At 36.3% G+C, this 62,074-nt stretch overlaps 8 protein-coding genes and 1 long non-coding RNA gene across 14 annotated transcripts; 5 read left to right on the top strand and 4 right to left on the bottom strand.

The window, feature by feature from the left end:
* The first annotated feature begins 982 nt into the window (after window positions 1–982).
* Window positions 983–5,097, top strand: LOC145239729 (glutamine--tRNA ligase-like). Its single transcript, XM_080103123.1, has 14 exons — window positions 983–1,185; window positions 1,258–1,509; window positions 1,578–1,778; window positions 1,881–2,087; window positions 2,214–2,400; window positions 2,469–2,656; window positions 2,826–3,049; window positions 3,166–3,247; window positions 3,313–3,456; window positions 3,516–3,601; window positions 3,666–3,831; window positions 3,893–4,116; window positions 4,426–4,618; window positions 4,765–5,097. Exons 1-14 carry the CDS (start codon window positions 1,075–1,077, stop codon window positions 4,813–4,815), a joined length of 2,316 nt encoding a protein of 771 aa, XP_079959249.1. The 5' UTR covers window positions 983–1,074; the 3' UTR covers window positions 4,816–5,097.
* Window positions 5,098–7,731: 2,634 nt separating this feature from the next.
* On the top strand, window positions 7,732–9,319 carry LOC145239684 (uncharacterized). Its single transcript, XM_080103066.1, has 4 exons — window positions 7,732–7,973; window positions 8,083–8,336; window positions 8,671–8,837; window positions 8,927–9,319. The coding sequence occupies exons 1-4, from the start codon at window positions 7,786–7,788 to the stop codon at window positions 9,248–9,250; spliced, it is 933 nt and encodes a 310-aa protein (XP_079959192.1). The 5' UTR covers window positions 7,732–7,785; the 3' UTR covers window positions 9,251–9,319.
* Window positions 9,320–12,979: 3,660 nt separating this feature from the next.
* On the top strand, window positions 12,980–15,250 carry LOC145239368 (uncharacterized). The gene is made up of 4 exons (XM_080102679.1): window positions 12,980–13,345; window positions 13,420–13,517; window positions 13,585–13,912; window positions 14,909–15,250. Exons 1-4 carry the CDS (start codon window positions 13,094–13,096, stop codon window positions 15,170–15,172), a joined length of 942 nt encoding a protein of 313 aa, XP_079958805.1. The 5' UTR covers window positions 12,980–13,093; the 3' UTR covers window positions 15,173–15,250.
* A 1,948-nt stretch (window positions 15,251–17,198) lies between these two features.
* On the bottom strand, window positions 17,199–21,035 carry LOC145239128 (RNA-binding protein spenito-like). The gene is made up of 2 exons (XM_080102412.1): window positions 20,824–21,035; window positions 17,199–19,849 (listed from the first exon to the last, which is right to left on the bottom strand). The coding sequence occupies exons 1-2, from the start codon at window positions 20,910–20,912 to the stop codon at window positions 17,521–17,523; spliced, it is 2,418 nt and encodes an 805-aa protein (XP_079958538.1). The 5' UTR covers window positions 20,913–21,035; the 3' UTR covers window positions 17,199–17,520.
* A 3,890-nt stretch (window positions 21,036–24,925) lies between these two features.
* On the top strand, window positions 24,926–37,481 carry LOC145237014 (2-hydroxyacyl-CoA lyase 1-like). The gene is made up of 12 exons (XM_080099707.1): window positions 24,926–25,258; window positions 25,326–25,476; window positions 26,036–26,184; window positions 26,347–26,516; window positions 26,790–27,038; window positions 33,271–33,339; window positions 33,408–33,528; window positions 33,588–33,701; window positions 34,343–34,497; window positions 34,720–34,831; window positions 36,725–36,894; window positions 37,077–37,481. The coding sequence occupies exons 1-12, from the start codon at window positions 25,196–25,198 to the stop codon at window positions 37,297–37,299; spliced, it is 1,746 nt and encodes a 581-aa protein (XP_079955833.1). The 5' UTR covers window positions 24,926–25,195; the 3' UTR covers window positions 37,300–37,481.
* LOC145239619 (uncharacterized) lies at window positions 27,911–29,908 on the bottom strand. 2 transcript variants are annotated; one of them, XR_013862350.1, is made up of 3 exons: window positions 29,136–29,866; window positions 28,915–29,062; window positions 27,911–28,705 (listed from the first exon to the last, which is right to left on the bottom strand). It is a non-coding gene; the product is annotated as an uncharacterized LOC145239619 (long non-coding RNA). The 2 variants fall into 2 exon arrangements; XR_013862349.1 differs by having other exon boundaries at window positions 28,915–29,908.
* A 68-nt stretch (window positions 37,482–37,549) lies between the features above and the next one.
* On the top strand, window positions 37,550–40,880 carry LOC145237013 (uncharacterized). The gene is made up of 7 exons (XM_080099706.1): window positions 37,550–38,703; window positions 38,863–39,018; window positions 39,088–39,284; window positions 39,350–39,526; window positions 39,743–39,910; window positions 39,986–40,276; window positions 40,429–40,880. The coding sequence occupies exons 1-7, from the start codon at window positions 38,003–38,005 to the stop codon at window positions 40,686–40,688; spliced, it is 1,950 nt and encodes a 649-aa protein (XP_079955832.1). The 5' UTR covers window positions 37,550–38,002; the 3' UTR covers window positions 40,689–40,880.
* A 632-nt stretch (window positions 40,881–41,512) lies between these two features.
* On the bottom strand, window positions 41,513–45,360 carry LOC145237015 (ELMO domain-containing protein 3-like). Its single transcript, XM_080099708.1, has 8 exons — window positions 45,280–45,360; window positions 45,113–45,177; window positions 44,753–44,897; window positions 44,484–44,687; window positions 44,306–44,428; window positions 43,679–43,880; window positions 43,328–43,455; window positions 41,513–43,213 (listed from the first exon to the last, which is right to left on the bottom strand). Exons 2-8 carry the CDS (start codon window positions 45,131–45,133, stop codon window positions 42,894–42,896), a joined length of 1,143 nt encoding a protein of 380 aa, XP_079955834.1. The 5' UTR covers window positions 45,134–45,177; window positions 45,280–45,360; the 3' UTR covers window positions 41,513–42,893.
* A 685-nt stretch (window positions 45,361–46,045) lies between these two features.
* Window positions 46,046–55,945, bottom strand: LOC145237012 (SRSF protein kinase 3-like). 5 transcript variants are annotated; one of them, XM_080099700.1, is made up of 20 exons: window positions 55,816–55,945; window positions 54,986–55,084; window positions 54,820–54,913; window positions 54,305–54,432; window positions 51,768–51,876; window positions 51,318–51,405; window positions 51,161–51,248; window positions 50,996–51,102; window positions 50,744–50,909; window positions 50,481–50,512; window positions 50,294–50,419; window positions 49,663–50,014; window positions 49,553–49,592; window positions 49,046–49,132; window positions 48,872–48,982; window positions 48,648–48,786; window positions 47,398–47,505; window positions 47,263–47,332; window positions 46,966–47,058; window positions 46,046–46,807 (listed from the first exon to the last, which is right to left on the bottom strand). In XM_080099700.1, exons 2-20 carry the CDS (start codon window positions 54,999–55,001, stop codon window positions 46,623–46,625), a joined length of 2,139 nt encoding a protein of 712 aa, XP_079955826.1. In that variant the 5' UTR covers window positions 55,002–55,084; window positions 55,816–55,945; the 3' UTR covers window positions 46,046–46,622. The 5 variants fall into 5 exon arrangements, with proteins under 5 accessions (XP_079955826.1, XP_079955829.1, XP_079955831.1 ...); XM_080099703.1 differs by lacking the exon at window positions 55,816–55,945 and having other exon boundaries at window positions 54,305–54,429; XM_080099705.1 differs by lacking the exon at window positions 55,816–55,945 and having other exon boundaries at window positions 48,872–48,970.
* Between the last annotated feature and the right edge of the window lie 6,129 nt (window positions 55,946–62,074).

Raw genomic sequence — 62,074 nt, forward strand, 5'->3', positions numbered from 1 at the left:
CCAAATCTATCAAGATCAAGATCTAGCTATAAAATATCTAGAGTGGTAGTGGTAGCCCTGGTACACTCCGCCGCACATAAAAAAATCTAGCAGCTGGGAACATTAGTTTGCTTACGGGTCAATGTGGGCAAATGGTTATACTTTGTAACAACTGAAAGATGTATTATGAAACAATCGTATCTAAAATTCCAGCCTGCGGCTTACATTATTTTTTATAACACCTAAACATGCGGCTTACAATCGAGGGCGGCTTACAGTCGAGTAAATACGGTAGTTTGATTTTCGACTTTTTTTTGTTGGTAACTTCAGTTTACGTCAATCCATCACGTTGCACTTGGTTGGAGCAATGCCGCTAAAGCTTCTTGCTCAGGTAAACACTATTGAACACAACCTTACGAACGCATGTGGGCAAAACTTGGGAATTATTTGCACTCTGTCAGGTTTTACTAGCCACGTTTGCCGGGGGTCACACGTTGCAATTAGGTCCCATTTGAATCGAAACATTGTTGTATGTTTTGAAGAATCAAAGTCACCAACATCACAAACTTTGTTTGCTCTCAGGAAATAAAATAAAAATATGTAGATCGTGGTTTAAAATTGTTTGTTGTTGCGTATTTACGGTATTGGCTTGTTTTCGCTCATCATGTTGCAAGTAATTAGTGTGTAGAGATCATTGGATTTACAGATGACGACATGTTGCAGCAGCTAAGCAAACAATATTTTAAACATTAGTAACAGACATGTAATATGTTGTGATAGAAAGGAATGTTTGCGAGTCAAAACACTTTTTGGAAGTAAAATTTTGACTCAAGTGTGTGAGAGAGTTAAGGCAGTTTTGTTTTGTTGTACTGGTGTTCGTATCTGGGAGCCGACATTTGTCATGAAGACTTGTAAAATAAATATCATCCACATAATGAACATACATATACGTGTAAATATTGTTTTATTATGTCACAAAACCAAAGTGGTTAAAGACAATGAAGATGTTGGTATTTTGTTGTAGGAGTTTGATTAAAAGTTTAATTTAAAAAGCTTAGTGTATTATACATATTAAGCCAAAAAGAAACAAATAATATGGAAAACCTAGTTGATCTGTTTAGCAAAGCAGGTCTGTCTGAACAAAAAGCAAAAGAGACTGTGAAAAACAAAGTGGTGTCATCTACATTTCATGAAGCTATTTTGTTGGTATGGTAATTTACAATAAATATAAAAGACACCATGCTTATTTTATTTATATGATTATACTTCCTATTACAGTCTCAAAAAATTACGGACCTAGACTCATCAATTGGGAGTTTACTTTACCAAGTTTCCACTCGGATAAAAGATAAGGCTCATTTGCCATTTTTGGTGGAGTCCATTACCAAACGCAAACTTACTACTGAAATTCAGCTTAGTTGTGCCTTTGATTTTTTGAAAAACAATCCTTCAATGCCAGTGAATGAAAAACAATTTTCTGATTTTTGTGGGGTCGGTGTTGTGATATCACCAGAAGAAGTCGAAGAAGTTGTAAGTTATTTTTGTACTTGCTTTCCTTCTGATGCACATTTTAATGATACTTGTACTTGGTTTGACAGGTAGAAAATATGATTGATCAACACAAAGCTGAAATTGTAAAGCAGCGATACCGTTACAACACTGGGAAACTACTTGGACTTATTAGAAAACAACTTAAGTTTGCTGATGGAAAGATTTTGAAAAATGAACTGGACATGCAGATTTTAGACCTCCTGGGTCCTAAAACTGAGTCTGATCTAGCTCCTGTGACAAAAACAAAGGTTTGTTGTGATTTAAACTTTTTTTTTTCAAAAAAAAAACATGTTTCTAGTTAAACGTATTGTATGGTATAAACTTAACCTCACAAAATAATCGGGATTTAGAAAGAGAAATCTAAGGGAGATGGTAACAACAAGCAAAAAACAGACACTAATGGAATGATTTTGGAAGAACAAAGTTTAATGGAACAGCTTCGCGGAGCAGCTTTAAAATTTCATAAACCTGGTGAAAATTATAAAACTGAAGGTTATGTTATCAACGAAAACACAATGAGGTTGCTAAAGGAACATCTTCAATTAACTGGAGGACAAGTTAGTTTCATAAACTCATAAAAGTTTGGTTTTGTGACTTGTATGTGTTTACATAGGTGACCAAAACATTAGTCAGTTTTAAACCATTATTTTTTTCCAAACTTATGTAAATTTGCCATCAAACAGGTGAGGACAAGATTTCCACCTGAACCAAATGGAATTCTACACATTGGCCATGCCAAGGCTATTAACTTTAACTTTGGGTACGCCAAAGCCAATGATGGAATATGCTTCTTACGGTATGATGATACTAATCCTGAAAAGGAAGAAGAAAAGTTTTTCACTGGAATATTGGCAATGGTTAAGTGGCTTGGTAGGTAACCTTGTTTGTTGACATGTATGCCAGTTTGATTTCTTTTCAGCAATGTCAATGATGTTTAGGTTACACTCCTTACAAAGTGACTCATGCATCAGATTACTTTCAAGAGCTCTATGACCTAGCAATAGTGCTCATTAAGAAGGATCTGGCATATATTTGTCACCAGAAATATGAAGAAATCAAAGGCAAAAATCCTCCTCCCTCACCTTGGAGAAACAGACCAATATCAGAGTCCTTAAAATTGTTTGAGGTTGCATAAACTTAATTAAAGTTTAATAATATTTTTTTTATATCATAGCAGAAAACCTTTAAAACAAAAATTTTAGACGGACCTAAAGGGTGCAACTGTTGTGTACTTAAGTTTGCTCATGTTGTTTAAGTACCAAGAGTATGTTTCCTAATTAACAAGTGTGTTTTAGGACATGAAAGCAGGAAAAATTGATGAAGGAGATGCCACATTAAGAATGAAAATGGTAATGGAAGATGGAAAACAGGATCCAGTTGCCTACAGAATAAAATTTACTCCTCATCATCGAACTGGTGATAAGTGGTGCATCTACCCAACATATGACTTCACCCATTGCCTTTGTGATAGCCTGGAACACATTTCTCATTCACTGTGTACAAAGGAATTTCAAGCAAGGTATACACAAAAATATAGATATGATTTTTTAATAAATTCTAATTGTACCAACTTTAAAGAGGCCTTTTTTACATCTCTTTGTACAAGTTCTAATTGTACATCTGATATTTTTGTAGGCGATCAAGTTATTATTGGTTGTGCAATAATGTTGACATATATTGCCCGGTTCAGTGGGAATATGGAAGACTTAATTTGCAGGTGTGTTTCGTCTACCATGGAACTGATGCCCTTAATATGTAATTGTCCACTTTTCTTGTTTATAGTACACAGTTGTATCAAAGCGAAAAATAACAAAGCTGATTGATGCCGGAATTGTCCGCGATTGGGATGACCCAAGGTTATTTACCTTAACTGCTCTACGTAGAAGGGGATTTCCGGCTGAGGCAATAAATGACTTCTGTGCAAAGGTAAAAAAAATGTTTGCAATTTGAAAATGATTTTTTCAAACTTTTCACTATCATTCTAGGTAGGAGTGACAGGCAGCCTTTGTGTACTTGAGCCACCCTTGCTTGAATCTTGTGTTCGATCCACTTTAAATAACATTGCCCCAAGGTAAGTTGCCTATTTACTTGATCATGGCCTTTACATTGAGTTTGTGTTTTGGAATTTTTAATAGGGTGATGGCGGTGTTAAAACCTCTGAAGGTAAATATCACAAATTTTCCTGCCAAGTCGGGAGAACTGGAGCTGCGCGTTCCTAATTTTCCAGCTGATGAGAGTAAGGGTCATCATACGGTGAAAATGTCACCTACCATATACATTGAACGCACCGATTTCGTCAAGGTGATTAACTGCATAGGTAGTACCCTGTCGCATGGATTTTATCATGAATTTATTTTCACAGACGGCCGACAAAAGTTACAAAAGATTTGCGACGAACCAGTCGGTTGGTTTAAGACACGCCGGTTTAGTTTTGACGTTTGATCGCGCGAATGAGGTTAATGGTGAAGTCACTGAAATATTCGCAACGTGTTCGTCCGTTGAATCTTCGGCCAAACCTAAAGCATTTATCCACTGGGTATCGGGCAAACACAGCGACCCATGCGAAGTCCGTATTTACAGCCGATTGTGAGTTAAACGCAGTTGCCATTTTGTTGTTTTATTGTTTATTAAGGTATAGTAAAGTCTCACAGAAGGGCTTTTTGCCATATTATCCATCATTTAACATTCCTTTTAATTAAGACAGTAAAAAACCACAAGCTTATTGGAAACAAAGTTTTGAATAGGTTAAACAAAAACGCTGGTGTTCGCAAAGCAATAGTAATATTGATAGCAATTGGTCGCGATAGGCGTTTATTTTACTATTATTTTTAAGACAAAAAAGACTCCTAGCATTTCGGTAATCAATGTCTTAAGTTTGTTGCTGTATTTTTTTAGATTTAAACATAAAAATCCGGAGGATCCGGCGGAAGTTCCAGGTGGTTTTGTTACTGATTGCAATCGGGATTCTCTAGAAGTGGTGTCTGGTGCAATCGTTGAATCATCCGTCCGTGGTGCCCAAACATTTGATAAATACCAGTTTGAACGTGTTGGCTACTTTTGCGTGGACGCTGACACAACAAGCAAAAAGGTAAAGGGTGAAAAATGTAAAAATAATTGTACAATATATTACATACAACGAATAATAAATGCGCGTTTGTTTATTAAACTGACAGAAAAACTGGGAGCTTTTAATTTTTTTTAACCCATTTTAAAGTGTGTTTGTTTTCTTTGCAGATGGTTTTTAACCTCACTATTCCTTTGAAAGAAGATCCAGGCAAAAATTAACCTTCATTGGAGCTTGTTGTTTTTCATTTATGTGACCTCTAACACAATGTTGTCATTTTGGTTTTGGATGCAATTTTGCTGCTATTCATGTTTCGTGGTGTATAAATTATTTTGTTTTGTTATGAAACTGGTTAAAATACATGTAATAATTTGTAGACTAATGGTGAGAGCGTAAATTTAATTGTAGTTGTGTAATAGTGCAAAAGTTTAATTCGTTAACTGTTCGAAGCAATTTATGAATCGTATTATCATATGGGAGAAATAAAGTAGAAAGTCGTGTTAGCAGTGGTGATTGGAAGTTATGTGTTAAATTTGATCCTGTTTGCATTGATTGTTTAGTTGGCAAATGCACACAACAATGTGCTTAACTTGTTTTCATTTCTAGACTAGAGTGCGATGAAAACCAATACATGTTTGTAGACATTTTAATTGTAACAAACCTAAATAAAAAATATCACACTGTGATAAGTGTTTTCTGGACCATATTTCTGTAGCTGCCAACATGTTTACGGTGCTCTGCTAACGTGCTGTGATTGTTTATGGCGCTTAATTGTGTGAAGAAAATACTAGTGTCCATAAAATACAAAACAACTACCCAATCACTTTTAAGGCAATATAATTTTCGCATGTGCGTTTGATCAGCTCGTTAATTTCAAATCGCGGCGTCGACAAGAACATAAAACTCGTCTGCTCGACGTCTGACGCGTGTCTGGCACCACCCTGCTTACAGAAGTCTACGTCTTGTTTTCTTTATTCCATAAATACCTGGCCCCCAAAAAATGTTGAAACAACTTTTTTGTGAATATAAAATAGAAATAACCAAACGTCAAAACTTAAATGACGCCATACAATCTGTTTGTGTTTATTTTTTAATAGTTAATTTTTTTAAATCTGATATCATCATAAATCAGAACTTCACCCAAATGAAAATTTACCTTGATCTAATAAATCTAAATGAGATTTTAAATCAACGAAGTTTGATTGTGAAGTGCCTACAAGAAATAATACGCTATTTTCGTTTTGATTGGCTTGAATGTGATGCTGACTTTTAGCATCCCAACATACACCTATTACATCACAATTAATTTCCTATGTAGCCTGAAAACTTTTTCTTCATCCATTTTACATAGCATGTGGTATTTTTTATTAAATGTTTGTAATGACATAAATGTGATTTGTAAATTGGTTCTAAACGCAGCACGGTAAATAAATTTGAATTTGCGTGATAAACTTTTGCTGGAAGTAACGTCAATGTTGAACTTGCAATGGTGGTCGGACTACTCTGAAATGCGCTGTCTATATTAACTAAGTTAAAATTTGCTATTTAAATTTAAACCACACCCAATGCAATGACAAGACTTCGTGTAAGCGCAATATGTTTTAGTCACTGAACATGATATCTAAAATACGAAATCCACCTAGCCTATATAACAGTAAAGTAAAGTTTGTGTATTTTGTAGTAGCCTAGATTGCATAATCTAAGGTAGTTCGTTATAATAGATTGTATTTACGTGAAGCCTGGCTGTTACTTGATAAATCTTTAGCTGTATAATTTGCATAGATTGCGCATTTTTTTGAGTCCGTGGTTAGCCTTCATTGCACTTTTTGTTAGCTCATATGCAACACATAGGGCAGGGCAACTCAGCCACGCTGAGGTGTCAGATTTATACCTTAGTATTTCTTTTCGTACCAACGTTCGGAAAAAACGTATAATTTTGTTTTTTCTAAAAAAAAAAGTTTTTTACCAAAAGCTGCTGAATATAGCAAGTGAACATTATGGGCGTTGGCATGCTTGTGCATGTTCAGGTTATTCAAATAAAAAATAAAACGTAAGTATTTATGTCGCAACTATTAATCTACAAATCTTAATTTTTGGCACATGAATATTTGAAAAAAATCGGAATGTTCTAGGTGTCATGTTCTGGGCACTGCTGATATAGAATGGGCCAAATTACAAACATTTTTTTCAACTTTGTTTCTAAAACTACGTTCTTATCTTGCGTTCACCCAGGTTATACGAAACAAAAACTGCAGCAAAATAAACCATGGCTTTAAAAAATGAATATTTGAATGCTCTTGTTGAAATAGTTTGAAATCTTCCTGATAATAGTGCGAATTAAATGACCATTTTAAGCGTTGTTTTCTATTTGTACAATATAATCGAACAACTACAAACGTTTTATTAATACTAACGTAAGTTACATATTGATTTTGCGTAGTTGTTTTATTATTCTTAACGCTTGCTCTGATTCTTGACACGAGACATTTTGCAGTCATTCATTGGCTCATTATCTGAAGATAATGACTGTTTGGGTTCATTAATCCAGTTTTCCCTCTAGACTGAGAACCGAATTATAAGTCGATTGCGCTAGCCGAACGTGCTTAACGAAACAAAATGGCCGTAAGCCCCATCCCGAATTGACATCCAACCAGGGTGCCAGTGCTCGTGGGTTGATTTTAATTGACAGCGTTAATCCCCATCATTGTGGCAGCTCCGGCAATCCGGACGTCTTGATGAAAAGCGGTACCGCGCAGCGAGTGACCGTCTTTAAGTGTTGCAAACAAGACTTAAACAAACAAGAGAAAGACTCGTGGGGACAAACCCAGCAGACGAGAGAAAACGACGCGCGCATGGCGACGCACAATGAACGGCGGAGAGTGTGACGAAATTGCGGCATTGTTATAATCGAAAATCGTTTTATTACAATTTAATGAAGACTGTCAGCGGCTGAAGGAAGCGCGGATAATTGAAGATAGTGAGAGAAGAACGCCAAGAAAAAGGGCTTTCTGTAGGCGGAATTTTTTTGTACAAAAGCGCGATGATCTTGATACTCCAGTCACATTACGGGTTTGGCGTTTTGCCTAAAATATTTTTTGCCTAAAATAAAAAATATACCTACGTAGATTACATTAGAATATACGTTTTATAACCCGATAACGTTTTATTTCAGACCAACTAATTTGTTTAAAATGACACTACTTTGCGAAAATTCTGCTTCGGAAAATTCCGCAACGGGACTTATACCGTTGCCAACAGCAGCATCAGAAAGTTCTTTAAACGAAAACGTATCGTCCAATGATGATTGCAGTTCCGAAGAAGAACCTTCGCCGACGAAAACGTCCATCTCTAAAAAAAATCGTGACAAAAGCAATTTCAGGTTTGCATTTTATTTATTTTCAAATATGTCATAAATATAGTTGGACACAATTAATGCAGTCAAACATGTTGCAACAACACCTAAAAGTGTGTTTTTTTGCGTTTTTTAGCATTGAATTTCTTTTGTCAAAACCCACGCGATCAAGCGCTGTCGAAACAAGGAATCATATCCCATTTAAAACAAGAGTGCCATTGATTGATTCCTACACACAATATTATCCGTGGATGATGACAAGCGACTTGAGTGGTCGAGTAATCACTCAGAATAATTGCAATGAAATTCAACCCGACAGGCGAAGCCATGAAGTTTCAAACGAAAGCAAAAATTGCAGCCAACAAATGACGCCATCAAGCCCGGAATACTGTGAGTACTTTATTTAATTTTAATAACAATACAAACAAATTTTCGTCAGGTCGCATATTCAGTAAAGTTTTTCGTCCAACTGGTGTAAAGTCATACACATTATTCGTTTTTGTTTAACAAATGCAAGCTATTTGTAAGGAATGAGTTATCACCATTTGGACAAAAAAAAACTTTTCTAAATACTTTACTTAAGTTCATTAAAATTGTAATATAAATTGTGGAAATCGTTTTTAAATTTGTTACAACACTCCTTAACTTGCAAAAAAATAGATTGTAATATACAGTTGTTATAATTTCTACGTAGCTCAAAGTTATCATTTTAACTTATTTGCAGCTATATCGAAATGTATGTTACGTAAGCACAAGCCAAACCGCAAACCTCGAACGCCTTTTCGCACTGAGCAACTTATGGCCCTCGAGAACAAGTTTCAGGAAAAGCAATACTTGTCGATCGCAGAACGAGCCGAGTTTTCAGCGTCACTTTCACTTTCAGAAACTCAGGTAAAAATGTTTGTCGGTTTTTAACTTTTACGTCTGTAAAAGATTTGTATTCAAGGCGATTTTAAAAACTATTTAAACATATGTTTTAGGTCAAAATTTGGTTTCAAAATCGTCGAGCGAAAGCAAAAAGATTACACGAGGCGGAATTCGAAAAAGTGAAGCTTGCCGCCGCTGCAGCTGCATATTCAAACCTGTTGCATGGATCAACAAGCAAGACTCATCCAATTTATCCCCCTAACATTCTTCACCGGGACTACCCAGCTGTCTCTCCTGGAATCCAAAACAACGTTGGATTAAACCTGTCGGGTGAAATGACACCGACACAAAGGCCAAACGTGGGTGCCTTTGGCTCGTACGCATTTGTGCAATCTTCAAAACCTTCCACAATTTCCTATTTTCCTTCTGAAACGTAGTTTTGATGCAGTACTAATATTTTTCGATATTTGTGATCGCCAAATAAACTTTTTGTTTTAAAACTTAAATTAATGCGGTGTGGACGAGTGGGCATCATGCTATGTAAAAAAAGATTAGTTTAATTGCATCACAATATATGTTGTAAATAAATAAAACACTGATAAAAAGGCCAGGCATAACCAAACACACACACACACACACACACACACACACACACACACACACACACACACACACACACACACACACACACACACACACACACACACACACACACACACACACTGGGAGATATTTTTGTTGACTTTCCGTGTAATTGCAAAACGTTACGCTACGGGAGACTTATTAAATATCTATTGTTAAACATTTCCGCGTCATGCACGACTCTGGCACTGTGAAACAGCCATTCGTCGTCCAAATTTGGAGCATTTAAGTGACTTTAAAGCAGTTGCACATCGCATAAATAAAGATAATACTTCGGAATTAATCATTTTCTCTTACTCACCGCGACGAACAAACAATCCAAGATAGGCGTTCTTTGAAGTGTCACAAAAACCTCTGGTTTTCGTTAACTGTTTATCGAAAGCAGCACATTGCGATATAAGTGGCAAACCAAAGGCGAACACATCAAACGGTTTCTATAGACCAAGCGCTTGTCTGCGTTTTGATCCACCGGGAACAAATTGTGCGCAGATGTTGGGAAATTTGGCCTCCACAATTTAGTTGCCAGCACATTAAACACGGTAATGATTTTTTAAGCTCCGTTTCGATTTGCCTCTTTTTGATAGTGCACATTTATGAATGATTAAAAGCTTCCGCTACTGATGAATTTCGGATATACGGTTAATGAACAAGGTTGTGTGCTTATTATCTACCATATGGATGTCTGTTAACATACAAAGATCGCATTTCAGCGCGTAAAAGCGTAGTTATGTATCAGACCTGTATTTATTTTGACACACTTGGACAAAACGGGTTAATGCTAATCAATACACATGTTATTACCATCCTAATTCATTTGCTAAAAAAATGATAAATCGTGCATCATATTCTGTCAAATACTGTTTAAACAGGTTTTGACTAATATTATGGATGACAGAATACGTACTCACGCGTAAAAAAAATTCTTTTTGTACTCCATAATTTTCACACAAAAAAGTAACCGGCGCTTAAGCTAGGGTAATATCATAAATATTTTATCACTAAGCACATTTCATGTGTTGTAACGTTCGCTTTCATCAGGTTTTGGCGTAAAACTGACAGAATTTTGAAATGAATAGACCATGCGGCGTATCATTTAATCCTTTGGGCGTAAAATGACACTGTGCATCCCAATTTTTCACAACAAAGCAAAAATGCCGCTGACAAATTGTTTGAGATGAGATAATAAGGTGAAACGAGCGAAAAATTAGGCAACTTGATACAAAATTGTCGTCAAATTATGAATTTAACCACATGTCTTGATCCCCTTATTTGTGTTGGGCGTTGTCGACCTTTTAGTACATTAAGAGAAAAGTTCGTTGACAAATATAGAATCCAACTTTGCTATCCACCTATACCTCATTAAAAACTTTGTATATGTCCTTTGATTTAAAAACTATAGTTGTGGACAACTAGTACTATAAAGGGATTAAGCATTATTTGTCAATGGTATAAGTGGAATCCCTATCGATCCAAATAATGGTGTTTTTGGGACAAGTTCCTTAAAAACGTTCTTTGTTTCGATAACAGGATTAAACTTCTAAAAAACAGGACTTCAATTGCAGTTAATCAAATACACTTTAAAAAAGTGCAGGCCATGTTTTCAGGATGTGAAGCAACAATACACATAGTTGCGGTATTTGACTTACGAAATGTAAGCGCTTCAGTTTAAAACTGTTTTCAAATGCAAGTGTTAAAGGTGATGAAGGCACCAGGGTCAGTAAACCCTGTGCAGATTTGTTTTGAGATTGTAGTGCGTCGACGTTCGTAAGTTCGATTCTTACCACATATGATGCTGATACCACATAAAAATGTATCACGGGAATTTGATTTGATACGTAATTGTTGTTAATAACGCTCGAAAAAATTCGAGGTTGGCGTTCGGGTTCGGATTGTTATTTTGCTTGGTGAAAAAAACTAGCGACACAGTTGGCGTTGTTGTGGCAAAGTCAAGAGGCGCCGTAAAATCCTTAATTGTTAGAAAAAGAAGATGGTTTAAAAGCAAACCACTAAACTTACAAAACGTCAACCATTAATATTACACAGAAATTTTAGAATAAGCCCTGGTTTAGCGTTTGTGGGACAATTGTACAAAACAAGAAAATGTAGACAGGTTTATTCACTTCAGCACTACGGAAAGCGGTGTAGGCTTTGTCACGTATGGCATAGGTTTTATTTTTATTGTCAAACTGAGTTTTTGACAAATTATTGACTCTGTTGCTTTTAGGCTATTGTTGTCTTTTAAATTTCTAATAAACAAATATCGGTTTAAATATCGGATGAAGGAACGTCAGTATTACCTGTTACATTTGTTTATTTAACAATTCAAATTCAGGAGCCTATTTAAACGTTTTCCACGCAGACGTTTGAATTTTTAGGTTTGGACTGAAATAAAACAACTCATTATTTAGATACAAAATGGCTCTATGGCGCCCTATCGCACAACAATTTGTTGGACAACTTGTGTTTAAAAAAAACTGTGCCTCTGCCAACATAAGAATAAGAACTCACGGTAGAGCTACTAACACCGTAACGAGAATCACAACTTCGCTTTCACAAGGGGGCGTTAAGAGCTGAACTCACATCAGGCAAAGTAACCAGTAGGTGACGCAAAGAGCACCGGGAATTATTTAAAAAGTAAAATTGCTGATGGTTATGGCTATTGGGTATAGTGAGATTTTATAATAAAACAAACATTAAAACTAACCAAAAAATTTCATTTCCAGTCTTAAGTTTGGTTTGAATCCCTACCCGCGCCTGCTAATTAAATAAACTGTGCTCGTTACACCACCTATCGGCATTTATCAAACTTGTCAGATTTTAAGTTCTTGTTTTGGTTCGTCAAAAGTTATAATACAGTTACTAACTTCAAAAGTTTAAATGAACAGTCAGACAAATAGGTTAGGAACTAAGTTCAAGTTAGTTTTAATGTTACTTACTTTCAAACCACACCCCAACTTTAACAGCCCTATAATAACCGTAGGGCTAGCTGACCTACCATACCTCTTAAAATAATTTCCTACATTTGCTAACTAAATATATAAATAACAATTTGGCCTTTGAAAACAGCCAAAACTACATTCCCGGCAATCAGCATAACTTCCAGATTTCAATGTCAGTTCAGTTGTGATCATTGTTGATCAAACTTATCAATTTATAAGTTAAACTTTATCCAAACAGGACTATATAAATTAACTGAATAGAATTTGTCAAATATATTTGGGGGCACAAAGGTAGCTGTTGATATTCTTTGTCCAGAATGTGTCCTCTTTCTGGTGATGAAAATATAATAGTTCTGCCCAACTTAAACTGTAGTAGAATTTTGACACACTCATTGAGAGTGCAAGTAGAAACGGCGTAATAAGCACAACAAAACTAAAATCAATTTGATAGTGTAAGAACTAAGAAGCCACCACATGACAGCAAATTAAACTTACAACCAAAAATGATCTGTGCTGTTGTGCATCCCAAAAAGCTCACATTTGCAACTTGCAAGTCGCCTATATAGCATGGCAACCTTAATAAATCTGCCACCTTAATGTTGACATTGATTTGTTTTCATAGAAAATTGTTCTGCAACTGAAATGTTGTTTAAAAAACAACCTAATTAAATTAATCAATGTTTAAGTTAAAATTTAAATATGTCCTCAAACAATGATTCTGAGGAGAGAAATCCCCAACCATTGGGTTTGGTGCCTTTATATCCATTACCTCAGTTGCAATTGAATACAGACAAAAAATCTCATAAACCTCCGCATGTCCCCAACTTTGGATTTTCGTTTTTGCCTCCAATTTATCAACAAGCCCAGCACTATGGGACAAAGACATACTTCAGTGATGAACAATTGAAGTTTGAAGCCCAACACATGTTAGGAGAAGTTATAACTGAAGAAGTATGTTTTTAAGATGTTTTTATGCCCAAATGTTGTTGTTTGCTTTAGCTTTGAGACATTTTTGTTTGGTGCAGGCTCTTAACCTTTTGGAGGAAATAATATTAGATGGGGTTAATCCATCTCCAAGAGCAGTAAAGGAACATGTAAAACATGAAAAAGATGTTTTTGAAAGGTAAAAACGATTTTGTACCTGGTTTGTATTTGACTTGTCAAAGTTGATAATATTTTCATTTTTTTAGATTTTGCAAAGAAATTTCTTCCAATTTAGTTAATGATGTGCTTGAGGAAGAATGCTATAAAAGTGTCATTGACTTCTATGATGATCTGATTTTTAACCACCAAAAGGAAACAAAGGAAAAAAATCATTCTGAGGAAATCTTTACTGATTTGGAGTCTGAAATATTGGAAGAAGTTGCAAATGATGTCATTGAAAGTTGTATCTGTGGTGAAGTCTGCATGTCAATCATCCATGAGGTGGTATGTGAGGAAGCATCATTGGTGGCAAAGGATGTTCTGATGCATTATGGTGCTCGCATAGCCTTTTCTCAGTACAAACATATTACTAAGGTAAATGTTTTTTAAGTATTTAAGTTGTTAAAATGCTTTTTTTTTTCAATGGTGTTAAATTAACCAAGAAAGCTGGTCATATTTTCCGAAGGGTGGATTGAATGGGTGTTGGTGTTACCAGCATGACCATTGTAAAATCATATGCTGCGACCCTAGGTATTTTGTGAAACCTTAAGTGTTTATAAATACTTCGTCTGAAACATGTATCAGTATTGTCAAAAGCTCGCCCTTCTTAAAGCTTGTTTTAAATTATACATGTTTGAAATTTACATTGCTCCATGAGCGCATGACTTCTGAATACAAAATATAAAAAAGGATTTGGGGTCATCATCATTGATACCCAACTGCTGCAATAAGGTATTGGCATTGTGTGTTACCAAAAGTAAGTAAGACACTACTTAATGTGACCAGACACCACATTGTAAAAGACCTTTATAAACACCATAGCAGCAAGTTTATCATCAAATGTAGTTTTGTTGGATAAGTCGTGCCAGATCTTATGAAACAAAGTTTATGACGAAGTCCGAGTTGCAACAAAAAACAACTAACCATGCCTTTTTGCTTTGAGACATGTCCATACTCGTGTCCGCAAAATCAATTGCAAAATGCAAAAAAATCTGAACACCGAATTGTAGTTCATTGCTGTCGAAAAATTCAGCAAACAGAACACCACTTTACTTATCGCATAACAATCGCTGTCACATTCAGGTCGTTTAATTACAACATTAACTTTTTGACTGGGGATATTTGATCATACAGTACTTAGATTTCACGTGGCAGAAACGACGAAATCGTCTTTCTGTGGTAACTCTTTTCCATTTTTTTATCGAAATTGTGCATGAAACATTGAAGTAAACCACGTTGGTGACCGAACCACGTTCAACTACCCATGTTTGCTGCACCATTTAGAGAAGAGTGTATTGTAGCCATCACGTTTGAAGAAATGTAGTGTATCACAATAACACTCATTAAGAATGGAATGTGATTGTGTAACAGTGTGCAGCTGATCTTGTACTGGACAGCATGTTTGTCCAATCACTTCTTCCAAAACCACCACCACCGACAGCAACCACTCTCACGGTAATTGACCATATGATGTTAGAGATTCTACTGATTAGATCGATTCAGTTGCACAACAACAATGAAGAAAATTGCTATCCGCTGAAGTGGTACAAAAAGAAAGCAGTGTTAAATGTAGCAATGAACATCGCACTGGATGACTTGGAAAACAAACTTTCTTCTAAGCCATCATCACTGTGACGCACTGGGCACGTTTTTCTACGCATGCACGCAACTATTTTATTTATTATTTTGTGAATAAAGGATTATTTTTATTTATCTGCTGGTAATTGTAAACTAGTTCCACTGCTAGACATGGTTTTAGGCTTTATAAAGTTTAGATATCATACATCCACAAATTTAGTTTAACCTGATGAAACATAAGTTATCACGAGTAAGAGAACACATTATTTTTGGGTAAAGATGTTTTTGAAAATCGCACTAGAAACAAACACCAAGTCCCAGCTGTGTAAATGACCATAAGCCAGTATTTCATGGGCGCCGGCACGTATAGGGTCAAGAGGGGACACTTGACGCACCCCCACTGGAATTTACCGCAAAATTACAACATTTTTTCAAAAAACGTGATGATTGAAACAAGAAAACGAGAAAGGGAAGTTAAGATAGTCAAAGCAAATGTGTAAACAAGCGATGAACATAAATTCATAACTGTGATCAGCCCTGAAGCGTCGATGCAGACCAGCGATCACGGCACCTGGCGTACTCTGATTTTTCTAAACAAGCGACTTTTACAATCTCTGCATTGTTTACGTATCTGGTGCTGTTTTTATAGCCTCTGCCGTTTTTATGTTTTTTGAACGGACAAAATGGTTCATGGTTGCGTGACTGTACGGGGATCTTTCATTGTTGACGCAAATCTACTGCATATATTTTATGCCATGTGTACATAATTACTTTATATAGTAATCTACCCCTGCAAGTGGTTTTTGTCAAAATTTGACCCGCCTGGAACAATTTCTGCCGGCGCCCATGCAGTGATTGCGGACTTCTCAGACTTCAAATTGGCACTGAACATGCGATGTTGCAACATTGTATGTTTTGGTTAAACTCATGTAGGCTACTGTTATACTTTTTGATTAAAACCAGTTTTAATACTTTTTGTCCGTGCTTTTTTAAATCATTTTCTTTATTGTCACTACCATGAGAAAAAATCTACCCAAAGCCTTGTGATTTTGAATCGAAGTTTACCGCTCCTATTGCAACAGTGAGATTTTCCGAGCCGGACTGTGGTCAAAAAATTGCTTGCAATGTTTACCTAATACACATCAATGGGTAAAGGGCCCTTAAAGTACCAAAATCGAAAAGTAATAATCCAATTCCAAAGAACAAGGATATTGCCCGGTGACATGCGCGATTAATATTTCTTTCCGCTGCGCGACAGTCTTGTGGTTGAGCTTTATTCGTTTACTTACCCAATGGGAGGAAAAGGTGAGCGCTTAATTGGTGCTGTACGGATAACCACTAGTGATGTACTGAATTTTGGTTCGGCCGAAACCGAATATTTTTCATCGTGTTATTGTTTGTGTTAGGCTATATATCCTACACGACTTCTGGTGCCTATATCTGATGTGTGAACCTGTCAAAAAGTTTAAAACAGCCTTTTTTACTCCAATATAATTTGGCGCTGGCAGAAAATTTTGCAAGGGGGCAAGTTTTGACACATACACGCTTATTACTTACATACATATATTACGATTTTAAGTAATTATGTTCACATAGAAATTATATACATTTAGTGCAAATGCGCTGGCTAAAACCTGAAACACTATGCCAGTGTTTCTTAACCTTTCTAACGCTCGTACCCTTTGAGCTTTCATAAAATTTTCTCGTAGCCCCTGTCTAAAATAGCCGACGAAAGTTAATAAAATCGTAATAATAGGAATTAACATAATTTCAATAATAGCTATTTATAACTTGCGTGTTGATTAAAACAGTATTGTAAGTAGTACAAAACCAACCCGTTTTAGACATATAACAAAGTAACTTGTTACGCATTCTTTATAAATATGCCTAAATACGGTATGATTTCACCCTGCATGTCGTACCCCCTGCTTTAGTGCTTCTTACCCCCAAGGGTTACACGTACCCCTGGTTAAGAACCCCTGCACTATACGATATGTAAAAAACCACGGTATCACGCGTCTCAAGACCAGATACGTAAATAAGGCAGACGTCTTTTGAACTCTCTTGCGAGTAGAGATTTGAACATATCTGACAAACATTTATTTGCATTGACTTTTGCAACATGGTTTGTATTAACGTTTGTAATTACACATGTATACAACAGGACATAAAACTGTCATCTGGTCACATGTAAATCACAATCACCTTTTTGTGAGACTAACAAAACTTTGTACAGAAATTATCAGGCAATGTTAGTTTAATCCATAAAATCCATACCGAACTATTAGGTATCACATTAAAAAAATTCGAAGGGAACAAATTTACTTTTCAAATATTTAATTTTCTCACTTTTTAGCCACTGTGTATTTTTATAATTTGGGATGAGCGATTATGTTCATTTCCACCTAAACCAGTTGAGATCGAGAACCCTTAATTAGGACAATGACCATGTAGTCATCAGCAAAAAACTGTGGCTGTAGTGAAGGTCCTATTTTAAGCAGTTGGGCTGTAGAGAAGGCACCTGGTGGAAATGCATGCAGCATGCCAGAAACCTCCTTGTCTTTTGATTGCAGTTTTTCTGAATCTTTGGGAGTTTCCAGTGTTATAAGTGGCACTGAAATAATTCCAGCAGCTTCTTTTTCTTTGAAATACTTCACCAGACCCCTTAGTGGCTTATGTTGAGTTGGAGTAGGTCCACTCAAGGTACCACTAACATTGAGGTTTTCAGGAACACCGGGAACAGCAACAATTATGCAAGTTTGACTTGCATCAACTGATTTCATTCTTCGACTAACTTCTGCCACTCGTTCTTCATTCAGTTTTAGTCGTTGGGTTAAGTAAAACATGGTCTGTCTTCCAGTGGGACTGTTAGGGTCTGCCGTGGTCCGATTAAAAACTCCCATATCACCATCTAACAGAAAAAACAACACTGGAAATGCAACCTTTTTCAGCACAAACCCTCCTTGCCAACAAGGAGGGTCAAAGCACTGGCAAAGGTCATGTAAAGTGTAGCAGGATTTTGCATGAAAATGCTTGAATTGCATCTCTGTCATTGCTGTATCTGGTAATGCAGCTGTTTTGCTTTTATCATCTCTGCTTTTGCTTGTGGAATTGTATTTATTGTCACGAGATCTTGGCGAACGGTAATCACGTGGTGATGGACTTCTCTTGTCACTGCGGCGATCAGATTTATACTTTCTATCACCTTCAAAAACATTTCTTCCACGATACCGGCTTTTGTTTTGATAGTCACTACCCTTATGTCTGTCTCTTGTATCATTTAAATCATGTCCCTTCACATCATGTCTACCCCACTCCAAGTAAGAATCATACCCAGGCATACCAGGCTCAGGATCCAGAAAGTCCATTCTTAGTCTAGTTTCTGCTCCAGGCATCAAAAATCCACGCATCTGGGTGCAAGCTGCCTGTGCTGCATCAATGGATTCAAACAATATTGCTGCATTTGTATCACCTCGGTGATAATCAATTCGCCGAATGGAACCAAACCTGTCAAATTCTCTCTCTAGGTCTTTCAGACTTGTCCACTTTCCAAGCCCTCCAACCCAGATTTTTGATGACAACATCACTTTGCCATAACCAATTCGTACAACATTTTTCAAAACAGGTTTTCCATTAAATGATATTTTGGCCTTGTATGCTTGATCCAAGTTTTCAAATCTAACAAAACAGTAAGAACCAAGACCCCTTGCAGCACGCTTTACATCAACATCATCAATCTTTCCATATATCTCAAAAGTCCTTCTAATATCACTGGCAGTAACATCTGGTTCAAGGTTACCTATGAACAAGGTTCTTGTGGCAAATGGATCATCTTCAGGTGGGATTGGTTTGTCCATAAATGTAGATCCAGAAAAGAAACTAGGGTCTTGTATACCACCTCCATGGGACATATCTGGATCATCTTCCCCGTTTGCCGAATCTTTTCTGTTTGGTGAAACTGAGGGTGAATGTTTGCTGGAGGTAGATGGTTGTTCAAAATTAACCCTATCAGGACTCCTGTATGGCGATCTTGAGAAACTTCTGTTTCTAGCATATCTTGGTGAATCCCGCTGTTTGTAATACCTATCTCTTCGCTCTATAGATGAACTGCGGTCTCTTGATGGTGGATATCTATCAGTTGGTGAATATTTGTCTTTTGAAATAACTTTTTCTCTGTTGGGTACCCGGTCTCTATTACTGACCCTGGACCTATAGTTAGATTTTGGTGACCTTCTTCTTGGTGATCTTCCACCAAATGGTGATATTCCTCTGGGAGAATGAACAAGTGTTTCTCTTGCTGGTGGTGATCGATAGTTAGGTGATATATGCTCCCGCCTACCTTCATTTTCCAGTACTGTCTCAATAGTAAGTCTGCGATCATGCATCACCAAATGTCCTTTAGCATTTTTGCACTCCCTTGCATCATCTGGATTACGGAATGTAGCATATGCCACTCGATCACCATTGTAGTCCCGTTCAACCTTCACCGAGACTTCACCAAATTTCCGAAACTCATCAAATAAACTGTACTCTATGTCATCTCTAGCCAGCTGTGAACTGAAGTTCCGAACAAGTAATGTTGTATAATATTCATCTTGATCTCGTATGGCACGTCGTGATCTTGCAGACTCAACAGGTGGTGAATATCGAGGTGAAACAACAGGGGATCGATGGCGGTTTTGAATGATATTTCTGCGAGCGTCTCTTGAATATCTTGTGTCACGAAAATCTGGGCTAAACCAAAAATAAGACAAACACATTTAAATATCAACCAAAACAAACACTAATATTTTTTCTAGTAAATAAATAATCACTACAATCCAATATTGTATAATAATTCAAATTTATGATGTGACAGATCTAACATAAACGTAACCCGATGGTTTGAAAGATTTTTATTTTATTGTTGTTATTATCAACTTCTTTGCTGATGTATATAGGTCTAGAAACTTCCATGGATTCATTTCAGACACTTTTTACAAACAGAAGTTTCTTGTCGGCACTTATTCCCAGATGTACTTACCTTTATAACAAGTTACATACACAATAAACATTTAAAAAACAACACATAACTGTTCCCTAAGCAACTAAGACATTTTCTCCTAAATTATTTAAACTGTCAGTCAGATGACAGTGAAAGTACTGACAACAAAGGCAATCCCTATAATAGCAGTGAAGCAGTAATTTGTTCAGTGGGTAGAATTGCAGTTCAATGAGTTCAGCATATGCAGATCAAGTTGCAGATTTGAATTACCATTCTTCAAGAAAGCAAAAAATGCATTCAGCTGCATTTGTTTCAGTCAAGTTTTCAATACTGCACATGTCCGACAGATATATTTTCAAATGTCGTGTCTTATGACTTGGAGAGTCCAAAATACAAAAAAAGGAATGCAGGCTCCTTCTTTCAGTGCACAGAATTACGCCTATTTTATTCAGTGAAAACCACAACAAACAAAACTATGGTGGATGTAACTGCATTATAATAATCATTAACATAATTATTCATGTAAAAATTAATAGTAATGTAGTATTTATAGTAATAAATTAATAGTATTTATAGTAATGAAACTACACTTGTACTTATAAATATGTATGTCTCATTGTCTCTCATGGATAAGTTAAAAACCAATACGAGGTGTTTGTAAAAACAGTATCAATCTATTTCAGCTATCAAAAAAACATAAAAGGGTGTGGTTTTCCTTTCCAACCTGTTATCTCGATAGGACCGACGGTTGGGGCTGCGACCTCGTGGTCGTTTCATTCGAGAAGGACTGTCCCTATCTCCTTGACGTTTCATTTCAGCTTTGGAGAAATATACCTGCAGTTGTCCACAAAAACCTGTTATAGATAAACCAAAGTACCTATTTTTGTGAAATGCAATTAGCAAACCACTTGGAAAATTACACTACTTTACATTCACAATGATTCATACTGACACATTTTATCACGTGTTCACTTGAAGTCTCACATAGATAACTTAGCTATCTATGGTTTCCTGTAAAAATAGTTTTGTCCTATCGATTACATAAAAATTAAGGGGAGATTCAGTAGACTAAACAATCGGTAGTTAAACAAAACATTCATAGATCCTGATGGTGATGGTAAAACTATTAACAACAGGAACTCATAAGACGCCCGGTTTGGCAATTTCCGGTAGGTGGCGCAACGGAGGAAAGGCGTTCATGGCAATAATTGCATGTTGCAAATTGCTGTATTACTCACCATAAACGCCTATTTTCCGTTGCTCCACCTACTCAAAATTCCCAAACCGGGCGTCTTGTAAGTTCCTGTGTTAGTAGCTCTACCGATTGTGATGTGCTCTTCGCGTCACATTACAGGTATCATGAAGACCATCGGTGTCTATGCAACAATGTTGAATTTTGGCTTACAATCTATGTACAAAAAAACTTTTCGAACCACAATTGTCCGAAATTTTAGCATTTATACTTAAAAGAATCTAGTAAGGTCAGTGGCGGAGCCAGGAGAGATGGGGCGAAGAGGTCATTTGTAGCAGACCAAGTAGATAAAAATGCTATATTTCACACCAATTGCACGTTACACTTTAGAACGCTGCATCAAAGCAGCGTTTACAGCTATAATATAACGAATAAACGCAAATAGTCATAAGCGAACATTTCACACGAATCGCACCCGGTATTTTTGCACGCTGCATTAAAGCAGCGTTTGCAGCCAAATAAAAAACAAACGTAAAATTTATAAAACGGATATTTCACACGGTTTTCAGGTACATGTTTTGCTTGTATGGGTAAAGTCATATTCTATTTTGCCTTGTATTTCGCAGTTATACATGTCCGGTCCCACTGACGCTTATGTTCCTGTTTTCGAGTATATTCTTAACAAATAAAAAAGGCAAATGTGGACTTTGCCCAGTTAAAAGTAACATTAACAAACGTAATTATGTGCAAGAGAAGAAGTTCACTGTTGCATTGTGGGGAGTATAAAAAGCGCTGTTTTCCGCCTTGAAATCAGAGAGGTTTTGGAATTGTGAAACGATAAACGTTTAGTAAATACTCAGAATATATTTGTGAAGGGATAACCTTGCATTATGTTTCAGCTGATTTAAACATAGGATGTCTCAAATTAATGTTGCTGCAGTTCGAGTCAAGAAGATGGCATTCAACAAATTAAAGCAGACAGAACGAGGATCCATCAATAACCGAGGCAATAACATTATTATTTCTTGTAGCGTTTGGAGTAAATAGAGACGTCATCGAGGTAAACGCTACACATTTATTTATTATTTTATTTTTACGATAACAACTAAAATAAGGAGCAATACACAAACAATCAAAGGCCGGACCACTTACGTAGAAAATCAGGACGTTTGTTCGTTTTAACTGTAGTTAGAAATTCGGAATGTTTTGAAAATTTAAGCGAATGAATAGCCTAAATCTTTGCGTAGTTCGTTCAGATTGTGCGTATTTACGCTGAAAAATATCGCGCGCACAAAAGAATACAATTAAGTCTTAGTCATCGGTTCCAAATAAACATAATAGCACAAGATCTAACAATAATTAACAATTTTATGGTAACTCAGGAGTTCACATTTTCCCAATAGCGTGCGTAGTGGGATCGATTTCTTGTAAAGTTTTGAGATAGGCGATACGTTACTACTTAGCCATGAATTAAATTCCCGTGCATTTGCAAGTGAAGTTTCGATGGTTTTCCAAGGAGACGTGTACGATTCACCAAACAGCGGATTGATCCATTTAACAAGGAGCGACACCAAATACGCGTTGTGGTTCAGCATCAATGCCCCAGCCTCGATTTTTCCAGACATTTTAGTCCGCTTAACTTTTTTCCGCGTTGAGTGCCAAACAAACTTAAACATTGTCCTTCTGAGGTCTTTCAGAAAAGCGTCTGGTGTTACAATAGGAACCACATTAACTTTGTAGGTCAGGGTAAGAATAACTAGTTGTAAGAATAACAGTTTTTAATAAATTAAACTTTTCAGTATACAGACCAGTATACAGGCATGTTTAAATTATAAAGGTCTTTTTGAGACCCGTTGATGGGAAATTCGATGCCGAGACAACGAAAGGATGTCTTCGTGCTTTTCGGGTTCGGGCCGCCTCGTACTAATTAGCCGGCCTGTCACGGTTGTAAGAGTTTAAAGTCGTTTCTATACATCGCAAAATGTTTACGTGAATAGCAGCGCTGACTATATCCAGGGTTACCATCGACATGGACCCCCCAAATAAATTCCTACTCCACAATTTATTTAAATAGCCGCATGTTCGAGATACTGCGCACTTTGTGACTGGTTTTTTTTATACCCGCCTATTTTTTATGTACACTTCACATTCATTTTGATTTTTTACGCTAAAATGTTAGAACCCAAATGTTGCATTTAAATTGGGTAGTCAAATTCACGGTAGAGTACTCCAGTTGGTAAAAATCAGCTAATTTATGTGTTTTTGCTTATATCCGCTGTGTTATTTTGGACACAAGATGGCGTCCTTGAGGCTCTATCCCAGTGGTCCCCAACCTTCATCGACGAGTTCCTCACTTAACATGTCAAAACATTTTCATCCATCCCCAATACACTACATAGTAGAAGCTCATAAACCATACAAAGATCATTTAAAATTTGGTGTTTTGTAAACTTCACAGATCATATTCTCAAAGCTAAGTGTCAATTTACAAACCACAAATACACATTAAGGATACTCCTTCCCTCAAAGTTTAAAATTCCCCTCTTGCAAGGAATTCCTTCCCAGTTGAGAACGACTGCATGCTCTCTCCGATCGTGTAACAATCGGTCAGACAACTTGTGTTTTATTACCACCGTCATTTCGCCGAAATGAGAATCGAACTTTTTTTGTGGGAAATTTTGCAATAGAACTGATTACCACATACCAGTTTCAAATTTTATTTTTATCTTATTACATAAATTATTTTTTTTTTCTTTACGTCATAACTCGGATACGTCACACACATATTGACGTCACTATGGCGTCATCATAGAATTCTGCAGGCCTTCAAATAAACGTCATTTTGCGAAACATTCATCGCAGAGCCCAAACTTTATACATGACGTCATCATGCTTTCTCATGACGTCACAAAAAATGACGACAATCGCTTTTCAATATCAAACCATTTTTAACTCTCACACAACGTTAACCCTGTGACGCGACCAACCAGAACACAATCGTTGCGTCCCTGCCAGTGGCGTATCTAGGATCGTTTTTTTTTTACGGGGTTCGAACTCAGGACACTCCCGGGGATGAATCCCGATCAAGGTTTTTTAAGTCTGTATATGGTTCAGGCGCGCTGGGTCATTCGGCCAAGTTCCTGCCCTAGGATCGTTTTGCCGGAACATAATTTCGTTGTTCGTCAAACTTTCGAAAAATGTCTACTGAGCTGGGCCCCTTTGAACAAATGAACCACTTTTAACCACTGGGGGTAGTATTTTATAAAGTCGTTCGTCCGCTTTTTATTGCAGAAATGGATAGTACTCGGGTATATGTTTTTCAAACACTTGTCAAACTTTTTCCTTCATTGCCGGAACATAATTTCGTTGTTCGTCAAACTTGTAACTTACGTTAACTTTTGACCTTCCTTTTAATTCACCACTGACTTGTAAAAGGATTTAGAGCTTTCCGTTTGGCTTTGTTTAAAAACGTGTTTGTTTTTGATAATGAACAATGCTTGCAATGTAATTTTGCATAATGGTTTATATTTTTGGCTATTTTTATGATTGGGTCATCTATTCCTTAATGTGGTAAACTGCGAAATCAAAAAAAAATCCTCTAAATATTTTTTGACTTCCATTTCGGCGAAATGACATTTGTGTTTTATTGCAGACTTTGCATGGGACGAGCCCAGTGGACGAGCCACGAAGACTTTCGAAATTGGGGTCTTTCCCTAAGTCGATTGCTCTGCATTTTTGCTGGCGGGTGGATCATGAACATTGTTTGCTCATTATTAAGGTTTAATCATTTATTTTTCTGCACCCTTCATAGCGGATTCCGCAGCAGTTTTCTTCGGATGTAATTTATCACACAGTTGCAGTGGTAAACGAAAAAACATATCCGCGTGTTTTAAATATTTTAACCATGGAAGAAGAAAATGCCAATTTAACTGGGGCAGAAATTGTTGCACATTCACTGAAAAAGCAGGTTTGAGAATTGTTTTTTTATGTTGCCAACTTATTTTGTACTTTAACAACTTCTTTGTATTTGATAGGGTGTGGAATATGTTTTTGGTGTTGTTGGTGTTCCAATAGTAGAAGTAGCCCAGGCATTGCAGCAGGTTGGCATTAAATACATTGGAATGCGCAATGAACAATCTGCCTCATATGCTGCTGGTGCCATTGGTTTCTTGACAGGCTTTCCAGGTAAAATAAAACAAAACAGTGTCACTTAAATACCCTAGGGCAGTACTCTTCAACCGGTGTCCAAAATTTGCATGGGGTGCACCAGTACGAAAAGGTATACAAGGGTGCATCACAAACTTTTAATAAACCATTAATATTTGACTTATTAGAAAAAAGATGTAAGTTTCAACTGATGTATAAATGAACCTCTGTATTTTTTAAACATGTTAATGTCTAACACTTTCAGTGCGGTTGACGTGTATTTATGTCAAAATACGTTTTGCGCAGTGTGCAGATTGACGTTAATTTATGTCAAAAGTATTTTTTTCATATCGCTTTTTACCTCAGTTTACCTTTTTAGGTAAACAGGGTGCATGAGTTCGTCACAACAACTTTAAGGGTTCACCAAACCAAAAAAGGTTGAAGAGCACTGCCCTAGGGTACTGTCATAAATGTGTGGGTGTATGTAATGTTTAACAAAAAATAGCATTTAGTGTTTCTATTAATGTGTACATATTTGCCATACTTTTAAGTAGAAGCTGAATTGGTTTCTTGGTATATTCTTTTAATTTTTGTTCAGGCGTTTGCCTTGTGGTATCAGGACCAGGTCTTATTCATGCATTAGGAGGAATGGCCAATGCTAACGAAAATTGTTGGCCAATGATTGTTGTTGGAGGTTCGTCTGATGAGGATCAACAATGCATGGGTGCATTTCAGGAGTTTCCTCAGGTTACTGGTTTAAAATAAATTTTGTAGGTTATAAATTGTAAAAATGAATATTATACATTTTAAAACATTGCATGAATAACAGCTAAAATGAATTTTCTGATCAATGGCTGAAAATAACTTTTAATGGGTTTATTTTTTGAATTTTTATTATATTCAATGCAGGTAGAAGCTTGCAGGCAATATAGTAAGTTCTCTGCACGCCCAACCAGTCTGGGTGCAATCCCTTTGGTTGTGGAAAAAGCTGTTCGAATGGCTACATATGGCAGACCTGGAGCTTGCTACATTGATATACCAGGAAACTTTGTCAATGAAGTTGAGAAATGCAATATTAGGTCCAGCTTTTTGTAATACAATACATTCAGATTAGAGTACTGTTTTTTAATATACTTGCCTTAATAAAAGTGGTTATAAAATGCTAATGATTGAAATGTTTATTAAAAGTTGAGTATCAGGGGATTTATCATGGCAATTTACCAGACCTCAACATGTGTTGTGACTGTGGTCATAACACATAAAAAGCACTGCTTGTTATTGTTTTACTTTCAATACTATCAATAGAATAGATGTGATTTTTATAAAAATAATCAAACACGCCCTATGTTTAGATTTCCATCAAAATGTGAACGACCACCAAAAATTTTAGCTGAGGTCATGCTGGTCACAAAGGCTTCAACTCTGTTGCATGAAGCCAAGAAACCATTGGTTATTGTTGGTAAAGGTGCTGCCTATGATAATGCAGGAAAAGAAATTAAAAACTTCATTGAAGCACATTGCTTACCATTTCTGCCAACTCCAATGGGAAAGGGTGTGTTGTCTGATGACCATGAACTGTGTGTTGCTGCTGCTAGATCCAGGTAAATATTGTGGTTTCATGAATATTCTTTTTCTTGTTATTCTTTTTTCCGTTTTTGAATCACTCCTGCAAAATGATCTGTTCACGTTTGGCCCAAAGTCATTTAGCCACATGAAAATAGATAATTAAAAAAATTCAACTAAACCATAGGCCAGGGGTGCTCAACCCGTCGATCTAGGACTCATATCAAGTTGATTGCGAGAGATGCCAAAAATAATTTAAGTAGTTTATTTGTAACACGTTTTTTAGAAATGTTGCCGTACATGGATGAATTTATTAAAATAATTTATGAGGACATTTTGATATTCACACCATAAATACTCAGCAGGCGCTTTATTGTTACAACACAAAAAATTTGAGTTGCAGTTGCAGTAGTAAAGTGGGAGGTAGTTGCCCTGCATTTTTTGAAATACATCTCTATTTTGACTTGAGAAGAAATAATAGCCAAATTATGATACAAATGTACTGCCGTCGTTTGGTAAAACCTAGTAACTGCAATTTTCAAGTTTTCGAGAAAAAGCACAAAACGCGTTTGATGTTGGTTAGCATCCAAAAATATTTTTTTGGTCTACCTGTTTGGTGTTTTTCACAAACATGTTACAGTAAAAAATTTTTGGCATACCTACGGTTCACGACATATTGTTAGTTTGTTTATTATCCATGAAAAAACGATATACTAGGTTTTACCGGATAAGAAATGCAAAACTAACTGAAATAAAATTTGGAAAAGTCTAGGCTCAGAACAATAGATGGATTTTTTTGCTTTATCACCCTCACAAATCAAACAGAAGCTTTTTATTTTTTTCATAAACTTTGTTATTACATTTAAGTCACCATTTTTCAAGCTGTTTGAAGAATACTGGAGTACAAATGTTCAGTCAAAAACCTTTTATTAGCAATAGCAACATGCTAGTGCTGAGGACCAATAAAAAGTATAATTGTTCAACAACATCACAAGTACATGGCAAAGATACTTTTACAAAACATGTCATAAACTTTTGTGAGTTCTTGATGTGGTTAACTTACCATGCTACAAAAGTCTAACATGAAAACATCAAGCAGTTTAACCATCAATTGAATGACACCCAAAAAAATGTTTTTACATAACAAATAAAAACATATAACATCTAGAAAGGTAGCTTTTTTATGTACATTTTATTTATAGATTTACTATACATTTGTCATTTTTTCTTATAACAGCATGTTGTCACAAAACTGGTAAATATAGTTTGTTAAACTACAAAATCTAGTTTCATTGTTTGTTTAGTATGGCTACCACACAAGGAAAGCTAATCTTGGACCTTTCAAAGAAAGAAAAAAAAGAATAAAGCTCCATGCAGCTTTCAGTAATTTTGGAAAAAAGGCTTGTTTGCCTTAAAAAGGTTTTGTCAATATTCTTTTTTCATTATTAAATTGTCATGTATTTACAAAACTAGTCAAAAAGAAAGGTAAAAAACACTATCAATCCAGATTTGCACCATTTAGTATATTCAGGAATAAACAATCAGTTTTTATTCCCAAATTTGTTTATATAAAACACTTTGCAAACTGTGAGCATGGCACCACAGCAACCAGGCAGTTCATACAGCAAATAGCAGGATATCTTTGCTCCAACATTGCAGTTTTATGAATAGTGCCCTTCATGAATTTCCTTCTTCCAGCAAAGTCCTGCGACCAACAGTTTTTATAATATTTTTAGACATGAAAACTTATCAATATTAATAAAACATTGGAATGGTTAACTTTGAGATGAGCAAACTTAAATGATTATGTTTATCTGTTTGTGAACATTTATATTTTATAAGCTAAAAATCATCATTAACTTTTAACAACATAAATTAACATCATGCAAGGTTTCAAGCGTGAAAGAAAAATACCTGTAATAGGCTCAGCATGTAAACTTTCAAGCTTAGATGAAATTGTAAAATATGGATTTTCTTTGGTTAAACTATCTGAATCTTGGTCCAGTGGCACAATTCTTCCTAACCAAGAAGTGTCATTTTTGAGCTGAAATAGTTTTGAATCCTGATCATTTGATGAGTTAAATGATGTTCAGTAGCCATGTCAGATAAGACTACAAATGACAACAACTACTCACGTTATGATTAATATCATCCACACTTGCGGTTTTAATTTCAGCACAATAACCTGTTTCTTAATCTGATTCTGAGCCAAATCTATGTGTTATTTTTTGCTTATGGCTATAGTGCTGAAAGTGTACTTACATGAACTATAATATTTCAAACTTTTATTCTCTTGGACATTAACAATGTGTTTCTAATCTCAACTTAAATTTCTACCTTAATGCCTTCAGAAGTGTAACCTGGCAAGCAAGTTTCTTAATCCAAACTTCCTGGAAACTGGAGCTTCATTCTTTGTTTTATTTAAGGGCCAAGATTAGTTTCCTCTTGTGGTAGCCATATTAAACAAACACTGAAACTGGATGGTATAGTTACAGCTAAACAAACTTAAAATACCGGTATTTACTTAATAGCAAACAAAACTAAATCACAATGCCAATAGATAAGTAAACAAGGCGACAACAAGCAGCTGTCAGAAAAAAGTTGTCACGTGATGAACTGGACCGTCATGATTGGTCAAACAGCAATACTAGGTTTTGCCAAATACTTTTAGCGTTGTGTTTCACTTACTAGGTTTTTTTAACCGTAAATATATCGATAACTAGATATCTTTCAAATTCCAAATTTTAACACAGAAAACTAGCCAACATTAAGTAACCATTCCACTAAAAAAACGCATTTTGAAAAATATGTCGCTTACTAGGTTTTTCCAAAAGACGGCAGTGTATTACAGACGAATCCGGTTAATCGCATCATCGATTTGCCACGGGTATTTGATGCGATTAACCGGATTATGCGATAATATGGCAAACGGAGGCAACGGAGCAGTAGTTTCTCTCTTTTGTTGCCGAGAATTGAAAAAAGTACTCTGAAGTCAAAACTAGATTTATTACTCTCAGCGCAATGCATGACGTCATGCTTCCTAACTGTCGTGGCTATGGTGCAATCGCCCAAGTGTGTTAAAGAAACAGTAGAAACGCACACACACACTCTTAGTTGGCGCGCACGCCACAGTTCGCTTGATTTGTGCTTTCTCTTGCAGTAAGGTTTATTTGAAAAGATATGTTACATCGCATCGTAGCCAAGGGGCCCAACATTCAAATTTGGGAACTTCCCTATGAAGACGGTTTATGACGTTTTAGTCTTGTTTTGGGTAGTTTCCCTTATAAATGTGCCAGGCGTCTCGCTTCATGTACACGTAAAATAACCTGTTGTTTCTAAACTATTTGTTTCTAACCTAAGCGGCAAAGTGCTAGGTGCATATTTGTAAGCAGGCCCAAACCCGAAAGTACTCGACCGAAACCGGGTCAAACTTACAACTTTGGTACATTCTACAGCGCAAAGGCGCTAAGGCGAGCTGCAGCAGTTTCTATTACAACCCGTTATGCAATTGACAAAAAGAATAATTGATTTTAGCAAAACTTTAAAGACTTAGATTGTGGCGCTACTTTCTAGCTTACACAGCAAAACTGCAGCTGCAGGACTAGCGTGACTGTCACGTGATCAACGTGTGATCGTTGTTTCAAAAATTTAAAGCAGCAACAAGTACTAGACTAGAGGAATAAATGCCTTTTTTAATCGGTGTTCTTCCTGATAAGTTGCGCAAGGTCACGAATAGAAGACATAAAATATGTCGGTCGTTGGCACGTTACCAATTACGTGAATCTAAACAACATCGTGTGATTACTTGCGATCTAACATTTTTTACAACCATTGCGTGTTTGGCGGGTCATGAACAATATAACAGAAAACATTTTAAAACATTTGTTTTACATTTAACATTGTTTAAATTTCAATACAGTTTAACACTTCGAATTTGGTGCAGTTTGCACTTAGTAAGAAATTACAATCAGCGTCCTTGCCGGAACAGCAGTTTCGTAATTTTGACACGTTGAACTCTTCATTTCAATTTTAAACGCCTGTTATATCATTATTGGCGATTAGATAAGCCAATAAAAAAGGATCAATGTGCACTGCTTTGAAATAACGACTCCTTGTTATCGCACAGCGGTAGACTGAACGCCGTTTTAATCTCCTAAGGACTTTTCCAAAATATTTTATAGTCGAGACGAGACGTGTCATTTTCAACGTTGAAATTAGATGCGTTATTTGGTGTAGAATGCAAACATGCATCCACGTCTTTTCGTGTACATTACCTCCGGAGGATTTTGTTATCATATCGTCGTTTTTTATTCGAAAAACTCGGTCTGTTCGACTTTCACATAGAGATCATCAATCCGGTTAATCGCATATTTCGTTGAAAATCGATGCGAATATCCGGTTTATGCGATAAACCGGTATGCGATTAACCGGACGATTTTCTTAACAAACGATGGGCGACGGTTTGGGATTTTTGATTGTGATGCAATTAAACGGATTATGCGATTAACCGGTATGCGATTAACCGGATTCGTCTGTACTAGGTTCGAAAAATTCATGTTATCCTTTGGTAATAAAAACAGTCATGCATTATATTGCTAATTATGGGTCCCCTTCCCTGAAGGGGACACATATTGATTTTACTCAAAATGTTTTTTCTTTTTTTTTCTTTTTTCTTCTTTTTTTTCTTTTTTTTTCTACCCAAAGTTTGTCTGACTCATTTTTCATACAAATCCGTGATGGATTTGGATGAAATTTACACAGATGGTAGATGTAGTTATGTAGATGTGCATCCCACTTTGTTTTTGTTGATAACCCCAGTATTTACCCCGCTAGCCCCCTAAAATGGGTATTTTTTCCCTGAAGTTTGTCCGACTCGTTTTTCCATCAAATGTTGGATGAATTTGGCTGAAATTTACACAGATGGTAGATGTAGTTATGTAGATGTGCATCCCACTTTGTTTTTGTTGATAACCCTAGTATTTACCCCGCTAGCCCCCTAAAATAGGTATTTTCCCCCGAAGTTTGTCCGACTTGTTTTTCTATCAAATGTTTGATGGATTTGGCTGAAATTTACACAGATGGTAGATATATTCATGTAGATGTGCATCCCACTTTGTTTTTGTTGATAACCCCAGTATTTACCCCGCTAGCCCCCTAAAATGGGTATTTTTCCCCGAAGTTTGTCCGACTCGTTTTTCCATCAAATGTTTGATGAATTTGGCTGAAATTTACACAGATGGTAGATGTAGTTATGTAGATGTGCATTCCACTTTGTTTTTGTTGATAACCCCAGTATTTACCCCGTTAGCCCCCTAAAATGTTTTTTTTTCCCCGAAGTTTGTCTGACTCGTTTTTCTATCAAATGCTTGATGGATGTGGCTGAAACTTATACAGATGGTAGATATAGTTATGTAGATGTGCATCCCACTTTGTTTGTCCGATAACCCTAGTATTTACCCCGCTAGCCCCCTAAAAGGGGTGAGTTTGTAAACAATGTAAGAATTGGCTAAAATTTGGACAGCTTGTAAAGTATGCCAATTATCATTATTGCGCCATTGCAGTTCGGGGGTTGTTAACAGCCCTTTGACGTCAGAAACATTAACGGTTGTTGCTCAAAACACCTCTAGTGGTTGAAATTGTAAACGTTGACAGATTGGACTGAAATTTTGCAGTACTATTGATTGAGTCATTATGGTTTACTACTTTTAAGTTTGTGTGTGTTGAACCTCAATTAGTTATCCTACTATCCCCCTAAAATGAGTTTTTTAATTTAAATAGTTTTTACTCCATATAGCATATTTAGATATGCACAGTACCAATCACTGTGTTTGTCTTCACAATACCAAACTTACTCATTGTTATCTATTGAATTGCATTATTTTCAACTTTGCATGTGTGGGGACCCATGAGTTTTTGCCTGCAGAAACAACCAAGGTGATAAAAGACGATGGCTAATATGGGACCCAATACAAAATAAGCATAGGAAATATATTTATGTTTTAAAATAGATCATAGTGTATGTGCAAGGGCAATATGTGCACCCTTCTAGTTTGTATCGGAATAGTAGAACCCAAGATTTGGACTACCTCACAAGTCGATCTTGAGTAAAAAAAGGTTGGGTACTCCTGCCCTAGACCCTTTTATGTTCACAATTTACATTTTGCATGTGTGACTAGGCTATTGCTAACAAAAGCACTCATGCACCAAAAATGTGCACAAGAAGGAATTTATATGGGCGCATAACCAAGTGATTTTTTGTATTTGTTTTAGGGCATTGTTGAATGCTGATGTTGTAGTGTTACTTGGTGCACGTTTAAACTGGCAACTTCATTTTGGAAAGTAAGCAAAACATGATGTTATGATTTCAACAAAGTTTGAATTTAGGTTCCAACAGCTTTGTTTTGTAGACAACCTCGGTTCAGAAGTGATGTGAAGGTCATACAAATCGATATTTGTCCGGAGGAGCTGAACAACAATGTGAAGTCTGCCGTTGCCCTGCAGGGAAATATTTCTCAAGTGTTAACTCAAGTAAACAATCTCTGTTAAACTAAAATGTTTTTATTCGGTTTAACTTTCTGTATTTTTAGTTGAATCAGCAATACAAACGTGTAGATCGTGGTGTCCCTTGGAAATTAAGAAAAGATGGAGAATGGTGGATGTTGTTACAGGACAAAATCAGGTCCAATGCCCAACAAACACAAGTATGAGTAACCATTATTTTATTCCTAGACTGTTTTACTCATCTTAACACTCAACTAAAGCATTTTGTTAAAACTCATGGATATTATAGTCATGGATATATTTTTACCAGCCTAAAATACTTAACAATTCTCATCAAAGCAGAAAATATCCGTACTTTTGTAGCACATATTTTGTCACTTAATATTATTGGGCAGTGATGTGCAGCATTGATTACTGAAGGGCCAAAAAAGTTACCATGATTGGACCTCGAACACAAGTTGACTTTTCCTTGTTGTGTACCTTGCTTTTCATAAATTAACAGCTACATGTAAAACTGATGCTTCTAGCATTGTTAGGGCACAGAAAAATATCACTGAAAGATATCATCCGCTCAGAAACAAACATAAATTGGAATCATTTGCTAATATTGCACTGACATTAGCTGGTCACTCTTCATTTCAAATCATCTGTGGGCTGTACAATGTTTATGTAATGGGGCACAGGTTGCACACACACTACTGATGTAGAGAACTGAATAATACTACAATATTATTTCTGCAAGATCTTCAAACCCACTTTAAAGCATACAAAGACTTTGTTATAAACAGATGTATGGGTGGTATAGTACTAGTTTTTCTATCAGTGAACTATTGTTTTGTAGGCACTAGCAGAAGACAAATCTGTGCCAATGAATTACTATGCAATGTTTGATGTTTTAAAATCTCATTTGCCAAAAAACTGCATTGTTGTGAGTGAAGGAGCAAACACAATGGACATTAGTCGTTCCATGATTGCTAACCATCTACCAAAGCATAGGTAATCCAACACATTTACAATTTTCAGTATGAAAGCAAACCAACACACTGTACTTTATTATAGACATTGTACTGTAACAGAAGCAGCAGAACTATTGAAATTCTTTTTTTTTTCTTTAAACAGTAATTTGGCTGTCTTGCTCATCCAACATTTTTATCATAAATAGCATTTGTCTGAGTAAATTATTTTGTGCAGTGTTTGTAAATTGACTTTTGTTCTCAGATTGGATGCAGGTACATTTGGCACAATGGGTGTTGGTGTTGGATTTGCCATAGCAGCAAGCTTGTATGCTGCTGATCAGGCAAAAAAGACAGGAAATCCTCAAGAACAAGTGGTAAGGTTTTTCAGATCACAACCACTAAGTGACAAAAACTTATAGCTAATCCATCGTTTTTTATAACACCTACCATTTGAGCAATGGATCTTTTAAACATCACTTTTTCACGAGTTTTTTTCTTAAAGTTTTTTGCACCCCAGGTGAGGGCATGTTCGTGCGAATGTACAGTTAAGTTTAACGCATTATTTCAGAAAAGTTGCTCACCGAAAGATCAAACATTGCTCACCGAAAGATTGAAAAATATTAGGAACCACTGGTGTACCCGTACATACCTTTAGCTTGAGTAAGGTTAATTATGGGTCCACTTCCCTGAAGGGGACACATATTGATTTTACTCAAATTGTTTTTTGTTTTTTTCTTTTTTCTTTCTTTTTTTTTCTTCCCACTCGTTTTCCATCAAATATTTGATGGATTTGGGTGAAATTTACACAGATGGTAGATATAGTTATGTAGATGTGCACCCCACTTTGTTTTTGTTGATAACCCCAGTATTTACCCCGCTAGCCCCCTAAAATGGGTATTTTTTCCCCGAAGTTTGTCCGACTCGTTTTTCCATCAAATGTTTGATGGATTTGGCTGAAATTTACACAGATGGTAGATATAATTATGTAGATGTGCTTCCCACTTTGTTTTTGTTGATAACCCCAGTATTTACCCCGCTACCTAAAATGGGTGTTTTTACCCAAAGTTTGTCCAACTCGTTTTTCCATCAAATGTTTGATGGATTTGGCTGAAATTTACACAGATGGTAGATATATTCATGTAGATGTGCATCCCATATTGTTTTTGTTGATAACCCCAGTAATTACCCCGCTAGCCCCCTAAAATGGGTGAGTTTTTAAACAGTGTTTGGGCTGAAATTTTGCAGTACTATTGATTGAGTCATTGTGATTTTTATATATTTTTTAGTTTGTGTGTCGAACCCCATTAGTTACCCTACTAGCCCCCTAAAATGGGTCAGTTTTTTAAAACGTTAAATAGGACATACTTCAAACAATATCTGAGGTGAATCTAATTTTATAGTTTGTATTCTACATAGTATTATTATTTAAGCCCAGTGCTGATCACTGTGTTTTACCTTACAACACCTGACTTTCTCATGGTTATCTCTTGAATTGCATTATTTTCAACTTTGCATGTGTGGGGACCCATGAGTTTTTGCCTGCAGAAATGACTAAGGTTATAAAAGACGATGGCTAATATGGGACCCAATACAAAATAAGCATAGGAAATATATTAATGTTTTAAAATAGGTTATAGTGTAAATGCAGCAACAAAATGTGCTAAGCCACCCTTCTAGTTTAATTTTGTTATTGTCTGTTGTCACCTAGCTTCATTTGGGGATACCGTAATGTAATCCTGCATACATAAATATAGGTCGCTCGACTACGCTAAGGGAAATTAAATTTCTTGAAAATCGTATTTGAATTGAACCAGGGTGGATATCTTTTAAAACAGGGGTTCTTAACCAGGGGTACGTGTACGAAGCATCAAAGCAGGGGGTACGGCATGCAGGGTGAAATTATATGCTATTTAGGTATATTTGTGAAAAATGCGTAACAAGTTACTTTGTTATATGTGTAAAACGGGTTAGTTTTGTACTACTTACAATACTTTTTTAATGCATGCATTCAACACTCAAGTTATAAATACACTGAGTGTAATTCCTATTATTACAATTTTATTTATTCCGTCGGCCATTGTAGACAGGGGGTACGAGAAAATTTTATGAAAGCTCAAAGGGTACGAGCGCAAAAAAGGTTAGGAAACACTGTTTCAAAATCAGGCATATCGCTTTTTTTATATAGTTAACAACAAATAAATACTTCACATCACATAAATGTGCACCCTCTTGGATTATTATGGGAAACCCTTATTTATACCTTTTAGGTTTGCATTCAAGGCGATAGCGCCTTCGGTTTTTCGGGAATGGAATTGGAAACGGTGTGTCGCTACAAGTTACCCATAGTGTTCGTGATTGTTAATAACAATGGAATTGGATTTGGTGCCGGTGAAGATTTCTGGAATACTCTGCAAACCACCGACGATGTAGCTTTGGGGTAATATATATGGTTTACACCAAATACGCAGATTTTTCACTTAATTTGTTGCCATCCGAATCTGCATAAAAATCGCTTATTCGTCCGAATAATTTTGGCAAACCCAGCTTCGGTGCTTCACTAATTTTACCCAGTGTTGCACAAAAGCAAAGTTTTAACGCCTTTTTTGCCTTTGTGTGCAGTTCGATTCCAACCTTTCTTTCCCCCAATGCACATTATGAGATGATCATGAAAGCATTTGGTGGCGACGGTTATTTTTGTACAACTCCAAATGGGTTGGACGAGGCGTTTGCGCGAAGCCTGTCACGCGCTCAGGACCACCCAAGTCTCATCAACGTCATGATTGATACTTCGTCCAGCAGAAAGCAACAGGAATTCACGTGGCTAACTCGCAGCAAAATGTAGATGATTGCGCTCCGTTGGAGCAGGAAAGTGGGAAATTTTCTTCTGACTTAATATTGATGTACAACTGTATTGTTCCCCTTTACATATTGTCCGTATCTTGTAATTTAATTCTCCTGTGTTAGTGGCGACCATAATCGTACTCCTATGCAATTTTGTGCTATTAATAGAGCTATCATAACATATCTGTGACTCGTAACGGGTCGTATAATTTGTCAGCGATGGCGCGCGCTTTACGCTCAGGCATGTGGATGGCTGTTATGAAGTAGTGCAGCAGCTGCTAAATAAAGAGCTTGCATGCAAAAGCCCGCGACAGCTGTCTGTTCCTACAGATAAGCGAGGACCGCAATCGTGACAGGGAGGCTGACTACCTTTTAAGAGAAAGAAATAAAACATATACAGCTCTTTTTGTACGCTGGAAAGACGCGGAACTTCAATCGATTATTTGTGACAGACCTAGGGGAAATCGAGTAAAAACAATTACGCAAGTGTCTAAGCTAATCTGCTGTATGAACGTGTGAGACGGTCGGACTTGTTAAACTGTCGTACTTCAATGTTGTGTCGACAAGTACGGAGTTACCTGGGTTCACATCTTATTTAGATCGTGTCAAGGGCACTTGCAGTTGGTAGATAAAGGCCGGATCTGGTTTTACCGCTACCAGAAAAGTTTCACCAAGCTGCTGCATATTGACAGTATCGCCAGAAAATGGATGCTACTTCAAATCAAGGCCCGCCATGTGTAATAGTTATATCACAAGAAAGTGTTGTCACCACACAAGTTGACTCTCAACGTGAAGGTGGTCGGTCGGAAGAAGCAGCTGCTGACTATGATGCGAATGTGATTGTACACAGAGAAGGTGTTGTTCGTAACGATAATGACGAAGCGATAACGTTGTTGCAAACACAAGAACAAGAACATACGTACCGACGGTTAATGGTTGTTCCGGACGATGTGGCATCTGGGCGGCAATCTGCGATGTCTGAGGTCAGAACAGCGTCGCCAAATTCAATGGATGCTATGTCATTTACCTTACCCAACTGTGACAATACGACGGAATACAAGGAATTTAGTCAAAATACCCTGCACCGCTACTACGGAGATGTAACGCCATACGGCACTGTAGCACGAGGAGCCACACCTATACAACGTGAAACAGTTGACGGGAATTTTGACGAGGGTACAATCCAAAGTAACACAAGCGCGAAGGCGAGAACGAACAGCAGAGTTGAGTCACCTGATCCAACATCCAGGTCGAGTGCAAGCACCTCAGTGTATTCTACATTACTTCGTACCTCGAGGAAAGGAACGCAACAGGTTTTGCTTGGTTCCAGGAATATATCATACGTCGATTTCATACCATCTAAGATTAAGAGGTCATGTGGAAGAAGGGAATATAAAAACTTTAGGTTTGTCTAGTTAAACGTTTTTCGTGTAGGTTGAAGTTCGGCTACGTGTGATAGCCTACTTAAGAGGATATTTAAGAATTATTTAATTTGTGGTGATAACATAGCATCCACTTTGCATTTTTGCCAAGTAGCCTAACTCTCGCGTTGTTGGATATGCAGCGACTGCATGGATCAAGCCAACGATTGGTTAAACGAAAGTAATCAACAAGTAAAGTTGCTTCGTTGTGAGTCGTTGCGTCATCGACTGGATCACTCACACCGAGTCAATCCTGAATCGACGTCATCTCATGATCGATCATATGTCATAGGCTTACGGTAATTTGCTAAAAAACTAAAAATTAACAAGTTCCACAAAATTACTTCTAAAGTTGTTTATCATCATAGGCTTTGGTTCTATCAAACCGAGGCTCCAATTGACTGCAACAACGCTGCACAGAAGCTCGTCTACCAAAACTTTATTCCAGGCTATAAGCAGAACGACCGAACAACAGCCTGGAAGTCAACTGACAGTCCATTTTTCGAAAACTTGCAGCAAACAACAAAACGCTTAAACGAGCACTTACTGCACTGTCCTTTATCAGGTTAGTAAATGCGTTAGAACGCAAGAAAAATAAAATCTTAAACAAACGTAATTTGTTGCGTACAGGAGATCTTTTATCGATCGAAAGTGTTCCGGTCAACTATAAGACAGTATTTCGCCAGAAAGGACACCTTGACGTTGATGCAAGCTATTGTTGTATCGAATTCCAAGGGCAATGGGATTTTTTCTTCATTCGAATGTTTTATCTCGAGAATCCAACGCAGCCACGTCACAGTGCATTGGGTGAGTCAACTTTGAATATGTAACGAAGCTCTGACACAGAATTATCAAATTCGGTTTCGTTCAGATTACACTTTCCTAAAAATGCAGTAGGTGGCGAAGTTTTGGTAATAGGCTGTTTAATAATCAAACATATGTCGATATTTAACACAATGAGGCATGATAACTGGTTTGATTAATTATATTGCAAACCACCAGCCAGGTTTATACTACATGCAGATGTAAAAGACTTCGTTCCGTATCCAGTGACGTTTCCTCCCTCTGTGATCGAGTTTCAAAGTTTTAGTTCGCTCATTGCAAAAGCGAACCGATGGTTAGAAAGCAGTCAATCCGTTGATATTGCCACCATTCAAACTGTCGAAATACCTTTCAAAACCAAGCTTCTAGGTGCGTGTGACCAGAGTGTATAAGACGCAACATTTTCTGTTATAATATCGCCTAATTAATGTTTTTTATTGTCAGAACTTCAAAAAGGTCACGTCAAGTCAAACAGTATGTCGTACGAATGCCCTAGATACAGCGTCCACTGGGACACAATTCGAGTTCTTCGCATTTGGTTCAAGGAAGATCCTTCTCGTCAACAACTTCAAATCCCACTGCAACAACTGAACTATGACGTAAAAGCCAAGATGGAAGTTCGCACCTTCTTTCCTGAACAATTGACAATGCCAGGCTGTTGTGGCACGCAGAAGCCTATCTTTGCAACCACTCACGATACTGTCAAAAGGATTGACCAATGGATTGCTACAACAGGTAGTGTACAAAATGTCTATAACTTTTGACAACACGATCAACTTGAACTGACTTAATCTCACATGTTCTGGTTCATCTTAAAATGAATCAACACGAATCTTAATTTCTTTTGTTTTCATTTATTTCAATCCAAAATGATGTGTTGTTTTTAGGTGCGGAAATCATTGACATTGAAACAGAGAGTTTCGAGAAATGGTCGGGAAGGCCGAAACGGGTTCAAAACGACCTTACCGAAAAATGCTACAACAAGGAGGATTTTGCCTCAACCTTCACCAGAAGTGCCCTGGATTATAGACTCACCGCATTTCGGGTGTATTACAAACCGAACGCACTAACTTCGATTGAGGACCCCATCTCACCTTCCCAACCCGTCAAGCCATGTTGTTGTTTCGTAGGTTGTACGATACAGTAAATTGTAATATGTACATTTTATCTCGCACTTCTGATGTTAACTGAGATCCGTTCAGTGCAAAATTGCTTCATTGTTGACTGAAAAGTTGTTGCATCATTGTAAATTACAGTGTACTGGTCTTGGTGCGGTATTGCACGAAACCAGAAAGTTTACTCTGATTTTCACGTATTTGAAATTTACTCTTACTGTGTACTATGTTTGATTTACCGCTGCAATTTAGGACAGACAGGTTTGGGCCCAGCAAATGAAGGCTGGCCAGACTTGGACAACTAAGGGACGTTTTTTTGTATTTAAAAATTAAACTAAAAATATCACTTTATCAAAAACTAGAAATTAAACTGAACTTCGAACTAGAATTAGATTTAAACGAACCAACTTTGGATTTACAAGATTTACACGTTTAACACTGTATAATTTGCCGGTTTTGCTGAAACGCGTTCAAATGGAGGTAATGTGGCTGTCAAGTAGTTCAGTAGCATTTCGAAAAAGGTTTATTATTTTACCCGTTTTGCGTGAGGCATGATTTTTTGACATCGGCGTTAAGTTGCAATCGTGCCGGTCCCCAATAACTGAAGGTACAAACACAAAATACTGGTTTTCATAATCTGATGGTGCTAAGTTAGTAAACGTTTTGTTTACAGACTGTGTTTCTTCTACTACCAGACTGTGTTATGCCTGGTAGCCCACGAGATAGTGATTACGATAATAATATCACTTGCCTACAAATGCGGTTGGATGAACTGGCGGTTTTGGGAAAACGGTAAATTAGATTAGAATTACTCAAGTCTGGCCTGGACAAACTATAAAAGCAACATAAACAGAAATTGAAAACGCAGCAGAATTTTTATGATGAAAAAACAGTGCTCGTCACAACATCACTAATTGTTTGCATCAACAACGCTCTCTGGAATGTTGTATGCCCAGTTAGCGGTAAAATTACAAATTGCTGAAAGGGAAAGGACATTTCAACAAAGTTGTTTACTTTCAAAAGCACTGTTAGGTGTTTCAAAATAGAATTTGGTAAATAAACACAATTTCATTATCACAGTGTAATACCATGTCCACATACAAACAAATGGTCACGGAAACATTTCAAAGCCAGTGAACAAATCCTCAGCACCAATTAGTGTACAACAATATTAACACAACACAATCTTTGATAACAAGCAAAAAACTTAACCATTCTACTCACTACAAGTTATGTTTGACAAAAGGTAAAACAAAAAATAAAAAACAAAATGCTGTAAAATTTGGAGAACAGTTAAAATTCACAGTCAAACATATCACTGCAAAATACAAAATTGAGGAAGTTTTAATTGATAAATATTTCACCATGTTGAATGTAACACCTATTTTGAAGCCCCAGTAACACACATAAAAAGTAAAATGGAACATTAATTCCCTATTTGCCTCTACAAAAGTGGTCAGATGTGTTAAACGATACAACACAGTAAACCTTGGTTAATCTGAGTTAAAATGAGCCAAAAAAATAATCAAAAAATAATAATAATCTGGTGAACTCAGATAGTTGTTTCAAACCTGATGTTATTTAGATCAGTACAAATCACCTTAATTGAATCATCAAGTGCTCAATAGTGACAAAATAAAAAAATGAATTTTTGATTTATTACAACAGTATGTAGGCACTGACCGCCTCAAAAGCAAAAGGCGACAATTGACTGGTAGGAATAATAGCAACCAGTCATTGTGTGGGAATAATAGCACCCTCATGTCTACACTACAATGTTGTAAACAATGGAGCACTATGCAATGTAACAAGTAACATAAACAGGTGGTACTAAATACTGCATGTTACCGTATAGTATGTGGAATGTGAGATGCCCAACAAGTATAATTAGGACCAGATTGTAGCAGAATTTTTTAGTGTTAATTGCAAACCCTCACCCCAACTCAAATAGCCCAAACAGTCAGTGCTTCAAAAAGGATGTAAAGTTGTAATTTTGCATAAATAATACTTTTGTCCATTAAAACTGCTTATCATATGATAATATGCAGTCACATGTGGTATTTAGTCCCACCACATATCAGCAATGTGGTTTGATCTAGTAAATTGCCATTCAAAAGTAAATGGGTTGGGCCAAAAATTGGGTTAACCGAATAAGGTTTAAGGTTTATTGTACGAAAGTTCATGCTTAGAATATGTTTATGATACTGTCATTCAACAGGCTCTGTAAAAATGAAACATCACAGATGACTGGTCATCTCATCATTTTTCTTGTCAAACTCTTGTACATTGTCTTCAGTAAGTTCGTAAACACCAGCAAACCTTGGGTCACTTGACTCAGATTGACCTCTTACTCTTGAAACTGGCTGCAACACCACTTCCAATGAATGTGAGGTTAGAGCTGGGGATTGTAGGGATAGATCAGAAGCTGAAGATGCAGTAGAAAGTCGAGACAAATCAATTGTTGGTGGAGCAGCACGACTGTAAGTTTGTTTGGTTAAAAATGAATGCAAGTTTTTAAGCATCGCATTTGGATCTTTTAATGCAGATCTTTCAACATCTGAAAAAAATGACCGATAAATATAAAACACATTTCCTTCCAACAGCTATCATAACACTACACATCAACTTGTTAATAAGATTAGGTACAAAACAGCGGATGACCTATTCTCACCTTTCATGACATGCCCTGAATCCTTCATTGTTTTGTGTTGTGTCTTCCAGATGTAAAAAAAGTGACGAAATACAGCAAGATGAAATTCATTCATAACAGCTACCACTTGTTTTCGTTTGTTGCAAATACTTAAAAAAACACAACACACGTTTTTGAGGCTGGCATATCTAAATTATTAATACCTTGATCCAGTACACAAAATATAATGAATTAGTTAAGGAAGGTAAAACATGACCACTCTAGATTGTAAGCTACAAACAAAAAAATCAAAATTTCTTTTTCTTAAATGTTTTTAAACTAAATAACCAATAGACCAAACAACTATTGCACTGCTTTAGACCAAAAACTAACCTTGACAATTTTTCTTCTCTGAGTGCTTGCAATGCTATTCTAGTAACATTAATTGAAACTAGAGCAAATGGAAAATTTTGTTCATAATGTGTGGATAGCTTGTATATTTCTCCACATAGTGCCCTGTGTTCCATAACAAGATAAAGCAAATGAAGCAGTGCTAAAAAACCAGCTCCTCTAAGATCTGTCGCAGGATCATTTCCTGAAATAAATTCTTTTGTAAACTTTGAGTCTAAGGTTCCTCAATCTCTCGACTTTTTTGTATGCCAAAAAACAAAAAAATTAAAATTTTTTTGTCGTGAACCTGAGCGTTTTGACCAAGCATGATTACTGACTGGCAAGATGAGAAAGTTTAACCGTAACTCACAATAAAAATTGCTGTTTTGGGAGCATAAAAGAAAGTAATCTGGCAAGTGTGCCCCAGGGGTGAGTTGAAACAGAAATTAAATGTAGTAAGTAGTGTCACATTTACTTTTTATTTATCTCTCAAGAATCAAGACCAGATATTTTGAGAATTTCTTGAAAAGGAACTCTATTTTGCACTGATGTAAGCTGTTGTTCATATAAAACCCCATAAACAAAAAGCTAATCACAATTTTCAAAAGCAACTAGAACTCATTTAAAAACCCTGAAATCCAATGATTTCCCAATGTTGCCCAAATCTTGGACAGCTGTGTTTCAGTCCTGTCAAATGTTTGTAGATTGTTTGTAGAACTCGGCAGTGTACTGGTTCATTATTGTTCATTGCAACTAAACAGAAAAGTATTTGTAAGAAACTGAAATTAACTACAAAACAAATCATTACCTTGAGCTATATGAAATATCATGTCCCTCTCTTCTTGAAGAGATTTTACCAAGGGACGAGGGCCGAACAAGAACCGAATAAAAAGGCTTAACTTTGACCGTTTTGATTTTCTTGTCGCATTTAAACAATGCCAATCGCATGTTTGAAAATGTTGAAGGGCTTCGTTAAAGGTGATGTCTTCAACTGCTTTTACTACTCCACTGACTGAAAAAAAATCAACAAATTAAAAACACAGTTTTACACAAACAAACAAAATCCAAAAATCTTACTTGGATGTTTTAAGATTTCAAGTGAGCTCCATTCAGCTTCTTCTGCAGCTACATTATTTTCCCATCTTTCTTTTTCCGACTGCTCTTTTACATTAATCTCAACATCCGTCGCATTGAGCAATCCTTGCTCATGTAAAATTTCACACTAAAATTTAAAAAATATTTGTGTGGGTATATAGTCTACACATATACGTTGTGCATTTGGAAGATTCAGTTGGCAGACAGGATCGTGAAGATACAGCCTTTAATAAACAAATGCCAGTTTTTGAGAACTGAACCACTAATTTTATCTGATGTAAAACTCACAAAGTGTACTTAAAACAACAATGAGCACATTTACTCCAAAATAGTTAAACTTACTGCATTTTTTGTTGTCAACATAGCAATTTTCCCTGTTTACAAAAAAGCAATGCCCTTTCCAGTTTCTGTTTTAAATAGCAACATGCAAAAAATCAGGCATTAATAAACTTTACATGTTGGACATACTTTTGTATTAGATATGTATACTTGTTATTGTACAAACACACCTAATTCAAACGTTTTTACAATTCTTCCTACTCGGTTAAAAGTCTGTAGAAACTGGAAAACACTAATCTAATATTTCTTTTCTACATTCTTCTTGTTCTTATCAACCACAGTCCACAACCAAGGGGGGAATTTTTGTGACGTAATGTCATCACATAGAAATTATTTTCAAAATCTGTCTTAATTTAACATACATACCGGTATGCGGGTATGATATATATATATATATATATATACATATATATATATAGAAATAAATTTAGTCAAGTTAGGATTCTTTTTAAAACTGTTTTCAATTAATGCAATAAGCACTAAACTGGCAACTATTGGTCTAACGATAAAAGTACAAATTTCCGACACAAACAACATGCTGCTCTGCTGTTTTCCTGGAGCACCACGGCTTATTCGATCGCCCTAGTCTTGTGGCTGCTGTTCGGAAAAAAGACAAGCGTTTTCAAGGAATACTGAAGTTTCTTTGCATACTGAGTTACACAGATAAGAGTTTTAGCCTGCTGTGGATTACCATACATATTATACACTGGTAGGTCAACTTGTTGTCCAAGCATTACATTGTTCAGTAAAAGTTTGTTCGATAGAAACGATATGCCATTTGAACATAAGTGGTCATCCAAATCCAAATCATATTTGTTGCACGTTAAAGAATGTTTTTTGAACAATAAGTTCAAAGGGCCTACACCAACAACATTACTGTTTTCCATGAATCTTCCTTTTTATGCCCTCAAACTATCTACATTGAACAAAAGTTACTACCAAGATTGAAACTTGTTTCAGTCATGCAAACCAATAAACACGAACACAGCAGCTTATTATCTAGAACAGCAAACGCGTATACAAGCAATATCGCAAAAGCGACCGCGTTGTATCGAAGAGAAAAATAGATGTCAGTGACACAAAAGCAATTTACTGGCTTAATGCAATGTACTATGTTTTTGCTTATAGCACCAAAATTGTTTTCACACAATATGCACATTTTCAAAATAAGATAATAAATTTATGCGGTGCAAACTACAACACTCAAAATTGGTAGCAGAACTACAAATCGACGAAGGCCTTCAACGGTTTTAAGACAGGTAATGCAAGATAAAGAAATGTTACAGAATATAAACAATTTAATCGCATAATGGTTTGCATTTAGCTTCGTCGATGCTGTTTAAAATCCCACTTTTATTGTTTACCCTCAAGATTGTGGAACCAGGACAGTCGTGCCGTTGCAAACAAATGTATACCGGACAGAATTCATCCATTTTTGCATCAACACAGTTCGAAATATCAAACCAACTATACGTGGGAATATTGTACACGTGTAACAAATTAATCTTGGTGGTCACGTGTTTAACCACGGGTGCTGCAGGCAAGCTGAGGCTTGTGCTCTCTTTTCAGGAATAACTTCAAGCATGGGTAAGAGAAAGGATGCAAATTGTTCGGCTTCGTCGACTGACCACTCGTACTTTTCAATGAGGACGTCCCGCAGAGGCCACATTTTCAGTTTGTGAATGTGCCGAAGCTCACCTGTTTAGGTCGTACACATAAGTTTAACATTTCCAAATTTACATTTAATGAGTCAATATATGCGTCCTAACTTTTCAGCATGCCACTCAAACCAAGTCTGCCACAATCAAAAATGCTTCAACAGCAAAAAACTTTGCAATTGTTTACAAAAACGTTACCTCGTTTGTTAAAAAACTCTTTTGAATATTGTCCACTCGATGCAAACTTACGGGGGACTTGACCAAGCAGTTCAATAATCAATGCAATGTGATCTAAAACATGCAAAAAGCATCACATAAGCAAGCTAGAAAAAAGTGTACCTTGTTGTGTAAAATAGAGATGTGAATATTTTCCACCGAGTATCACATAGCGGGGAATATTTGTCATAAGCTCCATGATAAGAGCTAAGTGGTCTAACAAACATAGCCTTAGAAGCAAGGACAAAGCATAACAGCTGAATAGTTTGTCAAATTTACCTTCATCACGTGAATAATCCTCTCCAGAATGTGGTTCAAACAAATAGTCACCAGTTGCAAGTTCAAATGCCTGGAATATATTGTGTTGTCATTGAACGACATTAACATTTTATTGCACCTACTAATACTATGTACCATGCATGCAGTGCTCCATATATCAGCAGGCGTTCCATACCCAGCACCTAGCAGGACTTCAATACTTCTGTACTGTCGGGTTTGAATGTCCTCAGTGAAATGTTTGTTCTGTAATATTAAACAAAGCTTATACATTTGTTTAATTTCATTTGTGTTGGGGACAGGGAGTCCACAACCTACAGTTATGGATACAAATTTATGCGACATGCACCTATATATATATATATAAATATATATACATATATATATATATTTAGAATACATGTAACGGCAGATGATTGTTTTTTTGTAGACTTTCTTTGCTAGATATTTGGATGGCAACAATATAGTGATACAACAGTTTTAATACATGATATCATCTATCCAAATGGTTGCTTTCAAAATTTATTATTAGTTTATTCATAACGGTCTCTTTGCAAATTTTTGAAGAAAAAGCTGAATATATGTCAAATCAAAACAAGCTCAAGTAAACTGATTGTTAACAGTTGATTTACTTGTGGCAAATGTTTTTGCACAACAACAAACCCCATAAATTCATCTCAAATTTTCCAGGATTACATCCTATTGCAATAATTCACATGCAGCTTTGTACAGCAATTCTACAAACTGTCATGAAACATGCAGTGTATACTGTTTAAGTTAATAAGCTCTAAACCATTTAAGTTAATAAGCTCTAAACCAGGGGCGGGCAACTTCTCCAGTCGGCGTGCCTGATATGGGAAAATGAAGTACTTGGCGGGCCGGATTCCTGAATCGATACATTAATCGCATATTTATCCAGTGATTTAAAACGGATTTTTGACCACCTAAACCAAATACAATCAAGAACATCACAAATACAATACAGTCCAAACAATCTAACTGATATAACATAAAATTATTCACCACAGCAAATTTAATGCATGCACCACAAACTTAGATACTGCTATAACACTAACTGGGCTACACATGTGGAAACAAAGGAAACCGTGAAAGCAGGCCACACACAAGGTTGGCAGTTATGCCGTAACAATGGACATATGGTGCAATGGTAACAACGGCGGGAAAGTTTTTTGCTATTGGGGAGCGTTACTGTCCGTTACTATAATTTGATGTAGTAAGCAAGTAGTGGGGGATTGCGGCAGACTGTGGCCGCGGGCCACATTATCATGTAAGACCCAGATCTGGCCCGCAGGCCGTATGTTGCCCGCCCCTGCTCTAAACTATACCAAGTAGTAACTGTACTAAAAAAGTCACAAAAAGATACAGACCACCCAACAGGCATTTCCAAGATCAGCTATTTTCACTTTAATCTTGTCACAGTTTGTGGAATCGAGTAAGTTAACGAGCAGGTCATTCGCTGATCCAGATGTTTTCCAGTCGCTTCCTTTGCTTGTTGAGGTTTGACTGCTGTAATTAAGGAACCAAATAATTACCATGCTAGGTTTCTAAAATTTCTACATATTTTTTGTAATGTACTGTTACTAGTTTTTACCTGTCAGATGATACAGCACGCTTGTATCGGTCACAGTCTTCTGCCACTTCCTCTTTTCTGCCAGGACGTAGGGCATTGTTTGCTTCTGCATTTATCTTTCTACAAAACAAACTATTAATGCTCAAAAGGAAGTGAGAGATGGCAAGTAGATTACAAATATGTCCTTGTACATACTCATTATCAGCAGGCGGTTTGTCAATCCCATTACATTTTGGCATGTCACCAGAATCATCCACAATTCTGTCCGGATTAAGTGTAATTCTAAAAGAAAACAATCTTGGGGTTATTTCTATGCCATAAAACTATGCAAAAATTTGTTTTCAACCAAAACACCTACATACACAGCTTACTCTACTTGTCATGACAATAATGTTGTATCAATTCTTTTTACATTGGTTCATATCAAAAATAAGTCGATATTCATTGTATTATTTTACAAAGGGTCAATATTTGAACCAGTTTGAAGAGCTAAAGCAAGCATTATCACAACGCCATATATCACACAGTATTGTAAACAGTTATTATATTCATTATTTACCACCTTTTAGGCGGACCCATTCCACAACAAAATTCCAGTTTGGAAAAATTGCAAAGATAATAAACCTAATAGGCAACTGGGAAGTTGGTCAGATGCTTAACATACAAATATGCTCATCGTATCGAAAAGCAAACACCACATACCTGTCAAGCTTTTCTGACAATTCAGATTCATTTGTTAAGTCTGGTAAAAAATATAAAATAGAACATGGGGTAAACAGACATACCGACAACATCTCACTGTACCAACTTACCAGGGACATGTATTTCTTTCATCTCACCAGTTTCAGTACCATTTTCATGTTGAACAGCTTTTGTAGAAGTAATTGTTATTTCAACATTTTCACTGTTATTCATTTCTGTAGCAACAGGTTCAGAGTTTGCCTCAGAGATTCTTGGCACATCTATGTTGCTGATGGCATCCCCCTGACCTGATTTTGGAGAGCTAGCATCACTCTCTCCGTTTAAAAGTTGTTCGCTTTCAACACAAGTGGTTGCCACTACTTGTTCACTGTCAAGTTCACTGTTTTCAGTTGTTTGTTCAACACAAACACTATTTGAAGTGGTTTGATCTGCTTCATCACCTTCCACTGTCTGTTCAGCAATCTTAAAGCAGAAATGGGTCACCAATGTTTAATCAATACATTAGTAAAAAATATTTATTAGAAAACTAACAGACCATAACCTATATTTCATTTATGTGCAACATTACAAAAAACAATCTGATAATGGCTTGCATATAAAGGAAGTTTTTGTAAAGTTTCAGTCTGTTTCTGGCATATAACCCTACATGTTTTCAATATTGTTTCATGCATTGAAACATTTGATTTGTTATTTGATTTGTCCTTACATATGTGGGTTTCAAAAGTTTACAATTTTACATACATCCATTAGCGGTTTTCCTTCTCTTTCAGTCTCCTCAATCTGATTGATTTGCATTTGCAAAAGTTGTTGTTGTTTCTTTGCTTTCTTTTTTAATTTCTTCTTTTTGTTCTTTGACATTTTCTGCCCCTGTTGTTTTGGAAAGTGTTAATAACAAAGGAACAAAGGTGAAAAAATACATGTCTATTACCTGAGCTTGTTTGACTTGGGGGGCAGTGCTTACTGTAAAGGAAAATGAATAAAAATGTCAAAGCAGTTAACCTGTCATGCTTGAACACACTATCCATCAACAAATTAACTATTTATATATATATTTAACCAACATGTACATTGTATTGTTTATTAACTTGAATATATAATGAATCGAACTAGTTATAACTTAACCAAATGATTAACTATTTCATGATTCACAAGTGTGTTACCAGGTAAGGTCAAAACAAACAAAGGTTTTACCCAAGGAGCCTGAAGGTGGTTTCCCACCATGCTGTTGCCATTGTTGGGCATCAGCAGCAATTCTCCTCACATAAGGTTCTTCCACACAAAGCAAAATGTTTTCCGGCTTAATATCAGTGTGAATTATCTTGCACTTTGCATGCAGGTAGTCAAGGCCTTGTAAGACCTGGAGTAAATAGAGTTTTATGATTCATTGGTGTGTGTGTAGGAGTAATCTGTATGTTTGTTGTAACATCATCAGACCATATTTACCTGTCTGGTAATACTTTTTACACAGGGTATGGGCATTCCTTGGTAATTAGATTTAATTATCCACTTGAGAAGATGGTGGCCCAATACTTCAAACACCATGCATACATCTAAAATTTACACATTTTGTTACATTCTTGTATAATATTAGCCATAAGACTAACATACGTGTTCCATTCATTCCATGTATTTTAAAATCATCCAACAATTGAACGCATTTGTCACGACTACTATCTCCAGGATCAGATTCCCGAACCTTAAAGTAGATACAATTAATCTAATTGTAAAACAAATCAATACAATCTAAAACAAGGAAGCTACTCACAGCTTTCAACAGCTTAATTTCATCAAGAGCAGTTTCTGTGTAGTGAGGGGCACTCTTCACAACTTTCATGGCAACAAACCTCTTGTTTCTACAACACAGAAACTATCTAGTTGAGAGAGAATTCAAGTGAAACAAAAGGTAAAGCAAAAACCGTAGATTATGTTTAGGAATGCATGCAGGTTTTAAAGTACTTGGTGACACAAACACAATTGCTTACCCACCATTAACAAAATAATTCATCAAATGACTTATACAAGTGAGTTGTATACACAGTTTACTAAATGATTCTATCAGGCATCAATTTGTGAAATATAAATATTTGCGATATTCATTTTTTCATTTCATTTTGGTCACAATCCACTATTAACACTTTGTATATTGTAAGTTTATTGTACCAATGTCGGTGCAAGAATTGTTGTTCAATATTGGACAATCTAGTCATGAAGTTACCTCATGTCCCAACAAAGCCAAACAGTGGAAAAATGACCCCACCCAAGTTTCCGCACCACATGGTACCGATTGTTAAATAGATCTCCAATCTTTACAGGATGGTATCCACCTATTTTAATAAAAACACACATCATTCAGTTTGACAAGTAATAAAAAAGTAAAAGTGAAATTTGCTGCTGCATTTAGCTGATAAGAAACAACAACACTAATACATTGTATAAGATTGTAAACGATAGGATTTAAAAAATTAAGTTATTTTATATGAAGGATTTTATGTTAATGATTAAATGAAGTAGGATTAAACCAATTCCTATAGGAAGTATTACAGTACAAACACTTCATAAACATGTGGCCTGTCGTAATTTTAACAGATTAGTAGCATTGGACTTTACCCATATGTTCGGTTTAAACCAGATATATATATTAGGAAATACATGGGGCAATCCTTCAAATATTACAAAAAGTTGTTTATAATTGCCAAATAAAATTATTGATTTGAGAATCTGGTTGTTATACAAGCAAAGACAAAGTACTTCAACATGTTGGATTCTAGATAACAAGTGAAGCAGAAGGATTTGGACCAAATGGTGACATATGAGGTCATACAACATGACTGTATTGAGTGATGATAGCAGCAGCCATAAACATTACATGTACATTTGTGTTTTTTAATCCTTTATTGGAAAGCAGTTGAATAAATAGAAGTCAAACAATAAACAGCTAAAGTTCAAATCTACAAGGTGGTCGCAAATATTTATTTTTGCAACACTTACTAAGTATATTAAATTATGCAAAACATAACACAAAAACTATTCTACACAAATCATTTCATTGGAGAAACAACAAATAATTATTGGGTGAAATTATTTCATTCATAGAAGATGACCCAAAACTAGAAGGGTGGCTTAGCACATATTGCCCTTGCATATACACTATAACCTAGTTTAAAACATAAATATATTTCCTATGCTTATTTTGTATGGGTCCCATATTAGCCATCGTCTTTTATAACTTTAGTCGTTTCTGCAGGCAAAAACTCGTGGGTCCCCACACATGCAAAGTTGAAAATAATGCAATTCAAGAGATAACCATGAGAAAGTCAGGTGTTGTAAGGTAAAACACAGTGATCGGCACTGGGCTTAAATAATAATACTATGTAGAATACAAACTATAAAATTAGATTCACCCCAGATATTGTTTGAAGTATGTCCTATTTAACGTTTTAAAAAACTGACCCATTTTAGGGGGCTAGTAGGGCAACTAATGGGGTTACACAAACTAAAAAATATATAAAAACCACAATGACTCAATCAATAGTACTGCAAAATTTCAGCCCAATCCGCCAATGTTTAAAATTTCGACCACTAGAGGTGTTTTGAGCAACAACCGTTGATGTTTCTGACGTCATAGGGCTGTTAACAAGCCCCTAACTGCCATGGCGCAAAAACGACCACCAAGCAACCCACCAACGAGCAACATACAACTGGTTGCCCTTGTAACACTATTGCTCCAAAGAAATCTTTCGTTTGTGGTGCCCAGTAACATACAAATACATTTTACACTTTAGGGGCTTATGGGGTAAATGTTAGAACTACAGGGTTGAACACAACAATCAACACCTATAAATGGCATACTATATAAGAAATCCAAATTTCAGCCAATTCTGACACTGTTTAAAAACTCACCCATTTTAGGGGGCTAGCGGGGTAAATAATGGGGTTACCAACAAAAACAAAGTGGGATGCACATCTACATGAATATATCTACCATCTGTGTAAATGTCAGCCAAATCCATCAAACATTTAATGGAAAAACGAGTCGGACAAACTTTGGGTAAAAACACTCATTTTAGGGGGCGAGCGGGATAAGTACTGGGGTTATCAACAAAAACAAAGTGGGATGCACATCTACGTAACTACATCTACCATCTGTGTAAATTTCAGCCAAATCCATCAAACATTTGATGGAAAAACGAGTCGGACAAACTTCGGGGGAAAAATACCCATTTTAGGGGGCTAACGGGGTAAATACTGGGGTTATCAACAAAAACAAAGTGGGATGCACATCTACATAACTATATCTACCATCTGTGTAAATTTCAGCCAAATCCATCAAACATTTTATGGAAAAACGAGTCGGACTAACTTTGGGAAGAAAACAAAACAAAAAAACAAAAAACAATTCGAGTAAAATCAATATGTGTCCCCTTCAGGGAAGGGGACCCATAATTAACCAGAAAAACTGAATACTGATTCTGTGGTGTTCTCTTTCCCATAATGCTGATTTTTTAATTTATCTGTATAAAAAAAACTATTAGGCATACTTCAGCAGATTCCTCAAAAGTTATGATGCTAAAATTAGAGCCTGACAATAACACATTTAGTTACATCAAAAACATTTACAAAACTTTGGTTAACAAAGAGTGACAACAATTGCTACTTTGGTACAGTTGTGTAACTCGTGCCAAAACTTTAATAAACTAAATATGTTTTAGGACTACCTGTCCAAAATTCTAAATCCAAAAAAATATCTGCTACCTTTACAATAATCAGATGGATCTTCTTGTTCATCATCATCTGATCCTCTTAATTCCTCCTCTTCAATGTGTTCTTCTTCATCACTTGATGCATGCTCATGAAACGAACTTCCACTTAAACTTCCGCTGCTAAATAAATGTGTTGTAATCTTGTTGTAATTATTTTCAGCACATGCTAAAATGTTGTGTACTAATTAGTCAAACTATCATTACTGATTACAATGTGTGTTGCAAACATATATATATATATGTTGTGTCAATGTTGAACTAACACGGCGCACTTCTCACCAGCAAAAAGCATTTGATAATCTTCTCACAAAACTTTAATTTCACACTATGCATATCATATAAATTTGAATTCCGCTCTGATATTTTTTGGAAAAGGCATTGATTTGTTTGAACATTACTTGAAGCTTTACATAAAGTTAAAGAATAGTATTAGGAGTAAGAGGAAAAATGCAAGCAGCCGGACACTACCTTGTCTCAGTCTAATGATTGTTACAAGTTTGCCTTTACCTGTTGGCATTTTGATTTGCAGCAGTTATTTCCTTCTTCTTTAGTTTATCTCTTTTCGGTTTTGATCTCTTCTTGCGTGCTTGGATGGCCATAACTAAAAAAATGCAGATTGTTTTTTTTTTCTTTTGCAGTTTTAATCATTGCAATGGAGTGGAATATCTCTCACCTTTTCTAGAGCTCATTATTACAATGTCAGCATTGGCACATTTATAACCAAACCATCTACACTTTTTGTCATCTCAAAAACCATAAACTATTCTTCATTCTGCAATAACAAAATAATTAAAAAAAAAAAAAAAAAATTTAAAAAAATAAAGCATTTTTTCTGAATACTGACACATTTCAACCTGAAATTATGAGAATACCACTGTTGTTAAAATGGAAAAGTTTGCCTTTGTTTTAAATATCGGCTACCTTATTAATAGCCAATTATTCAAGATATCAGAATACACCAAAGATAACTGTCACCAACTGGCATGTATTGGTGAAAATACTTTTTACTCAAGTACACAAAAATTTTGTGTGCCAAATATATGTACCAAATTAAAAATGAAAATGTTTATCTATTGTTTGTTACATCTAGGTAGGTGCTGGTAGTCATATGTGACCAATCTAACAGTTGATCATACCGTCATTCAGAATGACATCATCCAAGTTATTTCTCTCAACTATGCCTGAGGCATGTACTTTACATGAAATTCAACTCAATAAATAAGTCAGCGAACATTTATCAATGACCACAGTTGGCACACTCATCACATTAGGTTATTAATAATTTTTCTCTTTATCTTAATATTTTAAAGAAAGGAAACATCTGATTGAATTAGGTTACTCAGGGTACAACTTCTATACTTCAAGCATTTCAAAATAAAGAATGGTAAGCCAAAGCTTCATTTTTTGCTCAATTTGTAACTTTCTTTTTGCTTTTAGTAAACTATCCAACACTAATTGACAACATTTCAACAAATCAGAAACAAAATGATTAAAAACAATTACATGCATGTATAAGACAAAAATGTATTCCAATGACTTAAACAGTGGTTCTCAACCTTTCATGGATCGTGCCCCCTAAAAGTATATTTTGGGCCTCATGGCCCCATTTAAATAACAATGTAAGATTTGTGGCCCCCTGAAAAAAAATTAAATGGCAAAGTTATGTTGAAAAGTGTAAACACCAAACTGTAATGTGACAAACCTCAATATGGGTAAATAGTGTTAGGGAATAAACATATTTGCAGCACACACACAATTCTGCCCATTATAAAAGAAAATGACTCTCTGATTAAATGATGATACAGCAACACCAGTTGTGGTAAAATAGTGAAATGATTATTATAGGAGTCATTACTGACAAAGACTTTTCACAATGTCTGGATTTTGGGGACTCTACATTGACTGGATGTAGCAGCAATAAAATATAAGAGTCTGTGATAACAGCCCAGTCTGCAGAACACGGCAGTTCCCGACGAGATCTCATGCGTGCAGGACCTACTTGTCCTGCGTGCACGACCCATAAGTTCGTGGGCAAGACCAATTTCAGCAGGCGCAAAGCAAGTAAAAGAGGCCAAGATAGGTCAGTTAAATGCCTTTGGGGCAAAATTTGCGTGTGCAAACCCAAAAACTTGGCGTGCGAAAAATTTTGTTACAAAAAAAACGTGCGTGCAGCTGCCACATTCTGCAGACTCTATAACACCTAGTTGGTTCCGATTGTTATTTAAGAAAAAAAAGGAGTGTTACTTGAAGGTATTACCAATTATTAAATGCTTCTTGGATTTTTGTGCACTGATTGATAGACAGGCCAGTGTATTTCAAGCAGTTCAAAATAAATAATTTGTATGTCCTTTCAGAAGTACACGTAATTACTGATAAAAACATTGGGTGTTTAACATTTGTTTGGAAACCAAGCCAAAACGTCTCAATATACAGATATAACCATAGGCAGAAATATTCTACTCACTAACAACAAGGTGTTTAATAGTGACACTGTCACCATAAAATATGTCCAAATAATTCTTACCATTTTTTTATCAGAGAACACTGCCACCATAAATTACTAGGTTGTAAATATTTTAGTTATTACGACGTTTTTTATCAAATTTTGTTTGGTGTCACCCTGTGGTGATAAAAAACCTCTCAATATTAGCCGCCGTACATTTTTTTCAGCACACCTTTTTAAAGTACTTCGTCCCTATTGTGTATAAGTACGAGTGTACGACAAATACAAAGCCACTACTCCAATATTTAAGTGTAAGTTTGCCGCCAACTGTTCGATTGAAATAAATCAGAACATTAAAACTGTAAACTATTTCTTGCTCCACCGAAATATTGACCTTCCCTGCAACGCTGACCAATTGAAATGAATTTGGGGAACGACGGTACGTGCTTCTGCTTCAAGTTGAAAAGTAAAACAATTACTAACACGCCGTTCGACTGGTGGCGCCACATACCTAAAACGTTTAAAAATTGTCCGTGGAAGGTTGTACGGTAGTAGTTACTAGTTACGCACACACGACTCCTTCCAAACACGTTTTCAGATTATTTGATTAATACCTATATTTTCCACCATTCATACAAAAAGTCGGATATAGGGCTTTCCTAAAGTGCTAAAGCGAAATAAATACCGGTACTTTACTTTCTCACTAGCCTTCCTCAGCCGTTTTTTCGTAAAACTTGATTAAAAAAATGATGGCCAAATGTAAACAAATCACATTAACTTTTAATTAACGTGAAAAAATATGTGCGGCCGAGTATAAGTTTGTAGGCTCCCAGTTAAATAAAATTTTAATTAAAAAAAAATCAAACCACTCCTTGTATGACGTCATAAACGTTGCTTGGGAAGCCCTGGGTGCTAATGTGTCAAAACATTGAAAATTTCAATCACTTGCATTTTGCATTCCTTCGTGCGGTTGTACTTTGCGACGACTTATTGCGAAAAAAAAATCTGTTTCGTTTCGAACAGAAGAAAAACTATGGTCCAAAGTGAGGAAAAAATGATTTCTGAAAAGGAGAGAGCTGTCTGCTTGTCTCATGGGTATGAGATGACTGACAAGTTCTTGGGTGGTGGAGCGGTTGGCCGAGTGTTTTTGGCTCAACCATCTGCAACCAAAATCGCCAGTTGCGATAAGTTGAGACTTGTGAACGTAGAGGGAAAACAACTTAAGGTATTTTATGCTGTTTTATTCAAATAAAAGTTTGTTAAAAGACAATTAAATTAGATAAACTCTGCTATAATGTATTTTCAACATGACATTTTGTTAAAATATGAATAAGACTAATATTATTTTTGAGCAAAAAGCATATTTTCATCGGCATCTTTTTACAAAATTTGATAAAATTGCGTATATTTGCTCTTCAGGTTGCAATAAAAATCATTTATGCTGATGTTGGTATCAAGGATTTAACAAAGCTTACTAAGTTTGTTCCTGGTGAAATAACCAACATGAACAAGGCATTTGGAAATCCAAACATCGTACGTATGCGCGACCCTGAGCTGATGTTTATTACAACTTGGAACATATAATACCTCTTTAGATTACGTTGTTGGATGTATTTGTTTCGTGCAAACGAATCTTTTTGGTCATGGAATATGCGGAAAAGGGCAATTTAAAGAGTTTGTACCGAGACTACATATCAAAAAACATGAAGTCACCATACTTTTCTGAGGACAAAGCCCGAAATTACTTTCAGGAAATCCTAAGTGGTTTGCAGTTTCTTCATGACAGAAACATCGCCCATCGGTAAGACTGACATACATCGTAAGAATAGCAACTTTTGTGTATTAACACCAATTTTTCCAGGGATTTAAAGTTGGAAAATATACTGGTAACAGAAAAAGGTGCTGTGAAGTTAGGTGATCTTGGCTTTTCAATCAAATTGCCTCAATGGGAAGCGAATCGTGAAAACTTTGTTGAAATGTTCAGAGATATGGTGAACACAACATTGTGTGGAACTCCAGGGTTTATGGCTCCTGAAGTTCTGTTGACAACTTGCGGATATAACGGCATCTACGCCGATCTGTGGAGCATGTAAGCCATGTTTTGTTTTAACTTAGTGGTAGTGTTGAACGTAGTAGAGTAAACAATAAAATGTGTTCTCAACAGAGGAGTTGTTTTGTTTGTACTTGTGAACGGTTATTATCCTTTTCCGGGCAAAACTGTCAAAGATGTTTTGCGTCAGTATGAAAAAGCGAAATATAAAGAACTACCATTTCGTAAAGGACTTTCTGCTGGTTTGTATTTGCTGAGATGCTAACACTGATGATTCCATCATACCTGAAAATGTATTTATATTTCAAGAATGCAAGGATTTAATAAACCGACTTCTCAATCATAATTCATGGGAAAGACCGAGCATTCGTGCAGTTTTTGCACATCCGTGGATGAATAGCTTCTGTGAAATTTCACAAAGTGTCGAGAAGGTAGAAATAGATTTAAAAAATTAGATTTCATTGAAATGTTTAACGTTATTTCTGCATTTTTAGCCGATTTTCAGAGATCAACAGAAAGTGTTGGATCAAAATCCTTGTAAGTTATCTAAGTTACGTTATTATTTCGGAAACACGGCATAAAAGACGATGGATTTTTTTTACTTTTCAGTGTACAAACACCAGGAGAAGTACGTGCGCAGCTATTTGCGGCAGAGAACGGAGTTACTAAAAGATACTCAAGACCGACTGCTTAACCAGAAGTCCTCGTCAAAGAGTGAGATCGAGGATTGTGGAATTCGAATCATGCTTCCCCGACAAGACACAAACGGAGTCTGTGTTTACGAAACCTGGCGCTTTATGGGGGAAAATATACATAACCCTCAGTCGAATACGAAATCGGGGAAAGGCGTCGGATTGAATCCTCAATCGGCTTCAAATGGAGATAAAGATAATCTCGGTTTTCCGCGGGTTAAACGCGTCATCAGTGACACACCTCTCATCCGAAGATGGCGCTCTATTCGTGACAAAAACTTGCCCCCACTGACGGAGTTAGAGAAATGCATCCAACTTTACAATACGGTTGATATCGACGCAGATAAAAGTTGGCCATTAAATTACACGATCCTTCGTCCTACGCACGAGTGGGTAAAAGTATTTGGATACCGAAGCAAATTGGACACTTTTCCAAGGAAAGTAAACGAAGATGGAATTAAAATGGAACTATCGTCGATTAATGATGACGGGTTAAAAGCAGACGATGTTTTTGTCATTCCCGACTTGGATGAAAGTTCCGACTCTGATCTATTGCAAAAGAAAAGCAACAGAAGTGTGTCCTCCCAGTTCACTTTTTATAAATCAACAGAGGGAAGTCCAAAGGAAGAAGTCCAAAAGGCTCCTATTATAAAGGTTAAAACATTATATTACTGTGATAAAAAACATGTCTGCTATAACATTAAACCGATCGTGCAATCAGGTGTCGCGCATTCCCGTTCATAAAAGCAGGAAAGTGCTGGAAAATATTCGAAAGCGGAAGGAGATGGAAAAAATCAGAAGAGCAACACTTCCGGCTTGTGCTTTTTACACCCCAAGAGGTCAGCTCGAGTTGTAATAAGAAATACGAAAATACGCTTTAATGAAATATCAAACTGTGAAACTTTATTCGTAGGAGTGAAACCCAAACCACCAGTTGCTGTCCCTGCCTTAGATTTGTCCCGAGTTTTACATCGGAACGACGGCGGCTTATCTAAAATTCCTACACCTAAAAAAACATGGATCTACGAAAAATATTCACCTAGTCCTAGGACGACAAGTACAATATTGCAGCTTTTAAAAAGCTAATACTTTTACTTGCAGTATGCTAATCAACTCAACGTTTTTTCCAGGACATCAAACAACACCGAAGTCGTCATGCAAAAAAACTCGCATTCCATTTCATGAAAGTCGTTGCATTGTCGAAGAATACAAAAGAAAAAAAGCTAATGAAGAATATCGTAGAAAAACTCTCCCCTCCTGCGCATTTTACAAAGTCAGAGGTAATTAGGTATTCGCATTTTCAGAATTTTCGGTTAAAGCCGTACATAATTGTTATTTACCTTTTACAGGATTACCTCCGAAACGCTTTAAAAAAGTTCAACTGAAAAAGCTTGATATCACGAGCATCCTAAAACGGCCAGACTTGGGTCCCACCAAAATACCAGTTCCGAGTTGTACCAAAAATATTGTCGATTCAACTCATCTTCGTGAAAATGATTCCAGCAGTAAGTTTTTTCGTGGAAATTTACAAATAACTTAGGATTTATCTCACAAATTTATTTTTTAGGTCCGGTAGTTGTTACGCCCAAAGAGGCGGAAAGTAACAATCAAGGCGATATGGAGTTTAAAGAAACAGGAAACAACAAATCCAACATTGGCGAGATGGATGAAAGTTTCTACAAGGCCAACAAATTATCTTGGAGTGAAATCACAAATAAACAGAAGGAAAGCGAGTTGTTTGACAGTGCTGTGTCTGCAAAGTATTTAAAAAGTCTCGAACCACTTTCATCAGTTGAGGGACAGAACAAGGTCAGCTTAATTGGTGGACAGTTAGAAAGGAAGGAATTAGACAGATCTAGTTGTTCGGACCAGAAAGACAGTATCTTAGATTTTGCATCAGGTCACGTTGCATCAAATACTTCCACATCAGGTAGCGAAAATCTTACAACTGAGGACATTTCGGCCTGGAGCAAAATGTCATGGCCGGCAATAATGGAGACAAGTCTGTTGGAAACAAGTTTTAATGCGAGCGTGTCGGATCTAAAAGCAGCCAAACACATAAACATCATAAAACGTATCGTAGGAGAGGAAAATTTTGTCTTTTTTCGTAAAAGTGCGTTTTCAAATTATTTGACAAATCTGATGCCTTTATCAATTTCTTCAAACCCCGGTTCCGAAATCACAACTTCTAAGCAACGTTCACTACAAGATCTATCTCCCTCCTTGGCGAGTTTCCTAACACACGAGAGAGAACTTCAACTCGAAGCGGATTGTTTTTCAGAAACAACAAACATTAACAAATCGTTGGATCAGACCTTTGAAAAAGTTGTCGATGGTGTACTGGAACGAGGAGGGCATGTCAGTACAAGTTACTGTCCACAAAATGACGTTAGCACAACCGATTATGAAGAGAATGATGTAACAGCTAATACAGTGGTTGCAGTTGGGCCTGGTTTTTCCCCAACAAAAGATTTCAACGACGAAGATATGCCTACTGTAAGCATATCTTTAAGCATTCCAAGTTTCGAAATGAATAATGAAGAGCTAGATGCCGTTGATGAAGTAAACCATCCACAA

Source organism: Phallusia mammillata, chromosome 7 (assembly GCF_965637545.1).
Source record: "Phallusia mammillata chromosome 7, kaPhaMamm4.hap1.1, whole genome shotgun sequence".
NCBI classification, from domain to species: Eukaryota; Metazoa; Chordata; class Ascidiacea; order Phlebobranchia; family Ascidiidae; genus Phallusia; species Phallusia mammillata.

What these genes read in the sequence shown, in the direction of transcription:
- LOC145239729 (XM_080103123.1), top strand. Translation starts at nt 1,075, where the DNA reads ATGGAAAACCTAGTTGATCTGTTTAGCAAAGCAGGTCTGTCTGAACAA. An exon ending in TAAATGACTTCTGTGCAAAG is followed by an intron (nt 3,457 to 3,515) that starts GTAAAAAAAATG and finishes CTATCATTCTAG; the next exon opens with GTAGGAGTGACAGGCAGCCT. An exon ending in TTAAATAACATTGCCCCAAG is followed by an intron (nt 3,602 to 3,665) that starts GTAAGTTGCCTA and finishes AATTTTTAATAG; the next exon opens with GGTGATGGCGGTGTTAAAAC.
- LOC145239684 (XM_080103066.1), top strand. Translation starts at nt 7,786, where the DNA reads ATGACACTACTTTGCGAAAATTCTGCTTCGGAAAATTCCGCAACGGGA. An exon ending in GCCATCAAGCCCGGAATACT is followed by an intron (nt 8,337 to 8,670) that starts GTGAGTACTTTA and finishes ACTTATTTGCAG; the next exon opens with CTATATCGAAATGTATGTTA. An exon ending in TTTCACTTTCAGAAACTCAG is followed by an intron (nt 8,838 to 8,926) that starts GTAAAAATGTTT and finishes CATATGTTTTAG; the next exon opens with GTCAAAATTTGGTTTCAAAA.
- LOC145239368 (XM_080102679.1), top strand. Translation starts at nt 13,094, where the DNA reads ATGTCCTCAAACAATGATTCTGAGGAGAGAAATCCCCAACCATTGGGT. An exon ending in GAAAAAGATGTTTTTGAAAG is followed by an intron (nt 13,518 to 13,584) that starts GTAAAAACGATT and finishes TCATTTTTTTAG; the next exon opens with ATTTTGCAAAGAAATTTCTT. An exon ending in AGTACAAACATATTACTAAG is followed by an intron (nt 13,913 to 14,908) that starts GTAAATGTTTTT and finishes ATTGTGTAACAG; the next exon opens with TGTGCAGCTGATCTTGTACT.
- LOC145239128 (XM_080102412.1), bottom strand. Translation starts at nt 20,912, where the DNA reads ATGAAACGTCAAGGAGATAGGGACAGTCCTTCTCGAATGAAACGACCA. An exon ending in CGGTCCTATCGAGATAACAG is followed by an intron (nt 19,850 to 20,823) that starts GTTGGAAAGGAA and finishes TTTTTGGTTTAG; the next exon opens with CCCAGATTTTCGTGACACAA.
- LOC145237014 (XM_080099707.1), top strand. Translation starts at nt 25,196, where the DNA reads ATGGAAGAAGAAAATGCCAATTTAACTGGGGCAGAAATTGTTGCACAT. An exon ending in CCAATGCCCAACAAACACAA is followed by an intron (nt 33,702 to 34,342) that starts GTATGAGTAACC and finishes ATTGTTTTGTAG; the next exon opens with GCACTAGCAGAAGACAAATC. An exon ending in GAAATCCTCAAGAACAAGTG is followed by an intron (nt 34,832 to 36,724) that starts GTAAGGTTTTTC and finishes TATACCTTTTAG; the next exon opens with GTTTGCATTCAAGGCGATAG.
- LOC145237013 (XM_080099706.1), top strand. Translation starts at nt 38,003, where the DNA reads ATGGATGCTACTTCAAATCAAGGCCCGCCATGTGTAATAGTTATATCA. An exon ending in TCATATGTCATAGGCTTACG is followed by an intron (nt 39,019 to 39,087) that starts GTAATTTGCTAA and finishes TTATCATCATAG; the next exon opens with GCTTTGGTTCTATCAAACCG. An exon ending in ACTGCACTGTCCTTTATCAG is followed by an intron (nt 39,285 to 39,349) that starts GTTAGTAAATGC and finishes TGTTGCGTACAG; the next exon opens with GAGATCTTTTATCGATCGAA.
- LOC145237015 (XM_080099708.1), bottom strand. Translation starts at nt 45,133, where the DNA reads ATGTTGACAACAAAAAATGCA. An exon ending in GATATTTCATATAGCTCAAG is followed by an intron (nt 44,429 to 44,483) that starts GTAATGATTTGT and finishes TTTTCTGTTTAG; the next exon opens with TTGCAATGAACAATAATGAA. An exon ending in TTCAGGGCATGTCATGAAAG is followed by an intron (nt 43,214 to 43,327) that starts GTGAGAATAGGT and finishes CATTTTTTTCAG; the next exon opens with ATGTTGAAAGATCTGCATTA.
- LOC145237012 (XM_080099700.1), bottom strand. An exon ending in AAGGAAAACCGCTAATGGAT is followed by an intron (nt 50,015 to 50,293) that starts GTATGTAAAATT and finishes TTCTGCTTTAAG; the next exon opens with ATTGCTGAACAGACAGTGGA. An exon ending in TTGGAAATGCCTGTTGGGTG is followed by an intron (nt 47,506 to 48,647) that starts GTCTGTATCTTT and finishes TTAATATTACAG; the next exon opens with AACAAACATTTCACTGAGGA.